The sequence below is a fragment of the Hordeum vulgare genome, chromosome 2H, assembly GCF_904849725.1.
Source record: "Hordeum vulgare subsp. vulgare chromosome 2H, MorexV3_pseudomolecules_assembly, whole genome shotgun sequence".
In the NCBI taxonomy this organism is placed as follows: domain Eukaryota; kingdom Viridiplantae; phylum Streptophyta; class Magnoliopsida; order Poales; family Poaceae; genus Hordeum; species Hordeum vulgare.
In genome coordinates, this window is record NC_058519.1 from 626,481,226 (window position 1) to 626,553,314 (window position 72,089).

Below are 72,089 nucleotides of genomic sequence, written 5' to 3' on the forward strand. Positions count from 1 at the left end.
TCCCAAATGTATCTTCTTTCCCAAATACTTCCGCTCTTGTTTGTGGACTATAATTTGCATGATTTGAATGAAACTAATCCGGACTACCGTTGTTTTCAGCAGAACTGCCATAGTGTTCTTTTGCGCAAAAATAAAAGTTCTCAGAATTGGATTAAACTTTCTCAAGTTTTTTATGAAATAAATAAAAAATACTGGAGCGAAGATCCAACGGAGGGGGGCACTAGTTGCTCGCAAGGCAACACGGTGCGCCCACCCCCAAGGGCGCGCCCTGATGCCTTGTGGGGCCCACATGGCTCTGCTGACACTAAATCCAAACCTATATATTCCTTTTCCCCGAAAAAATAAGAGAGAAGTTTTTATTATGTTTTACGATACAAAGCCGCCGCCACCTCCTGCTCTTGGTCGGGAGGGCTGATGTGGAGTTCGTTTGGAACTCCGGAGAGGGGAATCATCACCGTCGTCATCACCAACCCTTCTTCATCAACAATTCCATGAGTCTGACCAACGGGAGTGACTAATTCCTTTGTAGGTGTGCTGGACGGTGATGGGATTCGGCAACATATATCATGTAATCGAGTTATTTTGATAAGGCTTGATCCCTAGTATCCACTATGTTGTGAGATTCATGTTGCTTTGACTTCGTTATGCTTAATATGTGTCACTAGGGCCCGAGTGTCATGATTTTATATTCGAACCAATTATTTTGCATGAATATGAGAGTGTTTTGGATCATATCTTACAAGTTGTATGCGCCTATTACGTGTCATGATCGGCATACCCCAAGATGACAATAATTAGGATTCTTTTTGGTGATTACCGTAGTTTGAGGAGTTCATGTATTCCCTATGTGATAATGCTTTGTTCCGGTTCTCTATTAAAAGGAGGCCTTAATATCTCTTATATTTCCTTTTGGACACTACTACCATGGGAGGGGAGGACAAAAGATTCCATGTAAGTTCTTACTATAGGCAGGTATGACTATATACAGAATACATGCCAACATTTCATTGATGAATTGGAGCTAGTTTTTGTCACTGTGGTGTGTAAAGGTTACATGATGAATGTTATCCAACATACGTATCCATCACCCATCCAATCCCTACACTTTTCACATATTGATCTTTGCTAAGTTACTATTGTTGTTGCTGCTGTTACCATCACTGCAAACTACTATAGTTACTGTTCTAATACTATTTTGGTGTGCTATTAAAACTATGCCGCACACACAGATTCCATGTTTGGTTGATTTGACAACTCAACTGCTAATACCAATAAATATTCTTTGGCCCCCCTTGTGTTGAATCGATAAGTCAGGGTGTAATACTACCCATGAAGATTATTGCGATCCCCTATACTTATGGGTTATCAAACTTCTCAAGGGTGAAAATCTGAGATCTTGGATCGGGCAGCGATGGCGCTTGTGCATTGTTTTCTTCTTGAAGGTGTTGCGTTTGGAGACCATTTATGTTTTCCATGTGTTGTATTTGGTGGTGGTTTGTGTGCGGTTGCTGACAGGATTCAATCGATATGGCCAGACCTTTGTTTTTGTTATTTTTTTTATTTTGTTGTGTGCATTCTGGATGTCTTTGCAACATCATGTAGGTACAAAGACTAGGTGTAATTGGTGTCTGCATGATAAATATATTCCCTTATTCAAAAATAATTGTACTCATACCCGTTAGTGGTTATAATTTTCCCCATACCCGTCATCCAATAGGGTAAATGAGTACTTGGAGGTAAAAGTAACCACATTTGCATAATACCATTTTGAGAAACACGTAATCATAAACAACAACAATACATATAATAAACAACACATCATAAACAACAACACATTTTATAAACATCAACACTTTCTTGTAAACAACAACACATCAAAATATCAACACATAGTCATAAACAGTAGCACATACTCATGCATTTTAAGTTCAAAAACTCATGACAAATCGTAGATGTAATTTTCTCGTATTTGTTAGATGTTATAAGGGTACATGGATGTGCGGTTATGGGTTATATGATCCCATACCCGCTCTACCTGATGGGTTTGACATTTTCCTATTTATATACCTACGAGTAACTTTTTGACCCATACCCCTACCCTAATAAGGGTTTTGCCCGTGGGGTAGGTAGGTAATGGGTACTCATTGCCATCCCTAGGTATGACAACAACTATCATACTAGTCCAATCGGCATAATACTCCCCCTGTTTTTAATTTACTCTGCATATTAGGTGTGTCTAAAGTCAATTTTTATATACTTTTGACAATCTTGTAGGAAAATATATTAACATATACACCACAAAATCTATATCATTAGATTCATCATTGCATATACTTTCACATTATATAAATGTGTTATTGTAAATGTTCATATTGTTTCTACAAACTTGGTTAAACTTTATAAGTTTGAATTGAGTCGAACCTAATATGCAGAGTAAATAGGAATAGAGTGAGTACCAACCATATGATGATTTTTGGTTGAAAACGTCACCTTAGCAGAGTCACCAGTAGACCATCATTCACCATACTATATGGAACGCGCTCCATATACGGCCAACGAGATTCCGTATTTGAAGCGTGGAGATCTCAATATGGAATGTGCGTTATGGAACAACCGCTCGAGTGGAAGGGAATTTCAGCTCCCGCCTCGTCCTTCCGCGCAGCCCATCTACTCACCTTGTCAATGGCGTAGACGCAGAAGACGCCATGGCACCGGGAAACATGACAATTAATTGCCAACTGTCTGTGCCCATTAACACCAAGTTTCCCACAATATTTTGTCGCCTGCAGCCAAACCCATCACAATAAAACTCAAACTCCACCTAAATGGGGGGGGGGGGCTTAAACACCCTCTATAATCAGACACAACCATATACAACAAGAAAAAACATATGCAAAGTAGCAAATACAACTATGGTCCAAAACTTGAAGAAACTGCCACTTCCATATACCTCATAGCTCGATCATATTATCCAGCACCAAGCTCATTAGCTAACCCCAACCTTCTTATCAATGGGCTCCATCCCCCACGCTTGGAGGAAAATCAATTACCACCCTTAAAAATTACAGTGTCGCGCTACGAAGCCCCGTTTAAGTATATGTTTTCTACATAATTATTCAGTTATCAATCTATCTAGTGATATCTTACATTATCACAGCAGAATGAAGTGGCAACATATTATCAAAACACGCCGCATTTCAGTTTTCTAGATAAACAAAATAACTACAACAACACCCACCAAATGCCACCCCTCCAACATTGAAGGGAAAGTCGAAATACAAGAGCTAATCTAAGACAAGCTAATAGGCACATTTATTATGCCAATGGGGCATTTTTACTATGACCTAAACATATCTTGCTAATTTGTACTTAAAAGAACTGATGATCATGATCTTCAAGGTCAGAACAAGAAAACATATATTATCACTATGTTTGCAACCGCTGTAATCAAAAAATATATATAATAAAACCACATTATGGGTTTTTTCAAAGACACCGTGTTTGACCCTTAGATTTGTAATCTAATGGATCATGGTCGGGAGATCTACATAAGTGTACCAAAACAGATTGTATCTGTTAGATTTACATAATTGCACCTAATAAGATCCGTTGGAGGGAGTTGTTAATGGCACATTATGTACATGTTCTCATAGTTTTACCACGGGTTTTTTGGAAGAACATTTATCAAGATGATGATTCTACATAGTCCATGTGGAGATTAGGAGGGTGGGCAGGACTTAGTTAGATAATCCCCACATATTTTAACTAGCACGTGGTTAGCATAATTGGCAATACTGCACCCTTTCTTCTAGACTCTCCCAAACATTGCATCTAATGTTTGCGCATCTTCAGGAGATATATAATGTACATCATCTTTCAGTAATAAAGTCTATGGTTACTCTTCATTGGCACTGCTATGCATCACTAATGAAGAAGCATTTGTGAACACGCCCAAAAAAGATGATCCAAGTGTGTGGTAAAAGATCAACCATTTTGTTATGGGGTATTTTCATGGAAAACATCATTCCAATCATGAAATTATTGTCATGCCTCTCCAATCCCTCCTAATCAAGTTGTATATAATCTGAGTACATTATTAGAGGAGAGGCAAACATATACATTAATTTTTAAAGGGACTCTCACCTTCCATATATTTATATATTGCCTATTTGATCTATAGTTTTGATGGCTAGATACATGGAATGTATAGAAATAAATCTAGGTTTCTTAAAAAGATGAACAGGCGTGCCTTCCTCATTATAACAAATCCACACCACTACATTGTCATTCATATGGCCTAGTTTTTTTGACAAATTTAAACAACACTTCCTTTACTTTCACTAAACCCTGCGATAAGTGAGATTTTTTAGATTTTTCCTTGGACTGAAACAATGGGAAGCTCCTACTATACATATTTCTAATAAGATTATGCCAAATATCATGTTCGTTATCAATCTTCCAAAACCATTTACTAAGGAGATAAATGTCAGAACATGTAATCCACTAAACCAAGCCCAATATAATCCTTAGGTTGACACGCTTATTGCTAAATAATTAGATGATATTTTCTGGATCCCTCATTTTCCTGCCATAAGGGCTTGTTTAGTTACAGGAAAAGTGGACGATAAGTGGAGGAAATTACAAGTTTTCTTTCAAAACACTATTCATTCCTTTAGTTTAAATGAATGGAGGACAAGAGAAATGGACACAAATTCTTTTTATCTCGAAAAACATAGGAAATTTACAACCCACTTCGAATGCGTGTGAGATTTGGTACACACAAATTACAAGATCAAAGTCCTTAGTGACAATAATATCCTAGTTATAACTTTTCATGTGGTTTTACTTTTATTTGATCGTGGTTAGTTCCAATCTTTTTCCTATTCCTGTGAACCAAACACACGATCTAACATTACTACTGTGTTTATGATCCACTGCTTTGCACCAGTTACCTTTGAGGGAGTCCGGGATTAGGGGGTCCTTGGACCGTCTGTCTATTCTCATGGGCCGGACTCCCGGGCCTGCTCGATCATTAATAGAAGTATTGGATTTGAGATGGACTCTTTCCAAGACTTGGCGTGCAATCAAGGCGATGTAGTAGTCGACATGTTCCTTCTTTATTGTAACCGACCTTGTGTAATCCTAGTATCCCTGACATCTATATAAGCCAAAGGGCCATAGTTCGTAGGACACATTAAAGTCACTAGATTAGTGTTTAGACCACAACATCCGATCCCACAGTAGATCAACTCTGTACATTGTACTATTCCATCAATGACAACAAAAACAGGACGTAGAACATCCAAAGGGCCATAATTCATGGAAAAGATAATGAAGACCATGACGAACCAGAGGTCATAATTTATAATAGAACTCAATAAGAAGTTCATCGAGACGAGGAGTTCTATTACGTTCATTTGGGAAACATCAGATTTTATAACTTCAAAACTAAACACGCTATGAGGAAAAGGTCTACCAGCATAATCTAGAGCACAAGGCATAGGAAAATCTAGCAATGTATTTAAACTGTGTATGAACTAGACAATCTGTAGAACATTCCATATCCATCCAGACGGATTTGCCATGGAGACACACACACAAACACACCAAAAAGGTGGGATATCATCCGATAGACTCAAAACAGGAGATGCAAATTGCAAACCAAGCTCAAGCTGAGCCCGCTCAACCGCGAACAACGCGGCAGAAAAAGGGAGGAAAACGTGGAGGAAAAGGGAACCAAGATCCGTGGCACGGAAGGCATGCGTCATATGGGTTTCGACCGACCTACGTCAGTGGATCTAGCTTCTTGCTGCATGGCGCCTTGTTTGCTTGCCTCGTTCAGTGGATCTGCATGGCGCCTAGATGGCTAGCGCCATTAAGTTGGTTGGCCGTACCAACGAACAAACGGCAGATGTCAATGGCGTATCGGTCCTGCTGGACCGGGGCGATCGATGCGCGCGGCAGGTAGCTGGCCAGCACGGCAGCACGGACGGTGCCGCGGACTCGTGGATGCATGGCCAGATGGTCTGCACTGCCACCGCAGCAGCGACGCGGTAATGGCCACCTCTAGCTAGCCTGGTCCGATAGTCTGACAGGACAACTGCCTTCTCTAGTCTGGTCCTCTTTGGGACGACCATGACATGCATGCATGAACAATGGCGACGTGATTCACACCGGCGTCTAGTGTTTACTCGACTGGATTCCAGCACACATGGACGATCTTTGCATCTAAGCCATCTCTGGGACAATCATGAACGCACGTTGGCCTGGCCCGTGCTGGACTACATCGACCCCACGTATATTTATCTTTATCCGTTTGCTGAACCAAACACTAGCCATTTTATTTCACTTCCCTTCTCCGACCAATCACCTAAACTCACCTCCGGCGATCTTCGGTCTGGCGGACAGGAGATCCGAGACCTTTACTTCCATATCCGTCGACCTCGAGCTCATCTCATGCGACGGCGAGGAACAGGTGGTTGTTCGGTTTACGCCCCACTGCTCCCAGAAGGCGCGGCCACGCGACGGCAGCGCTTGGACTCGTAACGTCGGGAATTCATTGTGTCGGCATAACAGGTGCATGGATCCGGTGTCAATGCCTCATCGGAGGCGGTGCGGTTCGTCTGGTGTTCAAACGTCATGGCGGACGTGCAACCACTCGACGCACCGAGGAGGCACCATTGACGTCCGCGGAAGGATCTGTCATCGACCTTACATCCACCGGCATCCTTTGGATTACAGGCTCCAACGAGGAAGAGTAGGGCACGGGAGACGGCGGGAGATCGACTCTCGTGAGTCAGCTAGTGTTCCATGTACTATTTTCACCTAGCCGGGGACTGGACCGACACTACGAGGGGCACAGCCAGCTCCCAGACATGGACACGGCGGAGCCGGACGAGCTCCGTTTAGTATTAGGTTTATGTTACATATAATAGTACGGATTTGAGGTTTCCATGTTAAGATATCCGATTGTAGAATACATTATTTGAGACGTGTCCAATCATTGTCGGTGTTTGAGAAGTGGAATTTGTCAAATCCGATTCTCTAACACGCAAAATGAAAAAAAAAAATGCCTGTTGTGTTACAAACTGAAAAAATATACAGTCTGCGCCCAATCGCCCCCAACACAACGTAACCCGTATCACGTGAAACAGAGAGCTACAGACATCGACCACACTTCGCTCATCTCACTTTCACCAGAAATGATCCTACAAACCGCTAGCTTAGCCGCAGTGCTAGTGCTATGCTACTGCTAGGTCTCACGTGCAAGACACACGACACACGTCCAAGTCCGCACCACGGGTTCACGGTGCGGTGACGGTGCCATTCCTGCAACTTTCCGCCAACTCCTGTGGCTGACCCCGAGCCCCGGCCCCTATATATTGCGACCCCGTCGTCCCCGTCTCCAAATACTCCATCCGCCAGCAAAGCAAAGTCCGGTCAGTTAGCCAAGCTCAAGCATGTGCAAGGTCATCGACACCGTCCAGTCGCTCGCCAGGCTGCGCCGCGCCGTGCGGCGGTGGCGCTCCCGTTTGGCGGCCTCGGTGCGGCCCAACAAGGATGTGCTGGAGCTTGACGCCGCGGTCCCGGCGGGGCACGTCGCCGTGCGCGCGGAGGACCGCGGCGACGGAGAGCCGTCCTCGAGGCGGTTCGTTGTGCCGGTGGCGCAGCTGAGCCACCCGGCGTTCCGGGAGCTCCTCCGGCAGGCGGAGGAGTACGGTTTCCCGTCGTCCTCCGGCCCCCTCACGCTCCCCTGCGACGAGGACCAGCTCCGCGACGTCCTCCGCCGCGTCTCGTCGTCCGACTCCGAGGAGCGCCCCTACTTCCGTGCCCCGTCGCCGGCGCGGCGCGTCACGATGAGTCGCGGCCGCTGCTGCAGGCGGTGACCGCGGAGAAGCTCGTCTCGTGATCGATCGATCGTTCGTTCGTACACCTCTGTACATTGCACAAGCGGGATAGCCGTGTCCATTTGGCCCCTTTGATGCAAGCCGGAAGCAGCAGCAGAAGTAGTTCAACTACGCGCGCGCCCATGCCGCGGCGCCGTGCCATCCGTGGCGACGGGTGCGCTCTCAGAAAGCCTGAAACCGGGCAAGACTTTCCAGACTCGTGACAAGACAGTTACAGTGACAGATCGCTTCCATGATAAATTAGTACTACAACACTAACATAAAATGTGTTTGCAGTTCAAATTGAACTTCAAAAACATCTTATACATTAGTTTAAAGGAAGACTATCCTGCACCATTGGTCTGTCGGTTGAGCTGGCATTAGAAGATGTACATATCTTATTGTCCTAGAAATTAAATTTGTATATATTTTCATCATATTTGCATATGGGTCCGTCTAGAGCTCAGTCGACCAAGACGGCTGACGTCATCGTTGTAGTACAGCCCCGTTCGAATTTCCTGCTCGTTTGTTATACAAAGACTTTTCTGTGTTGTGGTTTTTTTCTTAGGCCAACTCCAGTGTACGACCTCATCCGGTCCGGCTCTGTCCGTTTGGCGCAAAATGGACAAACCCCACGACCCATCGCGCGTCGGCCTGGACGCATCTCGTCCGTTTTGCGTCTGGACCAATCCATTTCCGACGTAAGCACGCGTCCAGTTTGGGTCCTGGCAGACTGCGAGCACACGCGCTCGAGCCCTCCTCTCGTCCGCGTCGGGGATGCGTGGCAGCCGGCCACCTACCTCCCATCGCTCATACTTCCTGCGCACGCCCGGTAGGCCCAGTATGTCATCCACTCACGCGGGCGGTCGCCGTCCTTCTTAAATGAGGAAGGCGTGGACCGGCACAACGCCCACTCCACTCCCTCCTCGCGAACGACGCAGCGCCCACGCCCGCTCCAAACCCTAGTTCCTCCCCTCCCTCGAGCTCTCCGACCGCCGGCAGCAATGGGGTGGTGGAGCACCGGCGGCAAGGGGAAGGGGGCGCATGACCACAAGGCTGGGTCCTCATCCGGCTGCCGCCGTTCTTCTCCTCCGCGAAGGCCTGCTCCGGCAGCCTTCTCCATTGCCCCTCCGGGCGCCCTGGGGCGCTCCGGCAGTACGTCCATGCGGACGTGTGCCGCGGGTACCGGGAGACAAGGACGCCGCTCCCCTGGAGCGACGCCCACTTGCCAAACAACTGGCACCTCTCCGCCGATCGGGTGTCGATCACGCCGGTGCCAACGAGCGGTCGTGCCCGTCGCGACGAGATCCACCGCCGCCGACGCCGCCTCCTGATACGTCTCCATCGTATCTACTTTCCAAACTCTTTTGCCCTTGTTTTGGACTCTAACTTGCATGATTTGAATGGAACTAACCCGGAGTGACGTTGTTTTCAGCAGAATTGCCATGGTGTTGTTTTTGTGCAGAAATGAAAGTTCTCGGAACGTCCTCAAAATTTACGGCGAATATTTCTGAAAAATATGAAAAATACGTGCGCAAAGATCCACCTGAGGGGACAGGCTAGTGGGCCACAAGCCCTGTAGCCGCGGCCTCCCCCCTGGCCGCGGCTACCAGGCTTGTGGGGCCCACGTGGCTCTGCCGCCCCCAATTCCAGCGCTATTTATTCCCTTTCGTCCCGGAAAAAATCAGGAGAGAAGAGTTCATCGCGTTTCACGATCCAGAGGCGCCGCCACATCCCGTTCTTGCCCTGGAGGGCAGATCTGGAGTCCGTTTTGGGCTCCGGATCAAGGAGATCGTCATCATCAACCTTCTTCCCCCTCCAATTCCATGAAGCTCTTCATCGTTCGTGAGTAATCTATTCGTAGGCTCGCTGGGCGGTGATGAGTAGGATGAGAACTATCATGTAATCGAGTTAGTTTTGACGGGGATTGATCCCTAGTATCCACTATGTTCTGAGATTGATGTTGCTACTACTTTGCCATGCTTAATGCTTATCACTAGGGCCCGAGTGCCATGATTTCAGATCTGAAACTATTATGTTGTCACCAATATATGTGTGTTTTAGATCCGATCTTGCAAGTTGTAGTTACCTACTATGTGTTATGATCCGGCAACCCCGGAGTGACAATAACCGGAACCACTCCCGGTGATGACAATAGTTTGAGGAGTTCATGTGTTCACCAAGTGCTAATGCGTTGGTCCGGTTCTTTATTAAAAGGAGAACCTTAATATCCCGTAGTATCCATTTGGACCCCGCTGCCACGGGAGGGACGGACAATAGATGTCATGCAAGTTCTTTTCCCTAAGCACGTATGACTACACACGGAATGCATGCCTACATCACATTGACGAACGGGAGCTAGTCACATATCTCTCCGTGTTATAACTGTTGCATGATGAATGTCATCCGACAAATCACCGATCCATTGCCTACGAGTTTGTCCCACTGCTGTTACTTGCTTTTCTCTGCTGCTGTTACTACTGTTGCTGCTACTGTTACTTGCTGATACTGTTACTTGCTTTGCTCTGCTGCTGTTACTACTGTTGTTGCTACTGTTACTTGCTACTACTGTTACTTGCTATTGTTGCTACTTGCTACTGCTGTCACTATTGTTGTTCCTTGCCACTACTGTTACTTGTTACTCTGCTACTACCTGCTACAATACTTTTCTGGCGCCATTGATACTTCAGTTAGGAATAATTTGCCGTCAACAGATTCTTTCCTAGCACATTTGCTATCATACTACTTTGTTGCTTATATCCTGCTTGCACATACTAATCTTTCAGGTGTGGTTGAGCCGACAACTCAACTGCTAATACTGGAGAATATCCTTTCACTCCCATAGTGTCGAACCAACAAATTTGGGTTGAATACTCTACCCTCGAAAACTGTCGCGATCCCACACGTTGGTGGGCCATTGCAAGACAAGTGCTAATTGTTGAGCAATTGGAAGCACCTCCCCGACGACCTCTACGACAACCTGAGGTACGCCGTGGATTCCCTCCTGTGGGACACGTGGTTCCACGATGAGCACGACATGTGGCGCGTGTCCTACTTTGCTGGCGAACATGACAGCCTGTGGCGGGCAGGTGTAGAGCGCCGGGCGCGCCCTCCGAGCCCTCCCAGTTGCGCGGGCGTACGCGGGTGCGCTGCCTGACGTCGAACCCATCGTTGTCACCCTCACCGTCGCCGCCACCTCCTCCTCGCATGACCGAAGAGGAGGAGGCCTGGCTTATCCAGCGTGTCATGAAAGATTCCATGAGCATGTACGATGAGCGCGAGTGGGTGGGGCTCGAGGACGCGTTGGCCCTCTTCGCGGCCGACGACGTGGCCATCCCAGAGGAGTAGCCCGTAGAGGTGAAGCAGGAGGTGCATGAGGTGCCCGACGCGTTCCCCCACGAGCTGGTGGGCGAGTGCTGCACTTGGTCGTGCACAGCCACAGAGATGGCCTAGGGAGTGGTCGTACCTTGGTGCCCCACGCCGCCATGGTCACCAGAGCGCGGGCCATCGCCGCGGGGGGAGGTGGTGCAGGCGCCGCCAGCGCCGCCAACCATCGAGGGGCCGTCAGCCCACCTATGGACGATGCCGCTGTACGTCGACCTCATTGGCGACGATGACGACAACGGCGGCGCCTGAAAACGGCGACGCGCACGGCAGCAACGCGGGGCGGCACATTTTATCTTGTTTCTTAAGTTATGTTAATTAAGGACTGTGGACCGTGGGGCCGTTGAATTATTAGTGTATAATTATTTTAATGTTTGACTTTATTTACATTTTCCGGCATTGTTTTCCATTTTTTTAAAAATATCATCTCCGCCCCGGACGATTTGGGGTGTGGCCGCGCGTTGGGCGCACCGGCCCGGCCACGGACCGATACGGACATGGGCAGTCCCATTATCGCCCCAAACGGGTAGAATTCGGCCCAAACAGACGTTCGAATGGGGTCGCACGCTCGAGTTGGCCTTATTATCTTCGTAAAATGAGCTGCTTTTGTCCCTTGTTTTGTGTGTTAATGAATGGCTCTTTTTCTTGCTACTAGTACGTGGGTGGCTTTTTTCGGTTGTCTTGTCTTTCTAGTATTTGGTTGGTTCTAGAAAACGCCCCCGTGTCGCTCCCACGAGGCGATTCGTGCGGAACCCTAGATCACCGACAGCATTGGCCACCCATCTCCCCCCTCCCCTCACCACCATCGGGGGCCGTCGTTGGGCAAAGCCCGCACGGCGGCGGGGCTTTCTTGTGCGAGCTGGTGCTGGCTCGGGGACTTCACGCACATGCGTAAGGTGGTGCGCGATGGCGGTGGACAGTCGGTTATCTGCTAGGATTTGACGGTGGTTGCGAGCCTCCAGGGCACGGATCTGGTCAGCGGTGCCCTGGATCTAGCTTTCGATCCATCGGGGGCCGTTCCTTTGCGACGTGGTGTGCCACGGCGGTGGAGGATGTGCGAAGGGGCGACGAGTATGCAAGGGGTCCTGGTGGTGGTCGTGGTGCGCGATAGCCCTGGTTCCCGACACGCAAGGAACTTAGGCAGCGCTGAAAACGTGCTAGAGATGGAGATGAAGCATGCAAGGGGTGTTGTTGAGATGCTGCAGGTGGCAAGTTCAGAGTGTTGTGGTGGTGGACTATGGCGAGGGAGTTGAGTGGGGCGTGGGTGATGCTCCTGCGGCGTGGATCTGGCGAGCGCGTGGTGGTCGGGCGCTCGAGCGGTGGCCCCGGATCTGTTCTTTGGTGATGGCGGTCGTGGTGGCTGTGTGTGCAGCGCCATGGCTGGAGCTCAGGTGCATCGTGATTCTACGGTAGTGTGTCGGCCCTCGATCTTGCCAGGGATGCTTGGGTTGGCTATGGCTGTGGTGCGGGGCGTCGGATCTGACCACACGTGGCTGGTCCTCGTTCCTGCGATGGTGGTGTGGTTGCCTGGTCAACGGCTCTGTGTGATGCAAGCGGCGATGGCGGGGCGGTTCTGATCGAAGGCTCCGGGCTTTGGTGGTGGGTGGTGGTTTAGGCGGGCAGTGGCTCTTGTATGCCGGTTCGAGGGGAAGACTTCTTTTGGCTGCTCGGGGTAAAAGCCTTGCTCTGGCCTTAGCCGAAGCCAACGATGGTGACGCTTGTGGGCGCCGCTCGTCTCCTTGGGGGCCTCTTTGTTCGAGGGCCTAAGACCTTGTCTCTCGCACTGCAGGGAAACCCCTGTTCTAGGTTCTTGGAACGGATGATGACGGCGTTTCGTGTTGTGTTCCTTCTTGAAGGCTTCGTTTTGGGGTGTTCTTGGCCTGCGAGTGCCATCGGCTTGGGTGGTGCACGGCCTCGGGGCCGGCATGGAGCTCAGAATGACGGTTTCGAAACTCGTCGTCATGGAGGGGTGTCGGCATTATTCACGTGGGTGAGAGTGTCGTTTGCTAGCTTGCTGCGCGGCCTCGAGGTTGGCGTGGATGTCGGAGCGGCGACTTCGGATCTGGTTGTGTGGTGTCGTCTTTTGTTTCTCGGGTGATGAAACTGACAGCTAGCCTGGTGCGCAACCTCGGAGTTGGCGTGTATGGTCGCAGTCTGTGTGTCGGAGCGGCGGCTTCGGAGATAGATGTAGGGTGTCGGCTCCATTTGCTTGGGCAGCAAGGCAGGTGGCTGCCCTGGTGCGAGGCCTCGGGGTAGGTGTGGATGCCGGAGCGGCGGCTTCGGGTTTGGTTGTAGTGTGTCACTTGCGGGTTGCTCGGGTGACGGAGCGAGCTGCTCGCTTGGTGCGTGGCCCCGAGGTCAGCGTGGGTTGATGGTGCCGTGTTGGGGACTTGTTGCAATGTTTTTTACCCGGGTTTTGGTTAAGTAACCGGGCAACTCTTTTCTATCTTAATTAATGAATCGTACTCTAAAGGATCGTATTTCATAAAAAATTATTTGGTTGGTTCTTTTATTTTTTTCGCTTCTATATGGGTTGTCAAATATACGCTGTATGTGTCAACGCTCCCAGCTGACGCACACTCGAGTCTGTCTCCATGAAACATAATGCATACAAAAAATGTAGTGCGCTTATATTACTTTGAGCACATAATTTTGACAAAAAAGAGAAAAACTAATTAATCCCTGATTTAACTTAAAAAATGTTTAGAAAGTGGAAAGGATAGGAGAATATTAATGCTCACTCTCGTTGCACACGGATGGCGGGTATCTAATTGCACATGGTTGATGGACATGCGACTACATGCGATTAACATTTGTGCAACCAGATGATGATATTTTGAGGAATAAAAAACAAGTTGCATAGAAATGACACGCATGTAATTGTATGTGGGAGACAAACATGCGCCTATCACTCTCTCCCGTTGCCCCTTCCAACAAAACAAAAGTCCAGTTGCGACCATGTTAGAGGACATGCAGTTGTGTCCAGGGAGTGACACTTGTAGTTCCGGGGCTTTTCTCTGGGGTTGCAACTCGCCCTCTACCCCCTCTACCCATCGGCCCCCTCGGCATAACAGAAAGTTAAGTTACAGTCGGTTTGGAAGATATGCGGTAGCGGTTACTGGCGTCGCTTGGAGTTGCATGCCTAGTGGGGGACATGCAAGTGTGCCTCTCTCCCGCCTCCCCTCCCGGAAAAACAAAAGTCCAGTTGTGACCATCTTGGGCGACATGCAGTTGCGGTTGGGAAGGCACACTTGCAGTTGCGAGGCTGTTGTTGGGCTTGCAACTATTCCGCCGCCCCCTCTGCCCGCCGGCCCACTAGGTATAACGAAAAGTCAATTCTGGTCGGTTTAAAAGACATGCGGTTGCGGCTGCACGCGTCGCTTGGGGTTGCATGTTTAGTGTGGGACATGCAAGTGCCACTCTCTTCCGCCGCCCCTCCCGACAAAATAAAAGTCAAGTTGCGACCATGTTGGGGGACATGCAATTGCGGCCGGGGAGTGACACTTGCACTTGCGGGCTGTTATCTGGCTTGCAACTAGCCTGCCCCTTCTGCCCGACACCGCCCTCGATAGACAAAATAATCGGTTATAGTCAGTTTGGAAGAAATGCAGTTGCTGTGGCGGGTGTCACTTGCAATTTCATGCCTAGTGTGGGACATGCAAGTGCCCCTCTCTCCCACCGCCCCGTCCCACAAAACAAAAGTCGAGTTGTGACCATGTTGGGGGACATGCAGTTGCGGCCGGGGAGTGACACATGAAGTTGCATGCGGGGAGTGAGACATGCAGTTGCGTCCGGTGAGTAAGACATGCATTTGTGGGTTTGTTGCCGGGCTTGCAACTGGCCCGCCGCCCACTCTGCTCGCCTCCCCCTCAAGAGAAACAAAAAATGGAGTAGTAGTTGGTTTGGAAGATATGCGGTTGTGGTAGCGGGCATCGTTTGAAGTTGCATGCCTTGTGTGGGACATGCAAGTGCCCCACTCTTTCCCGCTGCCCCGCCCGACAAAACAAAGGTCCAGTTGCGATCATGTTGGGGGACATGCAGTTGCCGCCGGGGAGTGACACTTGAAGTTGCAGGGATGTTGTCGGGCTTGCAACCGGCCCGCCCCGTCTACCCACACCCCTATCGATAGACACAAAAAAGTAAAGTTGCAGTCGGTTTGGGAGACACGCGATTGCGGTGGCGGGTGACTCTTAGAGTTGCATGCCTAGTGTGGGGCATGCAAGTGCCCCTCTCCCCCGCCACCTCGTCCGACAAAACAAAAGTTTAGTTGCGACCATGTTGGGGACATGCAGTTACGGCAGGGGAGTGACACTTGCAGTTGCGGGGCTATTGTCCGCTTGCAACTAGCCTGCCCCCTCTGCCCGCCACCCCGTATCGATAGACACAAAAAACTCGAGTTGCAATCGGTTTGGAAGACATGCGGTTGCGGTTGCTGATGTCGATTGCAGTTTGATGCCTAGCGTGGGACATCCAAGTGCCCCTCTCTCCCGCCGCCCCGCGCAAACAAAGCAAAACTCTAGTTGCGACCATGTTAGGGAACATGCAGTTGTGGCCATGTTGGGGACATACCGTTGCGGGGCTATTGTTGGGAACAAATCATAAAGGGGGAGTAGCAACCATGTTCAAATACATGTAGTTGAGGCTGCCATGTATTGTAACATGGTTGCAACAATCCCACCCCGTCCTCTCCACACCGTCCCCTTCAACAAAACAAAGTCTGACATGGAAAAAATGTTAGGTTTGTAGATTACTCTCATGGTTACTCCATTTTTCTAAAAAATATGAGAAATGCCTTTTTTTGCATTCATATAGCATGTCAGATCGATAAGCGAGTGTGTATATGATAATTAAAGTTTAGAATGTCCTAACACACATAAAAAGGTAGAGCATAACTACCAGACATATACATTTGTGAGACCAGGAAAAAAAACAATTATATTATAAATAATACGTATACAGAAATAAAAAATAAGAACTTAGCATATTATATAAGTAGATATATTCACAGAAGATATGGTTAGGAGCCAAAGAAACATGCAAAGAAGCATACTGACACATGAAGTTGTGAATTTGACTAACACAAAGGTACATGAGGCCTCCCAAATCGTACATATATCTATTAAAAAGACATGATCATCCTTTGATTCATTAAACATGAAAAAAATATACACATACAACAGAGAGGCCTCAGTTCACGGCTCGGGCAATCAAAACAACAACAAAAAGATGAGACCGACAAATGACAAAAGAACAATAAGAAGAACCATCAAACGTCTGTCAAAAATAAGCCCACGAAACACTCGCTATCCTGTGACACAGGACTTTATCCCGTGACACAGGACTAGGCCAACGGTGAAAAATGGGTAAACGGGTGGACAAAGAGCGTTGCACGGGTCGAAACAAATACAACCCAGTTCCTGCATGAATCTTGGATAACCATGATCCAACGCTGCAATGTGTCCTTGTGGAGGTGTTATGCGGTGGCAGTGTGTCGCCCGACGGCAACAGATCGCGGTCATATATAGCATTAGAGCGACGACTCGTGGTACATCGTCTCAGGATCACTGACCATGCTCAGATTTAGCTTTGAACTACGATTTTTTTCAAAACTACAATCAAATTTACCACAAATTAAAAAAGAACCTGTCAAAAAAAATAGCAAAACTAATACCCGTCGGCCAGCCGGAGGCCGAAGAGCCGCCCGTCAGTCACGTGGTGGCCGAAGAGAGCCGTCGGCCACTAGGAGGCCAAAGTGCCCTGGATAAGCCCGACCAACCTCCTTCTCCCTCCTTTCTTCCTCCTCTCCTCCTTTCTCTTTCTCTCTTTGCAAAAAAACGAAATTTTCACCCTCCGATCTCCTTCTTCTTCCACCCGTTTTGCGATTTGATCTGATCAAACAATAGATCGTACCCATCTTCATCGGCGTACGGTCTCCTTTTTTTGTCATTTGACAGTTTTTTGTTCGTTTGGTGGGGTGTTTTGGTGGAGAGGAAGAAGAGAGGAAGAAGAAGGTGGAAAGGAAGAATAAGGGGACACACGGGTCGAAGGTATGCGGATTTTTTATAGTTTTTGTTAGTTTTTTTGTTGTACGCAAAATAAGTGATAGCCCTTTCTTTCTTTCACTCCCTCTCAGCATCACGGGCCTCCTGCCGCTGTCTGTAAACCTCACCAGTCGAAGTTTCTCTTCTTCGCTTTGCCTCATCATCTCATCAAGAAAAGCCCTCTGCTCCACATAGTACTTTTCCCACTCTCTCTTCTCCTCTGCTTTCTCGTCTACTTCAACCTTCGCTCGGTGCTCTTCCAAGTTCAAACTAGCCCATGCATGACGACCTCTTTCACGAATCTCGGTCACCGCCCAGACCGGCATTTCCGTGTCGATCCAAGGATAGTACATGCACAGAGGAGGAGGAGACTACAAAAAAAAGAAATATATATATCAAGCTAACAATAATATCTATAACTTGTTTATTCTTGATGACTGATGCATACCGGAGGACTGATGTACGGTGAAGGAGCAACGGGTGGATCTTCCTCATAATTGACGCACATGAAAAACTTCATGCCCAACCAATCTGAAAAATCCGTCACCTCCTTCACCTTGCAAAGATCACCGCACCAACAACGAACTGCTTCCACCCCCCGAGGCAAACTCGCACTCTTTATTTTCTTAGGCCTTATGCTTTGATCCGAGCAAGGCAAACTCATAATGACTAAAACGGTAGTGTTTTGAAGTGTGGCTGGATGATGGAGGAAGGTAGTCCAATGCCTACTTTTATAGACTCAAACAACAAGGGCGATGGCGGGAAAACGAGAAGGGAAATGAGGCGGAAAAAATTAGGCGGGATAGGGGGCGGGGAAAATTTGGCGGGAAAGTAGGGGGGATAAATTGGCGGGAAAGTAGGGGGGATAAACTCGCGGGAAAGAAAGTGGCGGCAGAGAATGGCGGTAAAGAATTTAAGGAAAGAAAGTGGCGGAAGAGTATGGGGGAAAGAAAATGGCGAGACAGTACAATCACTATGACAGATTGCTGAAAACGACAGCTATCTCATGTTCACGCTCTTTGAAGGTTATGAGCACCAAATTGTTGACTTCAATAGACGATGCTAGAAGAAAATTACCGAAACCTTCCTTCTTCAACACCATTCTACCACCCAATCCAATAAAGTAGGAACAAGGAATGCTCACGGATATATCATCGTCTTTAGAATACAAAGTAATTTCAAGAGTTAAATAACCAGCCCTAGGAATTGACACAAATTCCTTCAAACTCCTCACGACCATGCTAGGAATAACCTCACGAAAAACATCAAGTTATATGGTATTCAGCTTACAAATTTAAAACAGTATGCTACAACAAAGAACAAATAAATAAAAAAGTACCCGAAACCAAAGCTCACCGTATGTTGAGAAATAACATTCGTGGAATCCATCCATCCATCCTATGAATAAAAGGAATACACAATATGTAGTTGTCATCAAAGATCTATCGCGACATGACATACATTTGATGATAATCCAGAGTGACGCCACCACTATCAAAACAAATGTCAACAAGTTCCCTCTGAGTTTCACTCAGATCCTCAAGAGCTACAAAAAAATGATTACACAAACTGAGCAGAACAACAAAACGTATAAGCTGAAACAAAACTGAAAATCAATCCAACAAATAACTCACCAACACAGGATAAAGGGAACAACATAACACCATCCCGATGAAAATCGACATCAATCATAGTTCCATAGTGCTCAAGCCTAACAGTCATCATGTCACGATGACGGAGACCATAATCATTCACAAGTTCCTCCCACGAAGAACCATGGAATTTACTGCCCATCCGACCATGTCTAAACAGAACATGGTATAGGTTACCTCACTGTTGTGAAGAGCAAGATCAATATATGTATCACCCCTGCGAATAGCTAAAGCTCTGCACTCCTCAATGTACCGAGCAAGATGTGATCTAACACTGCACGAAATATACTACAACAAGAATGGAAGCAAACATCATAATCATATAAACAAAGGCATTCACATACATTCCAACCAAAACAACATCAACCATATGACATAGTCAGATAAACAAGATATAGAATCTTACAACACGCCTTGAACATCGACGATCCAGCACAACAGTGAATACAGACGCACCGGAATCAAAGGAAGAACAAGGGTCACCAGGAGCTCGACAAAATGGGCAAGCCATTTACCTGCAAACTAACGGTGACCAATAAGAACCGAATCGACAACTGAGTTGAAAGTTGAGATTTTTCATTGAGTTGGAAGCAAAAAAAAAATACCGTAGGCCTCTGGAGAGAGCCCTGATCTATTGTTTACGCCGGTTCGATACGAAAATGAGTGGACGAGCGAAGAAATCGGCGCGGGGTTGAAGCACCAGAAAGCAACGGGAGTGGGAGGTGGAGCTGGGAAGCCTGGAGGACGGGGAGGGCGAAAAGAGGGGTCAAAGGAGAAAGGAGGGGAGACTTAGCTAGGGGCTCTTCAGCCTCCTGGTGGCCGACATGCACCCCTCGGCCTCCCCCTGGCCGACATCACCTCTTCGGCCTCCACCTGGCCGACAGGCAGCACGTCGACCTCCGGATGGCCGACGGGGTATTAGTTTTTCTATTTATTTTTTCGACGGGTTCTTTTTTAATTTATGGTAAATTTGGTTGTAGTTTTTACAAAAAATCTTGAACTACACTTGCATGCGAGGGGATCGCTAGATCGTCTCTCATATGAGATTCTCGCGACACTATCTTCCTACCCTGTGCAACTCGTGCATCGATGGATATTCTTGGCTTCATAGACCGCTCTTGATGCCTTGTTGCCTGCCTAGTCTGTTCACGTTTCTCTCTCATGTTGATGGGTCAAGCGTGGACACTTGCACCATCTTAGTAGGGACAACAACTGCTCGGCAAGGATGAATGTTGCATTTTTTTAATATGTTTCCTCCACATTGTCATAACTTTAGTCTTGCATGTATTTGCTCTTTATCGGCGTGAGACTGTGCGTGTACGTGTGCGTGTGCGTGCATGGGCGTGCGTGCGTGTGTGCGCGCGTCAGTGTTGGATGTGTGGATCCTATGCAAAGATCGGATGTGTTCTCATAGTGTTTTATATCCTTTGATGTTTCATGATGAGTTAATAAAAAACATCCTTATCAAAAAATGAGATGGCATTCTATCAATAGAAGATACCGATAGTTTACACGGGTTTCTAAACAAAATATGCACCGAAAAGGGTATGATGCACTCGATATCGATGCTTCACCATTTGCAGTTAATTTGTATATTCATAGATCTTGTTCTTATCAAAGTTTGGGCCATTGTCAACTTTGTAGGAGAGAGACAATACATCGTCTCAAATTATTTTCAAATTTTGTCTATGCATCCTCATTTGGGAAATGATTCATGATTGACTTGGGCCTAATTGACATGAAAATTGACTCCTAGGCCAACTTTCACCAGCTTCTTGTACCAATTTCCCTTGCACATTACTAGATCTACTGGCGCTAATTCATTTCATTTAATAGATAATCAAGATTGGTGTTCCAACGGATAAATATCTTATAAAAAGAATTGAATATATTTCCATATTTATCTCGAGGACGTCCACGGGAATGACATATTTGGTGTGCTAATTTGTTGGTTGATAGGGACAGAAAAACTATGATATTCTTCCGAAATAATTTCATTCTTACAACCAAATTCTGCACAAATATTTAACTAGGAGTAGTGGAGGGAGTCTTGCTCGGGCTCAACACCTTAGCTATGCCATGCCACGAGAGTATATGTTTTTGTTTCGTTTTAAGGCTTCGGCTATCCTTTCTTCTCTCGAAACCCTTCTCCATCATGACAATGATGAGTTGTTGGATCTTGGAAGTTTGCGAGAGGTACTACATTGAACAGTTACACAATCAGATGGATAACACAATATTGTCTCTAGAATTAACATAGAGCCTCGAATGGTGCCTCCAATGAGTAAATATAAAAGGAAATATATAATAGTTATATAATGTCCCTTGTTAGACGAACGAAGGGGGGGACAACTTTCCCGCTGCTATGTTTTATAGTATACGTAGTCCAGCGCACACAAATGGCATTAAATCTCCCTTTAACATTACATTTGTAGAAAACATCAGTTAACCTTATCAAGATTTATTTTAAAGAAGACTTCATTTTTTTCTTGTGCATTTCATGCAACAACTGGCCACACCTACTTTATTAGTTTTAACAATAATGGTAGTATAATTTTAAATATCATGTTAAGAGAATAAATCAGTCTGTAATGTTGAATTTACTAGGAACTACACATTTGGAATAGGAGTGAGATATTCATAATTAAAAACTGTAATATCCAACTTACCGTGATATAATTCATGAAAAAGCTAGATGAAGATCATGATAGACTAGAGTAAAAAATTCTGATAAAACTCAATAGGTAATCCATAAGGACGAGAACGTCTAGTATGCTTCATTTAGGAAACACCCGTTTTTATTATTTACAAACTAAGCACATTATGAAGAAAAAGATTTATCAACATAATCTAGAGCACAATGCATAGGACTATGTAAAGTTATGTTTAAAACTGTATCAGTAGCACAAATCCATATATATTTTTATGGAGACAAAGATATCATTGGATAGACTGTAAACAGTGAAATGCAAAACATGCCCAAGCTGTGCCCGGTCAGCCGTGAACGACACGGCGGGAAAAAAGGCAAAAACGTGGAGGTTTAGGAAGAAAGTAAATAGGATCCCCAGTGCAGGAGTGGTAAGAGATTAGATTCAGTTTTACTTTTCATAATAAACCAAGACACACATATGACATTATACCTCTATTTAACTTTACATTTGTAGAAAAATAATATCAGTCTCATAGTATGTCTTATTAAGATTTATTTTAAAGAAAACGCCATCTTTTTCTTCTTCTTAAGCATTTCATACAACAAAGCCGTATATATTTTATTAATTTTAACAACAACTCAATTTTTCTTAATGATAGTAAAATTTTAAATAACACGTTGAGAGGACAAATCGGCGTGTAATGTTGAATCACTAGGATCTACACATTAGGAATAGGAGTGAGAAATCCACAATTAAATAATGCAGTATCCAATCTACCTTGATATAATTAATGGAAAAGTTAGATGAAGATCATGATAAACTATAAGCAAAAATTTCTGATAAAACTCAATAGGTAGCTAGTCCATCATGACGAGTACTTCTATTATTCTTCATTTGAGGAACACTTGTTTTATATTCTTTCCAAACTAAGCATAATATGAGAAATAAGATCTACCTATATAATCTAGAGCACAGTGCATAGGAGTACATAGAGATATGTTTAAAACTGTTTCAGCAGCACAAATCCATGGATATTCTCATTAAAATTAAAATATCATCGGATAGACTCCAAACGGGGAAATGCAAACGAAGCCCAGGCTGTGCCCGCTCAGCCGTGAACAATGCGGTGGAAAAAAAGAGAGGAAAACGTGGAGGTTTAGAAAGGAAAAAGTAAACCAGGATCCGTGGCACTGCACACCAAACGCATGCGTTATATGGAGCTCGATCGGCCTAGGCACCACGTAATTAAGTACGTCCGCCGGTGGTCATACGTACTGTTCTTTCTTGCTGCATGCATGGCGCCTACGTAGGCTGCGGCTACTGAACGTGAACGTGAATGTGCCCGCCTGGTTCAGTGGATCTGGCCATCTGTGCGTGGGAATGGAAGCTAGCTAGCTAGTGCCTTTAAGGCTGCGCGTACCAACGAACGAACAGCAACGCCAATGGCGTGCCGGACCGGACTATCGGTGCGCGCGGCCGGTGGGAAGCCGGCACGGCCGGGTGGAGCCTGGAGGCGGCCATCGGCGGTGCAGCGGGCTCGTGGACGTACGCATGGTCTGATGGTCCGTGCTGCCACCGCGGCAACGTCGACGAGGTAGTTGCCTTCTCTGGCTAGTCTGGTCCTATCCTCTCGGGGTGTCTTATCTAGTCTGGTCCTCTGTGCGACAGTGGGACGGGGGACCAGGAAATGCACGCATGAGCAACCGTGTGACATGAGTCACACCCGTGCGTAGCGTGTAAGAGCATCTACGCTGGACACTAAAACCCGCCTCAAAAACTCGAACAACATGTCCGATAATTGATCGGGCACAAAAAAAACTAATACAGTCGGACCCCTCATGCTTTTTTAAAACGTCTGGACTGATCGGCCGGAATCTTTCATATCAATCTCAAATATGACGATACGAGGGCTCACGGACACATCCAGATGCATCCGGTCAGTGCATCACGTAGGACGCGACTTCATCCCACATCACCTTTTCTTCTTTTTTTATTTTTTTCTTTTTCTTTATTCTTTTTCATCAATTACGTGCAAGTGATCGAACATATAAATAAAATATGAAAGATGCGGTTGTACAGATAAAAAGATAAGGACTTAAAACAAACTTGCATGTTACTGACCGAACGCGTCCGAAAACATTTAAAAGGTCGGATTTACAAGTTTCGGCTGTAGAAGCTAATAGACTGGACTGGAGCAGAGACGGATGATGTTTCTATCTCATCAGACAGAGTTGAACAGATTAACCTACGTTAAACGATGAATATACTTTTTATCGGAAATATTGGTTCAGCAGATATTTTGTCAACAGCCTACGTCGAATCGCCTCCAAACTGAAAGTAACCTGTATCATGTGAATTTTTGTACTTAAGGAGAGTTGTAGACGTCGACCACACTCTACTCATCTCACTTTCACCAGAAATGATCCTACAATCCGAGCCGCTTTACTGCACTGCTAATGCTAATGCTAATGCTAATGCTATGCTACTGCTAGGTCTCACGTGCACGACACACGACACACGACACACGTCCAAGTCAGCACCACGGGTTCACGGTGCGACGCCGGTACCATTCCCGTAATTTTGCACCAATTCCGGTGGCCGACCCCGAGCCCCGGCGCTATATATTGCGACCCGCCGTCCCGCTCTCCAAATACTCCATCCGCAAGCAGTCTAAAGGCAGTCGGCAGCAAGCAAAGCAAAGCAAAGCCAGCTCCTCGCTTCACTCCGGTCAGTCAAGCTCAGGCATGTGCAAGGTCATCAACACGGTCCCGGCGCTCGCCTGGCTGCGCCGCGCCGTGCGCCGGTGGCGCTCCCGAGGGGCGGCATCGGCCCGGCCCAACAAGGATGTGCTGGAGCTTGACGCCACGGTGCCGGCGGGGCACGTCGCCGTGCGCCTGGAGGGCCGCGGGGACGGAGAGCCGTCGTCGAGGCGGTTCGTGGTGCGGCTGGAGAAGCTGAGCCACCCGGCGTTCCGGGAGCTGCTGCGCCAGGCGGAGGAGGAGTACGGCTTCCCGTCGGCCTCCGGGCCCGTCGTGCTCCCCTGCGACGAGGACCACCTCCGCGATGTACTCCGCCGCGTCTCGTTGTCCGAGGAGCGCCCCTCCTTCCGTCGCCGCCGGGGTGTCGTGGCGGCGCCGCACGGTGATTGTGATTCGTGGCCGCTGCTGCAGGGGGCGGCCGTGGAGAAGCTCGTCTCGTGATGAATCGTATCCTTCGGCCGTTCGTTGGTGCACCCAGCCTCTGTACATTGCACACACAGGCGGGATGGCCGTGTCCGTTTGGTCCTTTTCGTGCGCGCGCCCATGCCGCAGCCGCCGTGCCATCCATGGCGACGAGTGCGCGCGCTGAAACCGGGCAAGAATTTCCACACTTGTGACAAGACAGTTGAGCTGGCAGATCGACCCGATAATAAATTAGCACTATCACTCTATTAGTCCAGCTGGCATTACAAAATGTACATAGCTTATCGTCCTAGAAATGTAATTGTATATTTTTGTGCTATTTGCAAATCTGTTGGCTGTGCCTGTACATGGGAGCGAAAGGTAGACAACTACACGCATAGCTCATTTGTATCTTACTAGCAAAAGAGCCTATGCGTTGCAACGGAAGAGAAAATAACATACGCTCTAAACGCAATATGTTTTCATATGGCATCACATTTGTGTTGCCGACGATGTCTTTAGTGCTCACACAACGAAAACGCGTTTGAATGTACAGTCACTCGGATAAGATGAAAAATATGTTGTTTCTCCCCCACGAGGTTTTTAAAGGTAAGCATGTGTGGTTAACGATGTTTTTTTCCTCTTAATTTGGTTTTAATATAGTGGATGTTTATTGCAATTCGTATCGTCGTCGGAAAGAGAGAAAAAAAGGACCGTACACTACGGATTCAGTTTGCACCAAAAATAATACTTAAGAAGTATTCAACAGCTAAAAATAACATCCTATTTAGATTCTACATATTGTTTTAATCAAATTTCATATATAAAATCTTAAAATCGGAGTTACGGTTTGAAAGATATGGATAATTTTGTTTTAGATAAAATTTGGATTGATTAACTGAAAAGTTTGGGTTTTTTTTGTTAAAATACGGAGTGCGGGTTGATTACCTGGAACATCAGGGGGTTTTCTAAACAATGCAAAAAACAATTTGTTTTCTGACTTAAATCCGGACTGAGGGTTGATTTCAGAAAATGTCGGGGGCATTTTTGTAAAAGTGGCCTGGCGAAACGTTTTCCTCACTTAAGAAAGGACTGCGGGTTGATTAACTAAAAAACGAGGGACTTTTTCGCAAAAATGTCATGACGGAAGACCAAAAATCGTAGTTGCTTTATTATTAGGGAGAGACTGTGTGAGGACATCTCCAATCAAAATCCGTAAATTTATCACACCTCCGTTCGTGGGCACGGAGAACTAGTCCGCGGATACAAATGCTAAGGTCCCCGGCCAACGCTATTCGCAAATATTTCAGCCTGCATTTGAACGACTGACGAAGTTTATGCAAACTCGTTGATATTTATCAAAATTGGAATAGAAAATAGAACAAAATCATCCATACATAGCATGTCAATTAAGTCTAGTACAATAATATCTCAAATTCGAATAAATTAATCAAATGTCCAACAAGATTTTATTAATAGATCATGTTCCCCCACACATACTCCCCCTTCACGTTCATCCAATTGTATGTGCACATAAATGACTGTTCCTCCGTCCTATGGTACATCACGACAGCTTGTGCGGGCTATATAATGTGTAGACCAACATTGAGTAAATGAATCAATCAACAAGTTAAGCAAGAGGAAGTAAAACATACAATCTCATTGTTTGCCGCGTGCAATGACCAATTTGCCTCGAGCTGACGAACCCTGTTACAAAACTTGTTGACGGTACTGTGGATAGCGTACCAGCGATTCAATAACGACCTCACATTGCATGCTCGAAAGATGTACATGTAGTATGGTGCAATGTGCTTTGTCGGTGAAACAATTCATGCACTTGCCGACATAAGGTCTTCCCTCTGCTTCTGCCTACAAAATACACGGATATGACCAACCACGCATCGCCCAACAACTCATCCTCCATGAACGAGTAGCTCACCATCCTTCAGACTATAAAAAATGACATGGTGTTCGAAAATAAGCTCAATGACATTTGATCGAACACCTGTCGAACGTGGTGTCCACCATGGTCCATGGAGGTCGTCTACATGGGGCGGAGTGTACCTGGTACAAACGGCTCCAGGGTGGACAACATCATTGTAGAGCGAGCGTCCGTGTCGGTGTTGGTTGTGGACGTCCGGCAATGCCCGTGTGGCGACCGAAGACGTACGTCGATGGCGGAGGAGGTGGAAGGTGCGAAAAGCAAGGGGAAAAGGGCGAAGTGGAAGGAAATAAGACCGGGAGGGGGATTGATGGGCCGGCGGTGTCAGAGTCTTACGTTTCACCAGTTCGAACTCTTGCAAAGCCCCCCTGTTTGTCTCCAATTTGTTGGCAAAATACATCCGGACTACTCTGCGGATCGATGCATGCCTGCGTCAGATGGCTTACTCGCCCCGGATGTATGCGGATGGTTTGCCGATCTAAGGGCATCTCTAACGCCAACCGGCAAATTTTTTCTCACAACCATCCATGGACAGGGAGGCAGTCTGTGGATACAGATGCCAGATGCTTCTATCCTCACATACATTTCACGAATATTTGAATCAACCTCATGAAATTTGTGCAAACTGGATGAATTTTGATATAAACCAAAAAAAATCAATTAAACTAGCATAGTTTCTACATAAAACATTAAAACAAAAATCCTAAGCCGCTCCACGTTGGCGCGTTGTTCATCAACTCGCCGTTCCAAGCCAGCTCGTGAAGAAGTAGCAAGTTACTCCATGCAGACACGACGAGGAGCACGATAGCATGGGCATCGTGGCTGCCATGGATGAGGCCATCCGCCATCAATGTTGGTTGCACCGAGCACGGTCGATGGAGAAAGAGGCCGACTATGCGGAGCTCGATGAGTCGGTGGCCAATGTGTCGGCGTCCGTCATCAATATCAAGGAGAAGTTGAACTTGTGAGGCCGCTGCCGCTTTGGTCCTAGAAAGTCTACCGCAGGCGAGCCACTAGCGTCCACAACCGGTGTCGCATCCTCTCTCGCGGGCCATTACCGTCCCATGCATAAAAACCAATCCTGATCCGCGATTCACGGAAGCCGATGCAACCCAATCCCTTTGGCTGAAGCATCCCCTTTGCACTCGGACGAGAGGGGGAGGAATATACCTCAGGGGCTCTCGATAGTCTGATGAGCGGGTTACCGAACATGACAAAGACAAAGGGATCCGCAAGGGACGACACAGTCTAGTGTAGTATATCCTTGTCACGGGAATTGAGCTCCACGCAGTCGTACATGTACATAGTTTTACCTTTCTAGCCTAAATATGTATTTCTGTTCGGTTTGTGTGAAATCCATCACATTTACACGGACATTGTTGTATGTCGGCCTTTGGCATCAGCGTTTGTGGACTAATTCCATGTCCGAAATCTGCCATATTTACCCGACAAACATAGTTGAATATCGGTCTTCCGCATGAGATGCCCGACCGATCCAGTTCTTTTAGGGACCGATCCGGCTTGAGAGGTTGATCAAACGAGGCGTCGCCACGTAGTAGAGTATTTGCGAGACAGGTGCATGGAGTTTCTTTGGCCCTGTTTGGATACTCTAACTTGGCTAGAAGTTAGGGTTAGTTTCTAACTTTAGTCTAACCATAAACTAACTCTAGCCTTTGGTGGTTAGTTTGACAATAAATGCATTTTTTTCAATCATGTGTATCTTTTAACCAGGATTTGTTATGGCCAGCTTTTGTGTAGGCCTGGTGCAAGGGTATGGAGGAGGATGGAGGTGACCTGTGGCAGGCCGGCGGGGCGAGCAGGCCGAGCGGGGCAAGCGCGGCCGGCAGGGCGAGCGCGGTCTGTGGGGCGAGCAGGCCGAGCGGGGAGACCGCGGCCTGCAGGGCGAGCGTGGCCTGCGGGGCGAGTAGGCCGAGCAACGTGCGATGCGGGAGGATGGAGAGGAAAGGATCCGATGCGGTCAAAATATTAATTTTTTTTACCTGTCCATCCCCAACTAGCTTCAATTAGCATCTTTTCTCAGGGCTAGTTTTTTTGATGGGTTAGTTTGCATCTAACTCAAACTAACCCATGTGTTTGGATACTTTGGGAGTTAGTTCAGCTCAAACTAGCTCAAACTAACTCTAGCAGTGGGATCCAAACAAGTTCTTTGTTTTACATGCCTCTGCTGCAGATATTGCTGCTCCGTCCAATCTTGAAGGCAATTTCCTGTCAGACCAAACAGGACAAAGAGCCCGGGTGAAACCACGCAGGGTCTGACGATTCTCAAGCGTACGCGGCTCCCTGTCCCCCCTCATCCACGCTCGTGCCGCGTGCTCCATTGCATAGCAACTTTTGGAAATCGAGTTTAGTTGCCGGCACGGACTCAACATGGTTGATTTATCCGACGGATTAGGGGCCACCTTTTGGTCTGGACGCGCGAAGAGTTCGCTGGATCGGGTGCAGGACCCGACGCCTGCAAGCTGCGGCACGCTGGGTTGGGCTGCACGGACTACCCCAGGTTGGCAGTGGAACGCCGATCTCGTCGCCGTGTCGTGTCGCGCGCTGCCACACAAAAACTAGCGCTCATCGCGGTGGCCGTCCCTGCAGTTTGCGCCACCCCACAAGGCACTGACCCGGTGATCCCTTACCCCAGCGCTATATATGTCGCCGCCCAAGCTTATCCCGCTCTTCCACTCCACACTCTTCCACCCAGAACATACAGCTCCCAAGTCCCAACCAGAGCGCTAGCAGCAGCAGCAGCAGCAGCAAGAGAGCGCGTCCGATAGCTCGTCGGGGCAAAGCAAGGCAAGGCAAGGCAAGATGTGCAACGTCATAACGATCCCGTCGGTCGCCTGGCTGCGCCGCGCCGTGCGCCGGTGGCGGGCCCGCCGCGGTTCCGCCTCCGCCCCGGTGCCGGCGGGGCACGTCGCCGTGTGCGCGGAGGGAGCGCGGTTCATGGTGCGGCTGGCGCACCTGAGCCACCCGGCGTTCCTGGAGCTGCTCCGGCAGGCGGAGGAGGAGTACGGCTTCGCGTCCGGCGCTTCCGGCCCCGTCGCGCTCCCCTGCGACGAGGACCGCCTCCGGGACGTCCTCCGCCGCGTCTCTTCCTCGTCCGACTCCGAGGTGCCGCGACGCTCCTCCTTCTGCCGCCGGCGCGGCGAGTCGCGGCCGCTGCTGCAGGGTGCGGCCGTGGAGAAGCGCTTCTTGTGAGCGATCGGCCAACGGCGCGCGTGCAGCGGCGCCGAAGGTCGAGCAACGCAGCGCCCGATTTCTGTGCGCAACGGCAGCAAGTAGTGAGTGGTGACAGAGACAGACACGGTATTCCGGAGGCGGGAAAAAGGCGGCTGCCGTGGCCGTGAAGAGCGTTCGGGCCGGCGTGCTCCTGTCCCGTGCCCAGCAAAACGCCGGCCGGGGTACTGAGCTAGGAAGTAACAGTATGTGATGGTGATGGTAGTAACTGATTGAAGAAGGCGACGATTTTTTTGGGATTGTTTTCTCTTGTAACTATTCTACTCGTCTCTGCAACTCCTTGCCGAGGCATACGAGTAAATTGATTAATAATGATTGGTCATTGTTCTTGTTGTACATGCAGTTTGTCGTCGTTTGTGACTCATTTGTCTCCGTCGTGTTGACGTGGCAAAACTTATCATGACCGGTAAGGCTGGTTGTAATGGATAGTATCATATACTAAAATCATGCATATGATATTAGTGTATAATACCACATCCGTAATGCATATTATCATATGTTAGTATCATAGAGTATTTTATTTATTGTCATACAAGACACATAGTAGCACATCATTTAATATGATACAGTATCATAATATGATACTCAACCCTCTCTTTCTTCATTTAATTCTATGTCACCTCATCAAGATTGCTTACTTGGCATACATGATACTAGTTATGATACTTTCATTACGGACAGCCTAATCATTAGCTTGAGAGAGCTTAAGCTTTGTAAGATGAAGACATTGGTTTCCTTAATGAAATCGGACCCAACAGCCCTATCCGACCAATAATTGCCCTCAAATTATTCAAACCCTTACTCCTCCTCTCTTCATCCTCCATCATTTTTAGTGCGTGATCTTTCGTCATTCGGCACCCTTACTCTACATCCTCATCACTCGTCCTGATCCGCCACCTTGCTGTCTTCCAGCCCGTCCCCTACCGCGGCGACGCAAACATAGTGTGCCTCATCCGTCGGCGTCCCTTCATCTGATTCGTCTTGCAAGCAGGAGCATGTCGCTGACAACGAGAGATGGAGGCGGAGTTGGCGATGCAAGTAGGTGCGGGCATCGTCGACGAGATGTCTCCCCCAGGAAGCCGGGCACTCTTGCTCTCCATCCATCAAAGTGCTCACGCGCATTGTGCCACCCAGCACCGTTGGGGCCGAGAAGGATGTGACGGCCGGCTGGGCCATTCCGGAGAGCTTTCCGGCCAGGCAAAAGCCGTCGATGGATGAATGTGAGTAGACACAGCTCGTTAGGGAGCGGATGAGCATGGGCACCCGCACCGGCACCGCTCGGGCTGCACTCAACATGTTCGACGGAATGACTGAACAAGACCGGGTACTCGAGAATGTCGAGGCATTTGGGGAGATTGAGCTGTAGAAGGAGAGGTTGCAACTCACACGAGACGCGGAGGATGTGAAGATCATGTTGACAGATGAAACCTTCTTGGATGAGCAAGTCAAGAAATGGCTTGCGGAGAAGAAGAAGGAGACCAACAACCGTATGGTGCTGGGCATGGGAGGGCGGCTGCGGCATTGGAGCAGGCGGCCAGGATGCATGCAGAGGAGGCAGCCCGGATGCAGACGGAGATGGTTGTTCATGCGGAGCAGGACGAGAAGGATGCATGGACGAACTCGTCCGGCCAGAGATCCGAAAATAAGCACTCGTCGGGCGGACATTGATTTTATTTTGACATGTCCGGTTTGTTAAACTTTAATTTGCTTTTGTTTTAAACTTTTGAATTCGGACAATTTATATTGCATGATCGACGTGCATGGATTGCATGGATTTGAAATTTGCATTGCAGGTATGTGGATGCACAATGCAAAATATGAGGGACGCGTCCGTGGGCGTATATGGGACGGATTTAACAAGTCCGGGTATATATATGCTCCTACTACCTTGCTAGTGTCCATAGAATTAGTATTGTAGCATATGGTTGATTAGAATTAGTATTGTAACATATGGTTGATTCGAAATAGGGGAACAAATTGCCAACTAAACGTACCATCCTCAGAGAACATAATTTGTCCTGAAAAGCATTCAATTCCCCATGGTAAAAATTACGATGTCAGATTTGTACTGAAATCCTTTTTAGCAAAGAAAGGCCGTACCATTCGGTTTTCACTGTAGAAACCATCTAGTTCAGAAGCATTACTCCTACATAACAACCAGCATTTTTCAGTAACCTAAATTATTACGCTAGCCTGAAAGAGCAAATACTAAACATACTCCCTCCGTTCCTAAATATAAGTCTTTTAAAAGATTTCATTAAGGGTCTACATACGAAGTAAAATGAGTGAATCAACACTTTAAAATATGTCTATATACATTTGTATGTAGTCCTTTAGTGAAATCTTTAAAAAGACTTATATTTAGCAACAGATGGAGTAGTTAATAGTAAAAAGATCATTTTTCAGCCACGGTCAGTCACTAGACGGAGTTACCCTTAATTTCATTAGCAGGGAAGCCTACAAGTGTCAGTGTGTCACGCTAGCAAGACTCGCGACAATGGTAATTAGCTAGCCGCAGCCATTTCGAAAAAGAAAAAAACAAGCCGCAAGGTTTGCCTGCAGGCCGCGCCACTTTGCCGTCGGCGAGCAGAGGACATGTGGACTGCTTTTCTTTGGCAGTATCATGCATGCAATCCGAACGAAACCAGACATTATCTGTTGATTAGGAACTCATGCACATGCTCGTGGCGAGTGAAACAGAACATGCAACGACGAGTGCATGCATGCATGCATGTTTGCCAGATCCTGAAGCGCACATCTCCTGAAGGGCGACCAGGTTACTTGACTGACCGAATAAAGTTTAGATCCACGCACCGGCCAGTGTATATTCTTATTATCGACCTATCCGTTTCAGAGGTTAAGCAGACGAGGCGTCGCCACGTAGTGAGGTAAACATGACAAGAAACAAGTGCATGGAGTTCGTTTGTTTTACATAAAGATACTGGCATACTGCTGCTCATTCTCGGTCCGATCTTGAATGCATTTTCATTTTCCTGTCTGAGGATTCTCGAGGTTACGCGCGCGGCTCCCTGTCCCGCCACACCATCACGCGCGTGCACGGCGACTAGTAAATCAGGTCAAAAGAAACCTACTGCCGGGTAAGAGCTTCTACAGCCCAAACTTACAAAAATGCAAAAATGACCCTCAAACGTTCGCGCGTACGTCCGTGAAACTGACTGAACACGTCTTAAAAAAAATTCTGCATCTGAATATTTTATATTACATTTTCCAAATCCATACAAAACATATAAACCTATGTATGTGTAAACTATCTACCTTTCGTCGAAGATTTCGACAATTCCGAGCCTTTCGGCGGATAGATGTGCAACAGCTACGGCTCCGCCCTCTTCGACGACTCCGGCTGTTTCGTTGCGGCTTCCTCCGCCGCTATGTCCACCTCGAACTCGTTGAAGAAGGCGTCAACATCCACCTGCCTCTGCCGAATGAGCCGGCGGTTGGCCTCCACCTCGGCCTCATCCGAGATAGAATACGGGATGGCCTGCTGCTCCACCATCTCGTTGGCTTGGGCGACGATGAACTTCGCATCTGCCTCCGTCATGTTCAAGCCCGGAGCATGGATCTTCGGGTCATCCTCCTCCTTCGGCTCGTCCTCCTCCATGGCCTTCGGCACCTCCTCCTCCGGTTGCTCATCCTCCTCTTTCGTTTCCGGCTAGTCCCGAGGGAGCCCGCACCAAATGTCGGTGATGTGCCGAGCCTAGATCTCCGCCTCGATCTGCATTCGGCGCTCCCGTGGGAGCTGAGCGTAGATGATGATCCTAAGGCGAACCATACTAAAGTCGCAAAGCGGGGGAGAGGAGGCGGATGGGCTCGGGTGGCGGCGAAGGGAGGGAGGAGGTGGATATGCTAGGGCTAGGGGATATCGACCGACTTAAATAGGTAGCTATGGCTTCAGGGAGCTAGCCGGAGCGACCCCACGGCGTTCACACCGCGATGACGTTCGAGGCACCCGTCAGACCTTCGAATTTCCGGGCGAGTCTGCATGGGACCATGCCGTAAGGACGACGTGATGGACGTGCTCGGGCTCGCGCGGACTCCTCCATATTCGCGCCTTATTTATAAGGAATATGAGGGATGTCGTTCAACCGAAACGTTTAAGACCCTTTTAGATGGTACGACTCGGTAAATTTTTATGACTGGACAGTGACCGGGCGACCATCCGGACATTAAGGGTCAGACTATAGATGCCCTAAGAGCATCTACAGTCAGACCCCTCAAATCCGGCCCTCAAACACCGCGGGAGCACCTCAGCACGCCCGCGGATGCATCCGAGCAGCCCCTCATATTTCGCTATGTGCATGCACACACCTTATATTCGGACTCTTAAATCCATACAAAACCATGCACGTCGATCATCCAGTACGAATTGTTTGAATACAACAATTGTAAACAAAAGCAAACAATAGCATAGTTCAAGCAAATGGACGTCCCAAAATAAAATCAATGTCCGACCGACAGGTGTTGTGGATCACTCGCCGGACGAGTTCGCACATGCATCCTGCTCCGCCTAGGCATCCATCTCCGCCTACATCCGGGCCTCCTCTGCGTGCATCCTAGCAACGATCGCCGCCTGCATCAGGGCCTCCTGCTCCGCTGGCCCGTTCATAGCCGCCCTGGCCGTCTCCAATGCTCTACGGTCGTTGGTCTCCTTTTTCCTGCCCACAAGCCATTTTTTAGCATGTTCATTCAAAGTGAATTCATCCGCGAGCATGATTTTAGCATCCTCCGCGTCGTGTGAGAGTTGCAACCTATCCTTTTCAAGATCAATATCTCCAAATGTCTTGGCCTTTTGGAGTTCCCATTTGATCGCCCCCTCTTGCTTCTCCAACTCGGTCTTCTCCCTCTCAATTTGAAGTTGCGTCTCTGCCTTTGTCCGATCCCACTCCATCTTCTCCTTGTGCGCGTCCAACATAAGCTTGTGCCTCTCCTCTTTCTTGGTCTTCCTTGCCGAAAAATGTCCATCCATGTGGACGACATTTTTGTAGCCACGGCGTCACGAACGTTCCTTCCCTTCTCCCACTTAGATCCCATGAGTAGCCGGTTATTCTTTGGCACGGTAGTTTTTTTTTTGGTAACGACAATATCGTCGTCATCATCATCCAATCCAATGGATTGGTGGGAGCTTGAGCCATCAGTCCACTTCTTTCCGGCCTTGAGGTCGGCCACAACTTGTTGCCACTTTGGATTGCCATCTAATAAGAGCCAACAATGGCTAAAAGTAAATGGTCACTTCTCGGTCTCGTGATACAAAGAGGCCACCATCGCCGCGTAACATAAAAAATACGTATGAGAACACAAATGAAAAACACATGAACATATTAAAATGATAGTAATTAAGATGAGGCGATCGAGCTTACATGAGTTGTCACTCCCATCCCACTTTGAGACCGTTTAGTCACTTGTGAGTAGTAACCGACATACTTGTTCACTTCTCCTTGTATGACCCTCCATCGATGATGGAGAGATGCCACATTGCAGGTGCTCACGATAGGATTCGGCGCCACAATACTACTTTCGTTCGTGATAGTCCTTTCAAATCTTCTCCCAATACGTGCTCCCCTTTTGCTCGGTGTCACTTATTGGATCCAATGTTGCGTTCAACCAAGATTGAATCAACAAGATGTCCTCGTATCTTGAGAAATCAAGCCCTCTTGCCTTCGGCGTCTTGCCCTTCTTCTTCTTGGTAGGATCGGGTTCGGATGTTGCCCCAATCACAAATGCGCTGGTCTCCTCTATTTCATATTCCACATGTGATGGATCTTCACTCTTATTTATCTTATTTGCCAAGTATGTCTCCTACACGTTCAAGGTTTGCAAGCAGTCATCTTGTACGAACTAGCGAACTATATGAAACATTAATCATTTGATCGGACAAGAGCAAACGTACCTGATCTTGTTGAGGCACTTCATCGAACATGTCGTGTGTAGCCTGGATAGTGGGTTTGCCCGGCTCATCCGCTCCCGAACGAGCTGTAGGGACTCACACTCTTGGACCGATGGTTGTTACGTGGCCGGAAAGTTTTCCGAAAGGATCCAGCCGGCCGTCTCCTCCTCCTCCTCCTCGATCTCGACGGTATCGCACGACACAATCCGCGATGGCACTTGCAAGGATGGGATAAGGGGAGACCGGTGCGCCGGTGGAGACATCTTGTCGATGACGCCTGCAGGTAGTTGTGCGGCCAACTCCCTCTGTCGCTTTCGGCGATGGCTAAGCTTACGGGAGATGTTCTCCTGTTTGCAAGACGAAGCGGAGGAAGGCCCGCCAACGGACGAGACGGACTGCCTCTCCATCGCGACGATCGGGGACGGGATGGAAGACATCACGACGGCGGATCGGGACATGTGATGAGGATGGAGAGCAACGGTGCCGAACAGCTAGGGTCGAACGCGGGAATTGTTGGCGGGCGATGGGAGGAGGAGGAAGGGTTTGGGAGATATTGTACAATTTAAGATAGGGTCGGGTTGTCGGGTCTGATGTGACGGATTTGTCCGGGCTTTCCTATATCCATCACATATTTAGACTGAAAATAGGGGTGCCGATCAGTCCGAGCGTTTGAGGCTGGTTTAAGAGGTCCGTCTGGATCGATTTTTCGTGACCGGACAGTGAATGGATGGCATGTCGACGCATTTGAAGAGGGTTGTAGATGCTCTAATCTTGCTACTTCACTCGCCGCGAGTCCGCTCAAACTCACCGACCGTCATCTTACCTGGATAGGTACCCCTCTGATTGACCAGCAAACTGGAGATCGGCACGTCGCGAGACGCCCGGATCGCAGCATCCAGCAGGGCTCTTCCAATCCACCCACGGCGGATTATGTTCGGGCCCAGGTACACTGCACTTTGAGGTTGGTTGTAGTGATCAGCTCAGCTCATGATCTCCCATCATATCTGCAGCGATTAAAATTTTGCGCCGCATCCGGCGACAGCAACCGCCGGACTGTGCTCGAGTCGACTGCCCGCGCGCACGACGTAGTGGTAGGAGTAGACTATACCGCCGCCTCGTTCGGTCGACCGGCGGGTACGCACGCACGCACGTACGTACGTACGTGTCACGGCGCGGCGCCGTCGCACATGCGGATGCGGGGAATCTCTGCGGCGGGGGCGATGATGGTGGCGTCCCGTGGACGGACTCGTCGACGGTTCCAGCCCAAATCCGTGCGTCGGGCGTCCCTCCTGCTCTCGAGATCTCACATCACCTACACGAACACGATCGCACCGATGCATGTGCGTACACAATGCGCTCGAGAGGGAGAGGGCCGTCTTACAGTGTAGTACGCCGGTAGTGTACAGTTTGTACACGGGTGACCGGCCGCATCGGCATCGGCATCGGCATCGGCCCTTTCCGGCTGCCTAGTTGTACTAACCGTGACTGTCAAGTACAAGTACTGCTCTTGCTTCTTATGATTGGCGCCGCCTGGTGCACGACTCCACGCCACAGAGCCATGTTCAAGGCTCAACCTTCTAGCTAGCTCGATCGGCTATACACCCAGCCAGGTCATCTGAAAATGAAAGTGCTATAGTATCAACTGCCTTGGTTGTACTGACCGTAACTACCAAGCACAAGTACGAGTACTGCTCCTTCTGGTGATTGCCGCGTCGCTCGCAAACCCATGTTCTACGGATTAGAGCGCCCGAGCTCTTCTAGATGCTCCATCGCTACATCCTACTCTACATGTTTATGGTACACAGCTCATCTGAAAGTGAAGGCGTTTAAGTCGTATGCAAATTGCGGTGAAGGTCGTATGCAAATGTTGCACAGTACAGTACAGTACTACTCCTATATGGCTGCGTTGCAGAGTCAGCCACATGCTCCCATAACATAATGGCCATATATGCCACACAACACCAAGCATGCATGTATCACATGGAGTCATCATTTGCACTTACTCACGGCACGGTCGCGGGACACCCACTACGTGCGCACGCTAATTGGTGTGGGTGCTTGACACGTACAGCATCTAGCGAAGCAGGGGACAAATTAAGCTCCTGCCGTATGGAACCCTGGTTTAAAAAAAAAATACACACGAGTTTGCGTACATTATAGTATTATTAGAGAACAGGAACCTTAGCTTATTATTGGCTTGATTAATCTACATACATGTACCAAATCATGTAAATCTCCTTGGCGCATTAACGTTTGTTCCGTTCCCACACTAAATTAATGCGAGCCCGGAGAAGAGGACTTCACTGTTGTGTGAAGGCTCATGGAAAAAGGAATAAAAAGGAGAAGAATATGGATATACAAGCACGCTTAAATCATTTTGAATTTTTTTGTCAAACAAAAACCTAATTTTTAAAAGGAGGATGATCCGGGCCTCTACATCTGCACAAGCATACAACTATTTTATTAATTATTCATAAAACTTTTATAAGTAATACATTAATATGTTTGAAACCTTACTCTTGACAGCATCTGTCGTTACTCTATCCGGTTGATATAGGGGTGTCGATTAGCTGAGCCGAACACGAAACAGACCTCGCATCGAAGTATAACATTTTAAGCTAGAAGCCTCAACCAAACCTCTTGCGGGGTCTAGGTCACACATTGATCCAACACACTCTTTGAGGTCGTCGTCGTCATCTTCCATCGATCAGAACAGATACTGACGTATCAACTATATCTGGCTATCGCTCGGACCGGATCGGGCTTTGGGCCGGGCCAGGCCAAGCCCGATATAGAAAACCTAGGCCCAAGCCCGGCCCGACCCAACTGTCGGGCCTAGATTTCAAGCCCAGGCCCGATCCATCACTGCTAAATCCCGCCGGCTTCGGAACTTGGGCCATGCCCCTTCCCCTAAAACACAAAGACACCAAGCCCAGGCCCAACACGAAAAACTCTTCGGACTCAAAATGCAGTCTCGAACCTGGTCCATGGGCAAGGTTAGACCGGACCGGGTCGAGCTTTTTCCAGTCGGGCCGGGCTGCCGATGGCCAGATATAGTACCAATCATGTCAGGCCAGCCGTCGACACTACGACGACGCCAGACAACGTCAACTCCCTCCATACATCCATCATCATACATTCATCGTCGAGGCCCTGCCGCATCATGCCCCAGCGCTATATATGTCACCGCCCCGTCCAGCTCTTCCACTCCACACTCCATCACCCAGAGCACACAGCTCCCAAATCCCAACCAGAGCGCTAGCAGCAAGCGAGCGCGTCCGATAGCTCGTCGGGGCAAAGCAAGGCAAGGCAAGATGTGCAACGTCATCACGATCCCGTCGGTCGCCTGGCTGCGCCGCGCCGTGCGCCGGTGGCGGGCCGGCCGCCGCTCCGCCTCTGCTTCCGTGCCGGCGGGGCACGTGACGGTCTGCGCGGAGGGCGCGCGGTTCATGGTGCGGCTGGCGCACCTAAGCCACCCGGCGTTCCTGGAGCTGCTCCGGCAGGCGGAGGAGGAGTACGGCTTCCCGTCCGGCGCATCCGGCCCCGTCGCGCTCCCCTGCGACGAGGACCGCCTCCGCGACGTCCTCCGCCGCGTCTCCTCCTCGTCCGACTCCGAGGTGGTGCCGCCCCGCTCCTCCTCCCGCCGCCGGCGCGGCGACTCGCGGCCGCTGCTGCAGGGAGTGGCATTCCTGTGAGCGCGCACCGGACCGTTTGGTGACCGCAACAGCAGCAACTGGTGACAGGGGAGAGACGATCGACACGGTCTGCCGGGCGCGGGAAAGCGGGCCGCGTACGCACGGCAAGCGCCGGAACACTGATTCGAAGGGCCGGCGACGGCGTGCTCCTCCGCCCTGCGTAATGCCGGCGATCGGACACGCGCGTACTGGAGCTGGGCAGTACAGTATGTGACGATGATTCTACTAGTAGTTGATTGAAGAACAAAGGCGGCGATTTTTTGGATTGCTTTCTCTTGTAAGTTGTAACTACTCTACTCGTATCTGTGCAACTCGTTGCCGAGGCATACGATACGAGCAAATAAATTAATAAAGATTGATTGGTTGTTCTTGCTGTACATGCAAACATTGTCGTCGTTTGTGACCCATGAATGTCATCGTCATGTTGACGTGGCGAAAAACCTATCTTGGCTGTTACTCATTAGCCCTTTCCACTGAAAATTATTAATAATTACTCCCTCCGTCTTATAATGTACAGTACGTCTTGAATTATGGAACTGAGGAAGTAGCTTAAGCTTTGTAAGATAAAGACGTTGATTTCATTGAGTCAAGCTCTATGTTAAAAAAAACATAATGCTAACTTGTGCGTGCGGTGAGGACGGATGCTACACACGTCGGCTTGTGCGAAGCGGTCAAGTCATGCTTGCTAAGTGTTAGGATTTAATTAATTAATGTAATTAGTTAAAGTTAATCACTACTTGTAAACCGTACGTGGATGTTTCCACGATGCCGAACCAACACATCGTTCCTGGAGCGACGTCTTCAAGAACCGCCTCCTCAAACCATCGCATCCTTTGGATGCGTCCGTTCCCCCTGTATATAAATGTTCATTCATCAATGGAAAAGAATAGTTGATTCATTTACTTTCAACACGTTATCGGCACGTATCCTACGAACAGAGCATCGAGACAAGGAGAGAAGGTAAGATGGCAGGGATGAACCTGCACAGAATCGCCTCTGCTCTCGTTCGTTTCATTGGAAAGGAAATCCGTCGATCTGCAAGAAGCCATGGTATTGGAGTTCGTCGCCATTGGGGCTCTCGCAACGACCGCCGTGGTCGTCGTGGTCATCACGACCACCCTGGATCTGCCGCAGCAGGACCAAGCAACCCACCAACGGCCGTCCACCATGCCTATCAGGCACCTCCAATGCCAGCCTTTGTCGCCCCGCCGGCCTTTGTCGCTCCACAAATGGATTGGCTACTGGAGGACGCAGGGGGGGGGGGGGTCTTCTGTCCAGTGCATAGATACGGGTCGTGCCCTCAACCCCGGCCACTCCACCACCGGAACCACAGATCGTCGGAGGGCCTACATACCCGGATCTCCCAACGCCGACGTCTGCCGACGAAGAGCCCCTTGCGCCTCCAGGCTATGGCCCTGTGCCCGCCATGGCATAGTGGGAAGTGACACCGACGGAGGCGGCCGAAGCCGGCGCCACCATCCCCAACCTCAACACAGCCTCTGACGTGAAGATCGAGGATGGGGCGTCGTCACACACAGCCGCCGCATCTCCGCCGACTCCTTCCCCGGCCAGCCCACGGACGCCACCTCCTGCGGCTCGCCAGATCCTTCACCGCTTCATGGCGGCGTTGGAGCGGCACCGCCCCGGCCTCCGCTCCGGATCCTGGGCCCACGCTGGCCTCCACCTTTTTGGCTACGATGCGACGGCCTCCGCCCCGTCCTCCCCCTGAAGCTCGCCGGCGCAAGGCGCCATCGGCGACGATACTTACGGGATTTCGTGGGGGTGGCTCTGGAAGGAATTGACCCCAACCACACCACCTCCCGCCCCTTTTATCCGCTCAGCCAGCGACGCCCTTATGGGCCTGGGCCGAAAGGCCTCCTGGGCTGACTTTTGACTAATAATAAAAAAAAAGTCCAACTATTAGTACTATTTAGTGCTTGTCATGTTTTAGCCTCGTAAATTTAGGAATTTGCAGATAGGTTCAACTACTAGCGTTGTAATTAAGCGCTTGTCATGGCTTAGACCTTGTACCTCGGTGTAATTATATATTATACTCAATTTAATTGTGTATTAAAGTTTAGACAATATTATGTCTATAAATGATTACATGTTCAATGCGTTTGCAATTTGCAATCCCTATAACATGACAAATGATAAAATAATATCTTTTTGCAATTGAAAATCATTTATTTATTTTGGCAACTCAAATATTAATTCACCATCAATTAAGTCAAATAGAATGCCTATGGAGCATACAATAGACTTAATTCATATAGAATTAATATACAAAAATTATAAGTGACTACCTCAAATCTATATATGAGATCATGAGATAATGTGGCATCTACTCCATAATGTGCAGATTATCAACGATTATTGCGAGGTCTACATTTTGTCAAATTTGACATTATGACTACCTTCAATGTGTTCTCTTATATATTTAAATCAAATCATAAACATAAGGTACTAAGAATGACGCATCTACTAACTTTGGTTAGATTATGCTTCTTAGTGTTCTGAGATATACTCCATAAAAAATGGTTATTATCTCCAAAGTGGTATGATAGATGATTTGAGTCTGTACTTGAGCTCACGACAATTGCAAATTTTATTACAACATGACCATGATGATTTTAATTTACATACAAGTAAATTGATCAAATACCTGGTTCTTAATCTTGTAGGACAAAATGACCGTCAAAGAATTTGAAGAGCTTGCGCTCGACGGACACAACTACCCTACATGGGCTATGGATGTTAAAATCAGTCCTTCATCCCGTGGTATTGCAGCTGCACTCATACCTCCTGCAGATCCTCCTCAAGAGGGAGTTGCACAATTAACTGAGCAACAACAATATGGTGCTTTATACATCACAAGACACCATATCCATCCAGATCTGAAATCTGAATACTTGATGGAGGAATCTCCAAGCAATATGTGGCAATCTCTTAAGAATATATATGAACAACAAAAGGCAGTTATACTACCTGAAGCTAGTCACGAGTGGACTCATTTAAGACTCCAAGATTTCAAATCTATCGGAGCTTATAATCATGAGGTTCATAAATTTTGTTCTAAGTTGCCGTTTTGTGAGAAGGAGCCTACAGAAGCACAGAAGATAGAAAAAACTCTATCAACTATGCTCCCGGCTGATAGGATCCTACAACAACAATATCGTGCCCAGAATTATACAGCTTATTCAGAACTTATACATGTGCTCCTACAGGCCGTGAAACACGATGAACTTCTGATAAAGAATAGTCATCAACGCCCAGTTGGGGCTGCTCCTCTCCCTGAAGTACATGCAAATTTTTAGAAAAACATTAAGTTCAATGGTTCTCCCAAAGGCCAAAAGAAGAACTTTAAGGGCAAAAATAACCACAACAAGAAGAACAAGCCACAAAGTTCAGACAAGGGGAAGGGCATAACAAAGAATAAGTTTGATAAAACTAAACTTTGACAGAAATGTGGCTGCTACAAGCATGTCACCAAAAAATGCCGCACCCAAAGACATCTGGTAAACCTCTACCTGCAATCCATGGGACGTAACAAACCTGTCCAAGGAGCAAGATATGAATCCCACTTCAATCTTCAACTTGACAACAACAAGGAAGCTGGTTGTTCGCAAGATGTTCAAGGAGCACCAAGTAACAACAAGGAATTCCATATACCGCAGGACTCCATGGACACGGAGAATATGATGACACAGTACGCCACCGACATGTTCGGAGACTTTGACTAGTCAATTGACACCATTTAGATATTTTATTGGTGTACATCCATTAGATTGTTGTAATAAGAACATATTATTAATATTATTGTTGTAGTAGTCATTTACTGTATTATGTATATTGTGTCAGCATTTTGATATCAATAAAGTTATATGTATTCTATATATTCAATAAAGTATTTTCACTAAACTAAAAAATCCACATTTCAATATATAGATTTCTACGGGAGTTAAATCCAATGAAGGAGGAAATGTGCCTTGTGGACAGTGGCACCACAAACTCTATACTTAGGGAAGTAAAGTATTTCCAAACTCTTACAAAGTTGAATGGAGATATTTTAACAATCACTGGACCGATGCGGTAGTTGTTGGCACTGGACGTACCATATTTACCCTCCCTATGGGTACACAAATTGTAATTGAGGATGCTTTATTGTATCCTGATTCAACTCGTACCCTCATAGGTTTTAGAGATATCCGCAAAAATGGTTTCCACATTGAAACTCATGAAGACAACAAAGAGGAATATCTCCTCTTTACCAAAAATAACGGATATGGAAAATGAATATTTGAGAAAATTCCGTCTTTATCATCAGGATTATACTACACTTGCATAAACCCGTAGAACATGTTGCATATAAGATAATTTTTCAGAATGTAAATGCATTCCAGACTTGGCATGATCGCCTTGGTCCTCCCCGTATCAGGATGATGAGGAAAATTATCTGCAATTCCAATGGTCATGACTTGAATGAAGCTAAATTCCCACAATCTTTGGATTTTATGTGCACAGCATGTGCTACTGGGAAACTCATTTTAAGACCCTCATATCTTAAAATTCAAGGAGAACCACCACTAGTGGGGACAGGGCCTATAGTCCCGGCCCTAAGGGGCTTTAGTCCTGGTTCACCAACCGGGATTAAAGGGGCGGAACTAAAGGCCTAACCTTTTCGTCTCGGCCTTGTTACACGCCGAGACTAAAGGTGCTCCACGTGGGCGCCTCGTAGCGCCCCAGGGGCAGGCCCTTTAGTCCCGGTTCGTTACACGGTCCGGGACTAAAGATTTTCAGATTTTGCTGGTTTTTGGGTTTTTTTTTGAATGAAATTATTTTTGGGTTTTAGTGTTTTAGGGTTTAGGTGTTCGGGAGATTAACGTGATGCCTCTCTTGGTGTTCAGGAATTAGTTTTCATATAATTTAAATAGAAATAATTATGCATATATATATATATATAAGATTAACTTATCTTACAAGCGATCATATATATACAATTATATGGAGATCTGAATTATCGGGACTAGAGCCCGTCTATTCGATTACATGGACGAACATGAGTAATGGACCTTAGCTACACTAAATCGTCCTTTGTCTTCTATAGCTTCCGTCCTCAGAAATCCCGCAAGCTCCTCTGCAACAGCAATCGCGCGTTGCTGTGGTAGGACCTTCGTCCTCATGGCCGTGTGCTATATAAGAAGAGGAGATGAATATGAATATCAATCATGATAACAAAGAATGACGGGTAAAAATAGAGGTGTGAATGTTCATTGCTTACGTCGAATCTGTGATCCTTGAACTCACAGGTAAACGTGCGAATGGTCTCGCAAACATAGTATCCGCATAGATGCGTTCCCCGTGGTTGCTGGTCGCAATTTACGAGAAGAGAATATATATAATCAAAATAATAATCTAGCATAATAAATGTATTGAAAATTAATAGAAGTATATCATACTACCACTTACCTGAGCCGCTCTAAAGGTCAGCTTCTTAGGAAAGTTACCGGTAGTTACGCACTTGAACCGCTTCCAAACCCTGCCCGAGAAGGATAATGATTTGCTAAGTTTTTCATTAATTGATATAACAGAAAATCATCGAAAGAGACCGATAGAGCGCAAGAATGATTAAAATTACCCTTGGAGCATGTCCTGCAGGCTTTGGAACTGTTCCAAGGGTCTCGATAATGGGTCGAAGGCATCAACTCTTCCCTTATCAATTTGAATGTCCAACAGAATCCAATGGAAGCTGCACATGTATATATATATGTGTGTGTTAGTAACTTATCAATTACACTTATAAGTGAATGGACACAACAGAGTAAAGACCCTCACCTGAAGTTGTATGGAAACAGTATGTGGTCACAGAAATTTTGATCTGTTAGAAACCTTAGAAGGTTTTCCTCCGTCTCCTTGGGTTTGTCAGTTAGCGTCGCTATATGTATTTTATCTGGGTCAATAAACCCAATATTTAGGATGCTCTTACTTTTACACTCCAGAATCTTCATTCTGCATAATAGAGTACAAGTTATATATAGACAATGAATTGAAATAACTAAACAAGTTATATGTAGACAACGAATTAAAAACCTACAGACAATAGCAACTCATAAGCGATTTGTCGAGGGCGTCGCCATTGTACATCTGGAAGAGTTCATCAAAGTCGATATGGATTTCTTCGGAGCGGCCGTAGTACTCCCGTGGGACACTCAGCACGATCATTGTTCTCCCATTCTTTGATTCACTTAAGTACCATTTATGCAAGTAATGCATATTTGTTGGGAGATCATCGTTGCTGACCAAAGGCTCTCCCATGACAAACTGTGGCTTAGGGGCTACCACAGCCTTGGGTATCCTGTCGTCTTGGGAAGCCACCAAATCTTCCACCGAGATACCACATTCATCCGCCAACTCCTTTGCTCTTTCAAAAGCTTGCCCCTGCACCGGAGGGGGAACATTCTCGGTTAACACCTTGAGGGGTGGGATCGACTGTTTGGCCTGTTGTCCAAGCTGAGGAACGTCTGATTTTTTCTTGCTTGTAGTTGAACTTGATTTGCTCCCACTTGCACTTGCACGTGAGCTGCTCTTTTTCACTTCCTTCTGCAATGTGCGTGTATAATCATCAGGCTTATAGTGTAAGTCATACTGTGATGGAGTGGTTATGAAGTCTTTTGCCCATGCTATGTGCTTCTCGGTGTATTCCGGGCAGGGCTCGGGTTCCTTCCTTTTCATCTGCGCATCATGTTGTTCCTTTGCTATCCTCGCGTTTTCCTCGGGGGTACGATCATAAGGTCTGATAGGAAGATTAGCATGAGGTACCTTTGGGAGGGGCGACAGTTTGCGCTTTGGGGAGCTCCGTCGCTTAGAAATCTTCGACGGAGCGTTCTTGCTGGCACGCTTCCGCTTAGTATCATGTGCGGGCGGCGGCGGAGACGGACGACCCGAGTCCGGCGGCGGTGATCGAGATGGACTCGTGTTGTGCTGGCCGACGTCATGTCGAGGGCTTGGAGGTAATGGAGGTGTAGGTGACCTGCGACGACTCGGAGGCGGTGTTGTCCTTGGGCCGAGCCTGGAAGCTTGATGTAGTTCTTGTCCCATAGGATGACTCCACCCAGTACTTCTCCGAGTGTCCTCTCATCTTCGGGTCCAGCTATGTCGAGCTCCATATCATGAAACCCCGCCATGATTTCATCCACCCCGACTTTAGCAAAGCCAGCTGGAATCTCACGGCCATGCCAGCGTGCGTCAGGGCCAGAAGGTAAAGCTTTTCCGACGGCCACCTTCATGGATATGTTCTTCAATTTCTGATGAAGTTCACATGATGTTGACTCCTTGATTCCATCCACGGGGTAGCCGGGACCGCCCTCTATCATTCTTCGTTCATCGTCGGGCGGGGCCTCAGATTCAGCCATGCTGCTTTTCCGCTTAGATGGGGCGCCGGTAATATCAAGTGCAGGATCTTCCTGGCGCGGTACTCCTCTAAGCTCATCAATCTGCTTCTGTTGCTCGTTAATCCTTGCAAGCAACTGGTTGAACTTGTCATTCTCGTCATCCTGTTGCCGCTTCTTTGCTCTCTCTCGGCTTCTGTAAGTGTCTTGGTCTCTGGCAAACCCAAGCCACCACGGGTAAGAAGGACCGAAGCCTCGCGTTCGTCCTCCATGTTCGTCATTGTCGAGGACCAGTGTGAGCAAATCTTTATCTCCATCTGCAGTGAACTTTCTTTGTCCCTCCTTAATTTCTTTCACTATCCTTTTCCAATTCTCCCTGGGTATCCTAAGCTCGTCATTGCAGATGAGGTCCCCTGTTGTTTCGTCGTACGACCCACCATGCGCAAGGAACCAATTTCTTGCTCTCAATTCCCACTCATCACGGAGTGGTTCAGGTACGATGCCTTTATCTATCACATCTTGCTCTTTCTTATCCCACTTTGGGATGGCAGTCTCATAGCCCCCTGGCCCCAGCTTCTGGTGATATTTCTTCTTGTCGGCATTTATCTTGTTCTTTTCTGATAATGCCTGGGCATCTTCTCACTCCTTGTACTCTTGAAATGCCTTCCAGTGATTCGCATGCTTGGCTATATACCCCTCGAATACTGGCACTTTCTGTGTCTTCAGATAGTTTTTCCATAGCTTATTCTTCCAGCTACAGAACAGTTCGGCCATCTTCTTCAGAGTCCACTGCTTGACTTTGGCCCTCAGTTTGTCTACGGCGTCTTCATTCTCACATTCTGGCAGGTTGAAATGTGACATGAGATCATTCCAAAGATTATCTTTGTACCTTTCGGTGACATAGTCACTATCGGCTGCCCCTTTGCGCTTGTTCCACTCCCGAACGCTGATCGGGACGTGATCCCTAACGAGAACTCCGCATTGCTTCTTGAATGTGTCAGCAACATTCTTAGGAAGCTTGGGTTCGCCCGTAGGAAATATCACCTCAAATGTGTAATGCGTCCGTGCATCCAACTTTCTAGTCGGGCCTCGTTTCGTAGTTTTGCTCGATGTGGAGGCCTAAGAGGGAGAAACATTCGTCAAATGAATGTATATGTATACAATATAGAGCTATCTCCAATATTTTTCACATATTACAAGTGATTGTCGAACTTCATATGTATACCTCACCGGACTTCTCCTCTTCACTGGCTTCTCCATCAGTGGAGCTATCACGTTCTCCGTCATTGGACCTATCTCCTGCCCCATCGGCTTCATCTTCGTGTCGCTCGACCTCCATTCGAACGTCCTGGTTTAGATATGACGACGGAGATTCAGCTGGTTCAACGTCGGGGCCGTCTTTGATTATATCTTCGAGAAGTTCTTCCTCTTCGAGGTTCCTCATATGTGGATCCATAGTTCTGCAAAAAACGGATTCTCTTAACCTTTGTAGCAAAAAAGAATTATTCTATCAGGAACTCCGTTCCAAAACAACTTAAGTCCCGGGTCGTGGCTCCACCCGGGACTCCTAGATTTCTGCATAGTATTTAAAGTAGGAGTACTTTTCCAATTTGAGCATTCAATAAGCAAAACCAAATCGTAAAATAAAGTAGTATTCAAATTAGCATGCATTCAATTATAAGCTAATACATCATCACTTTTGTCCGTACATCGTCGAATATTATCACTAATACTCCTCGAATACTATCATACATATAGCATCACTAATACATCTAGAACCGTAGCGCCTGACGGGTATCGGCGCGGGCGGTGGACACCCAAAGAGAAGGAACCATCACAGGATCATAGCTCCAGTGAGATCCCCGAAGAACCTGCCAGGTATGCTCGAACCTGCCCTCCAACGCAACCATGTAGCGACGGACGTGCTCATCCTCCTCGCTGACACGGTGACGTACCACCTCCGCGGTGTCCGGAAGCCTCGGCACCCTCACTGGCCCACGTGACCGCCACCAAACAAGGATCGGGTCAACGACGGGCTGGCTCCTCACCAACCTACGCCCCCCGGAAGGTAGCACCTCCCAATACCAGCCGGGCGGAGCCCAGTCCCGGAGAGGGCCCCTCTGATTAAGCAGTTGTCCTCCGCCGAGTCGACGACGAGGATGCGGGATAGACATCGTAAAATGAACTAAAAAAATAAACTAGTTCTATTAATTTTCTTGCTAAAAATAAACTATTAACACTTAAGCATATATAATAGCAAAATTAAACTATTAACACTTAAGCATATACAATAGCAAAATTAAGCAATAATCTAAGAAACACTATTAACTTAAGCATATACACTATACAATAGCAAAATTCCTCCTCTTCTTATTTTCATTTTTCTTCTCGTCCTCTTCTTTTCTTCTCTTCTCCTCCTCTTGTTTTCTTCTTTTCTTATACACTATACACTATATACACTATAGAAAAATTCCTCCTCTCCCTTATACACTATACACTATATACACTATACACTTAAGCATATACACTATACAATATATACTTTTTCTTCTTTTCTTCTCCTCCTCTTCTTATATTCATTTTTCCTAATCTTATTTTCTTATTTTTGTTCATATTTCTTCTTCTTGTAACCCTAACCTAATTCTAAATATTACTAACCCTAATAATCTAGCACAAACCTAATAACAATAGGAATTAAATGACAAAAAAATATTTTACTTTTTCTTCTTTTCTTCTCCTTTTTCTTCCTTTCTTCTCCTTTTTCTTCTTCTCTTCTCATTTTTCTTCTTTTCTTCTATACTGGCCGGAGTGTTGGGGAGGAGGGGGTGGGGGGCTTACCGGCCGGAGGTGTCGACGGCGCTCGGCGAGGAGGACGGCGCAGAGGACGGCGCGACGGCGAGGAGCACGGCGCGACGGCTAGGAGGACGGCGCGGCGGCGAGGAGGACGACGCGGCGGCGAGGAGGACGACGCGGCGGCGAGGAGGACGACGCGGCGGCGAGGAGGACGGCCGACGACGAGGAGGACGGCAGGCGGCGGCGAGCAGGACGGCGGGCAGCCTGACCGCGTCGGTTAGTTCGTCGATGTGCCGCGCCGGGCAGAAGAACGAGAGGAAGAAGAAGAGAAATGGACGAATTGGGTTGGAAATTTTCGAAGTCCCGCTTACATAGGTGGATCTATAGTCCCGGTGTGTGGCTCGGGCCGGGACTAAAGACCCCCTTTAGTCCCGGGTGGAGCCACGACCCGAGACTAAAGGCCTCTTTTCGGGCACACCAAGAGGCGGGAAGCAGGGGGTCTTTAGTCCCGGTGCGTGGCTCCAGCCGGGACTAAAGGGTGTCTTTATTCCCGGGGCGTGGCTCCACCCGGGACTAAAGCCCCTCCTCGGCTGCATGCTAAGTTTAGTCCCACCTCGCCCAGCGAGGGGGACTAACACTTGTTTATAAGGCCCGTCGCAGCTTGTCCATCGAGCTCCTCTCTAAAGCAGGCTTACGGGCCTAAACTTACTGAAAATTGAAACTATATTCGAAATTGTGGAGAAAATTCAATCTGAATTCAAAGTGAATTCAGGTTGAATTTTGTCCATGATTTCTCATATAGTTTCAATTTTTTGCTATTTTCAAAATTAATTATTTTGACTATCCAAACTATTAACTTATTTTGTTATTTTCAATTAAAAACTATGTTTATTAAAAATTCTTTTTGCATATTTGAGAATTTGACAAAACTATTATAATGAAAAGTGTTTCAAATTGAATAAATAATGCAAAACTATTTTCTATTTTCATAATTAATAATTTTGACTATCCAAACTATTATCTATTTTGTTATTTTCAATTAAAAACTATGTTTATTAAAAATTATTTTTGCATATTTGAGAATTTGACAAAACTATGATAATGAAAAGTGTTTCAAATTGAATAAATAATGCAAAACTATTTTCTATTTTCATAATTAATAATTTTGACTATCCAAACTATTATCTATTTTGTTATTTTCAATTAAAAACTATGTTTATTAAAAATTATTTTTGCATATTTGAGAATTTGACAAAACTATGATAATGAAAAGTGTTTCAAATTGAATAAATAATGCAAAACTATTTTCTATTTTCATAATTAATAATTTTGACTATCCAAACTATTATCTATTTTGTTATTTTCAATTAAAAACTATGTTTATTAAAAATTCTTTTTGCATATTTGAGAATTTGACAAAACTATGATAATGAAAAGTGTTTCAAATTGAATGAATAATGCAAAACTATTTTCTATTTTCATAATTAATAATTTTGACTATCCAAACTATTACTATTTTGTTATTTTCAATTAAAAACCATGTTTATTAAAAATTCTTTTTGCATATTTGAAAATTTGACAAAACTATGATAATGAAAAGTGTGTCAAATTGAATAAATAATGCAAAACTATTTTTTATTTTCATAATTAATAATTGTGACTATCCAAACTATTATCTCTCGAAGTAGCAGGGTTTCGAACGAGAACTCATCTCTTACAAATGGATTTCATTTTTTTTGAACTTATTTGAACTCCATACTTTTTGTGTGTTCAAAATGCACCATTCAAAGGCACATCACAAAATTTCAACAATTTCTGACTTCATTTGGTATATTTCGTGCATTTACTTTTTTTTTGAGCTAGTTGACCCTGAAATTGAAAAGCACTACAAATGAACTCCGAAAATGTTGAAAGTTGGCATGCTATCATCATTTCACCCACATAGCATGTGTTAAAAAGTTGAGAGGGCTACGACAAAAACTGGATGCAGTTCGTGTACAAAACTGACAATCTCTCTCGAAGTAGCAGGGTTTCGAACGAGAACTCATCTCTTACAAAGGGATTTCATTTTTTTGAACCTATTTGAACTCCATACTTTTTGTGTGTTCAAAATGCACCATTCAAAGGCACATCACAAAATTTCAACAATTTCTGACTTCATTTGGTATTCTTCGTGCATTTACTTATTTTTTTTGAGCTAGTTGACCCTGAAATTGAAAAGCACTACAAATGAACTCTGAAAATGTTGAAAGTTGGCATGCTATCATCATTTCACCCACATAGCATGTGTTAAAAAGTTGAGAGGGCTACGACAAAAACTGGATGCAGTTCGTGTACAAAACTGACAATCTCTCTCGAAGTAGCAAGGTTTCGAACCAAAACTCATCTCTTACAAAGGGATTTCATTTTTTTGAACTTATTTGAACTACATACTTTTTGTGTGTTCAAAATGCACCATTCAAAGGCACATCACAAAATGGACAATCTCTCTCGAAGTAGAAGCGACCCCCACAATAAGAGACGACATTCTTCTTCTCTCATATATGGTGGACACTAGCTCACCTGATTTTTTCAACCGTCGATGATGGTCTCTACTCCTAGTTCCCCTAGTGCATAACCAATATCTAGCACAAGGAGAAGAAGGAGAAGCGACCCCCAGAACAAAAGTGGTTCCGCTGCACGCCACGTGGTTCCGCTGCACACCACGTGGGACTAATGGTCTTTCATTTTTAAATGATTGTTTTAATCAAAAACAGATCTGTTACAAAAGGGACTTCATTTTTTAGAAAGGGCTAAACCATTCAAATTTGGAAACTATAATGGCACAAACAGAAACTAGACATATATAAATTGGTCCAAGAAGTACATGATACTAGTCCAAACAGTACATAATAATAGCTACCATAGATATATATACAAGTGTTCGACGTTCAGGACACTACTCGTCTGAATCATCTAAATCAGAATGTCCACGTTCCTGAGGTGACGATGGCCATAGTGGACGACTCGAATCTTGCGGTACAACTCGTATGAAATGTATGCATCTTTTGCTGCATACTCAATGTTGATATCATCAAGTGGGCCCTTCTCCCAAAGTTTGTGCTGAAAATTTGGGAAACTGGTCTTCATATCACCATATGACTCGTCGATCAAGGCAACTGTCATATGAGCCATCGAAGTCCTGTCATGTCGAAGCCTGAATATCGTTTGGAGATCAACGAGGCAACCAGCTGGTATCTCAATACCGAAGTTGTGCCTCATCTTCAGCTTGTCGTTCCTTATGTCAAAGGAAGCAAAAGTGATGCCGCTGCGAAGGAACTCCATGAGTTCTGGACAATGCTTGTCACTCCTGCAACAGAAACAAATTAAAATGGAACAAATGTTACATACTGCTGCAATAAGGAAACATGTTTCACTACAACTAAAGAGAAACTTATCTTTAGGATTCAAATAGAACATATGCAATGGAACCTAGAGAGATCACTATAGCTATCCAATGGAACCTAGAGAGATCACTAGCTATATGCAATTTTCATGACTATGACATATCATATTGCTATCCAATGGAACCTAGAGAGATCACTAGCTATATTCAATTTTCATAACCTTGGATCAAAGAACACCGCATAAAATTGTATCACTACAACTATGATTTCAATGGAACATATTGAACCAATCAGATTTTTCAGATTATGGAACACTATTCCAATCAGATTGTGTTCCCTTCAACTAATCAAAATTGTTTGACTACAACTATTTGAAGCGAACCAACTATGATTCCAATGGAACATATTAAACACTAGTTGATTCTAATACGATTTTTCAGATTATGAACACTATTCCAATCAGATTGTGTTCCCCTTCAACTAATCAAAATTACTACAACTATTTGAAGGGAACCAACTATGATTCCAATGGAACATATTAAACACTAGTTGATTCTAATATGATTTTTCAGATTATGGAACACTATTCCAATTAGATTGTGCTCCCCTTCAACTAATCAAAATTGTTTCACTACAACTATTTGAAGGGAACCAACTATGATTCAAACAAATAAACTTACAATGTCATTATCTTGGATCAAAGAAAGCCTCAAAACTTACCTCGCCCATTGGAAGATCAAGACATGGGGTGCGAAGCATAGTTGGATGACGGCAACACCGCGTTGATCGGCCGTGTACTCCAGATCAAGCCCCAAGAACTTCTCATGATCCGCTGCATGGTCAAACCATCGTTCCTTCAACTGTTGAAGAAAAAACGGCACCTCCCTGCTCAGGTTCGTGTACACGACACGGAGCTTGGTCGTGCCATGTGCGAGCACCTCATGAAAGCTAGTTGGCATGGTGGAAGAAGAGAGGAGAAGAACAGAGGAGAAGAACAGAGAGGGCGACGCGAGAGAGAAGAAGAACAGAGAAATGGCGACTCTACGTTTCGGTTCGTGCTTTTCATCGCCCGAAACGACGCGGGATGCAAACCGTTTGGGCCTTTAGTCCCGGCTTGAGCCACCAACCGGGACTAAAGAGGTATACCAAACGGTTGCCACCACTACGGCAGGCCACGTGTTAGGCCTTTAGTCCCGGTTTGAGCCACCAACCGGGACTAAAGAGGCATACCAACGGTTGCCACCACTATGGCAGGCCACGTGTTAGTCCTTTAGTTCCGGGTTGATCCACCAACCGGGACTAAAGGGGGATACGAACGGTTGCCACCACCACTGCCCGCCGCGTAGCCCTTTAGTCCCGGTTTGGGACATGAACCGGGACTAAAGGCTCCTTACGGGCCGGGACTAAAGCCTCGAGGGAGGCATTGAGAATTGGGGCGACGTGGCCGGGCCTTTAGTCCCGGCCGAGAGGCAGGCCGGGACTAAAGGGTCCAGGCCAAAGGCCCGTTTTCCACTAGTGCACTCCAATTCCTTGAACGAATTCAAGGCGATTTTTGTGGTCCTATCCAACCATTATCTGGACCTTTTAGGTATTTCATGGTTCTAATAGATGCATCTACACGATGGTCTCACGTGTGTTTACTTTCTACACGAAACCATTCATTTGCCAAAATAATGAGACAGATTATCAAATTGCAAGCTCATTATCCCGAGAATCGAATTAGATCAATTCGACTGGACAACGCTGCTCAATTCTCCTCGCATGCCTTTAATGATTATTGCATGGCGTTAGGCATTGAAGTTCAGCACTTAGTCCCATATGTCCACACTCAAAATGGATTATCTGAATCCCTAATTAAGAGAATTAAGCTCTTTGCACGACCCTTACTAATGAATTGCAATTTACCAACTTCTTGTTGGGGTCACGAAATTTTACACGCTGCTGACTTAATCCAATTGCGACCAACTGCATATCACAGCAGTTCCCCTATGCAATTAGTACATGGAAATCAACCAAATATTTCCCATCTGCGTAAATTCGGATGCGCCACATATATCCCAATCTCACCACCGCAACGTACATCCATGGGCCCACACAGAAAATTGGGGATCTACGTGGGGTACAAATCACCGTCGATAGTAAAGTACCTTGAACCCCTCACGGGGGATCTATTCACAGCCCATCACGCTGACTGCATCTTTAATGTGGAACATTTCCCGGCATTAGGGGGAGACATCAAGTACCAAAAAGAATGCCCGGAAATCAATTGGAATGCCCAAGACATTTCCTCCTCTGATCCACGTACGCAAGAAACTGAACTTCAAGTTCGGAAAATTATTGATTTGCAACATATTTCAAATAACCTACGAGATTCATTTACTGACTATAAAGGTGTTACAAAATCCTATAATCTTGCCAGAAATGCTCCCGAAAGAGTGGAGGTACCAACAAAAATCACTCAACCCCCTGTTCAAAGGAAGAGGGGGAGAAATACGGCCACAGAACAGGATTCAGCTTCTCGCAAGCAACAAAGGAAACAGAGGAAGAAACTCTCTGAACCAGTAAATGTAAATCAACCTAACGTTGATAATGATCAAATGGGTAATGAACACCCAGTGGAAGAACGACCTCCACAACCCAGCTCAGTTGTGCACTCAATGAGTGGGACATCGGAAAACCCCGACTCAATCGTATTGGGAAATCACGACTAGTCAACATGGGTAAATGAAATTTCCACCAACTATATAGATTCTCGAGAATGTTACAATCGTAAGTCTACAATTGTCGACATATATTTCTCAACTACACTTGCAGACAACCTTCTAAATGATCATGATCCAAAGACCATGGCAGAGTGCAAGAAACGCTCTGACTGGCCTAAATGGAAGGATGCAATCCAAGTAGAGTTAGCCTCGCTCAATAAACGAAAGGTATACACTGAAGCAATACCTACACCTCCCAGAGTTTTCCCTGTGGGATTCAAATGGGTTTTCGTCCGTAAAAGAAATAAGAACAACGAGGTGGTGAGATATAAAGCAAGGCTAGTAGCCCAAGGTTTCACGCAGAGACCAGGCATTGATTTCAATGAAACATACTCTCCAGTAATGAGTGGTATTACTTTCCGATACCTTATTTCTATGGCAGTACAAAATCGTCTATCTATCCAGTTGATGGACGTAGTGACCGCCTACCTTTATGGTTCACTTGATTCGGACATATACATGAAGGTTCCTGATGGAGTCCCAATCCCGAATCCAAACGCAAAACGCAACGCATATTGTGTAAAACTAAACAAGTCTTTATACGGCTTAAAACAGTCGGGTCGCATGTGGTACAACCAACTTAGTGAGTTCTTTTTGGAAAAAAGGATACTCCAATAATGATGATCGCCCATGTGTTTTCATAAAAAAGTCCGCAACCGGATTTTGCATTATTTCAGTGTATGTTGATGATCCTAACATCATTGGAACCACCGAAGATATTGATGAAGCACACAATCACTTAAAGACGGAATTTGAAATGAAGGATTTGGGTAAAACCAAATTTTTCTTAGGATTACAACTTGAGCACCTCCCCTCAGGTATTTTGGTTCATCAAACCGCCTATATCTAGAAAATATTGGAGAAATTCAATATGGACAAATCATATCCATCCAAAACCCTTATGGTAGTTCGATCTCTAGACGTAGAGGAAGATCAGTTTATACCAAAGGATGATGGAGAAAAAAATATTAGGACCTGAAGTCCCATATCTTAGTGCCGTTGGAGCGTTCATGTATCTTGCAAATTGCACCAGGCCTAACATTGCATTTGCAGTGAATTTACTAGCTAGACATAGCGCAGCTCCCACTAAACGTCATTGGACTGGAGTTAAGAATATCTTTCGATATCTCCAAGGCACAAAGGATCTTGGCCTATTCTTTCAATTTCAGAAAAATATGGACATTGAGATGATTGGGTATACCGATGCTGGCTACTTATCAGACCCCCATAATGCGAGATCACAAACCGGTTTTGTGTTCCTACATGGTGGGACAACCATCTCATGAAAGTCTTCTAAACAGACCCTAGTGGCTACATCCATCAATCATTCTGAAATAATCGCATTATATGAAGCGTCACGTGAATGTGTATGGCTTCGCAGAATGATAAACCACGTACAAAAATCATGTGGCAAAGGTCTTATCAAATCTCCAATCATTATCTACGAAGATAATGCTGCTTGTGTTGCTCAAATGCAAACGGGTTACATAAAGAGTAATATCACTAAGCATATTTCTTCTATTTTTTTTCCTCATCAATTACAGAAGAAAGGGAAAATAAACATTTTGCAAGTCAAATCGTGCGATAATCTCACTGAACTATTTACAAAATCACTCCGAGCTTCAACATTTGAAAAATATGTTCATGGAATAGGTATTCGACGACTTCAGGATTTGCAAAGATCGGGGGGAGTTTCTCTCTGAAAAATAACCCGTTCAAACATTATATTGCACTATTTTTCCCTTTATGAGTTTACTTTCATAGTTCTCATCAAGATTTTTAATGAGGTAATATCAACATAAGATCATATGGCATACTGTCCGTTTTTTTCACCAGGGTTTTTAGGAAAAGTATATATGATATATTTTTTGTCCTCTAATTCTATGGATACATTTCATATAGAATTAACAGAGGCAATAATCATTATATGTTGTATCATTTTCTTCTTATTTTTCCACGGGGTTTGAAGAAGTTTTAGCAGCATATACTATACTACTCCTCATATTTTTTCAGAGGGTTTTTGCGGGAGATTATTTCAAGATGATGGACATGCTCAAGGACAAGTATAGATTAGGGGGAGTGTTAGGATTTAATTAATTAATGTAATTAGTTAAAGTTAATCTCTACTTGTAAACCGCATGTGGATGTTCCCACGATGCCGAACCAACACATCGTTTCTGGAGCGACGCCTCCAGGAACCGCCTCCTCAAACCGTCGAATCCTTTGAATGTGTCCGTTCTCTCTGTATATAAATGTTCATTCATTAATGAAAAAGAATAGTTGATTCATTCACTTTCAACACTAAGTAGCTAATCCGCTTCGAATAAAATTCTGGGCCGCATCCAGCGACAGCATCCGTGAGAGGCGAGACTGTGCCCGTGCGCATGACGTCTCAGCTAGAAAATCAGTACTACTATCGCGGCCTCGATCGTTCAACGTACGTACGTACGTACGTGTCACGGCGCGGGGCCGTCCACATGCGGGAATCTCAACGGTGGGGCGATGATGGTGACGTCCACTGGAGTGACTGGACTGATCGACTGTTCCAACCCAAATCCTTATGTACCCTACACGATCACTCAAGTACATGTGCACACACAATGAACTCGAGAGTGAGAGGGCCGTCTCACGCTTAGGGCATCTACATCCCGACACCTCGTATCGTCTTAAACATCGGTCATAAAAAATCGATCGAGTTAAACCTCTTAAACGGGCATCAAACATCCGGACTAACCGACATCGCTCATATTCAACTCAAATATGAAATAAATATAAAAGAGCTCGGACGTGTCCGGACACGTCTGCCACGTCAGTCTGACGGCATGCTCTCACGTGGACTTGTCTAAAAACCCGAAGGTCCGACAGACGCCTCGACTGTCGCCACCGTGTGAACACCGTGTGGTGCCGCTCCGACTCGCCGCCCGAGGCCATAGACGGCTATTTAAGCCGGACGGTGTCGCCCAGCCCTAGCACATCCACCTCCTTCCTCCCTTCGCCGTCACCCAAGCCCAACCGCCTCCTCTCCTCCGCTCTCCGACCTGATTATGGTCCGCCGTAGGATCGGCGCCTATGCTCAGCTCACGTCGGAGCGTCGGATGCAGATTGAGGCGGAGATCTAGACTTAACGCGCCGCCTACATCGCTGCGGGTATCCCTCCAGACCCGTCGAAAACGGAGGAGGAGGAGGAGCTTGTAGTGGTCGTTTTTGTTTGTTTCTTGAGTGGTCGTTTTTATAAGTTCAGGTTGTAGATGCTTTTACCATACAGTATGTACATGGGTGTGACCGGCCTTTCCAAATGCCTAAGTTGTGCTGCTCCTTGCTCCTTCTGATGGTTGACGCTGCCCCGTGCACCTATCAACCCATGTTCTTTCTTCCTCCGGATTATAATAAGACCCTGTTTGGTTCCAATAAGTCACGTGACATATAAGTCAGGTGACTTAAAACCAGTGACTTATAAGTCACCCTTGTTTGGTTGTCACCTGACTTATAAGTCACCTGACCACACCGGTGACCTCGTTGTCGAACTGGACAGACCTCGCCGCGCTCTGGACGCCGCCCGGCACGACGGCGCTGTGGTCGTCGTCGACCTCGTCGAAGAACGGCTCGTCGGAGTAGCGGAGCATGCAGGCGTCGAGCCAGACGACGGCGTCCTTCTTGGATGAGCAGAGGCGCTGGGCCTGGGCTCCCGCGGAGCGGATGCACTCGGCGCACGTCATCCTGGGGACGTCCCCACGGCAGAGCGCCAGGCCGTGCACGCCGCCGGAGCTGCCGATGTCGAACCCGATGGTCGGGCGGAGGCGAGCGGATCCGGCCGGGGCGAGCTCGCGAGGGAGGCCGGCGGCGGCGAGCGGATCCGGCCGGGGCGAGCTCGCGAGGGAGGCCGGCGGCGGCGAGCGGATCCGACTGGGGCGAGCTCGCGATGGAGGCCGGCGGCGGCGAGCGGATCCGGCCGGGGCGAGCTCGCGAGGGAGGCCGGCGGCGGCGAGCTCGCGATGGAGGGCGGCGGCGGCGAGCGGATCCGGCCGGGGCGAGCTCGCGAGGGAGGCCGGCGGCGGCGAGCGGATCCGGCCGGGGCGAGCTCGCGAGGGAGGCCGGCGGCGGCGAGCTCGCGATGCAGGGCGGCGGCGGCGAGCTCGCGATGCAGGGCGGCGGCGGCGAGCTCGCGAGGGAGGTTGGCGGCGGCGAGCTCGCGATGGAGGGCGGCGGCGGCGAGCTCGCGAGGGAGGTTGGCGGCGGCGAGCTCGCGATGGAGGGCGGCGGCGGCGAGCTCGCGATGGGGTGCGCGGGTGCCTGGAACGATGGGGGAGGAGTGGGGTGCGCGGTGCGTGGGCGTGGTCACGGGTGGGCTGGCTGAAAAAGTGGTGGGACCCACCCAAAAAGTAAGTGACTTATAAGTTTTAAGTTGGGGTGGAGCAACTTATGACTTATAAGTTGGGGTGACTTATAAGTTGAACCTGTTTGGTAAAATAAGTCACTTTTTACATTTTTTAACTTATAAGTTGGTGACTTATTTGAAAACAAACAGGGCCTAAGGTCATCTGAAAATGAAAGTGCCACAGTACCAACTCGCAACTGCTTTGGCCGTACTAACCGTGACTATCAAGTACTACACGTACTGATCCTTCAGATGATTGGCGCGTCGCTCACAAAACCATGTTCTTTGGAGTAGACTGCCCAAGCTTCTAGTTGCTCGATCGGTACGTATAGGTATAGATGTATGCTACACAGCTCATGTGAGAGTGAAGGTGCTACGGTACCATTAAACTGGCTTTAAGTCGTATGCAAGCCACTATCATCATTACTTTCACGGTGGAAGTCGTATTCAAATGTTGTATACAATACTACTCCCTCCGTTCTTAAATATAATTTTTTTTAAAGATTTTACTAGAGACTACATGCAAAGGAAATTGAATGAATCTATACTTTAGTATGTCTATATTCATTTGTAAGTAGTCTTTTAATGAAAGCTCTAAAAAAGACTTAAATTTAAGAACGAAGGGGATATAAGTCTTTTAAGAAATTCCATCATGAATCAAAATAAGTGAATGTACATCCTCAAATTTGTCTATATATATCTCTATATCTATTTTGTAATAGAATTTTTAAAAAACTTATATTTTAAAACAGAGGGAGTATATGACTGTGTTGCAGAGTCAGCCACATGCTCGCATATGCCACACCACGACAAGCATGCATGCATGTAACACATGGAGTCATCATTTGCACTTACTCCCGGCACGGTTGCGGGCACCTACTAGCTATGTACGCTAATTGGCGTTGGTGCTTGACACGTAGAGCATCTAGCGAAGCAGGGGACAAATTAAGCCCCTGTCGTGCCGTATGGAACCTTATCAATCCGATCTCTCAAACAAGTGAACAACCCGTCCGCACACACTAACCAATCACGTCTTAATTTCTTTTTTCTACATTTAACTCTTTCATATTTTAATTTTCTTTTTCATATAAAAAGATTCATAATATATTCTACATACTAACTAGTGTAAGCCCTCATCGTAGATGGTTTGCGCTGGGCCAGAGCCGTGTGCGCCATTGCCTACGCCGCCTCTTCTGCCGCATGCGCCGCCTCGTGCCCCTCCTCCTCCGCCTCATGCGGTGGCGCCTCCTGCGGCGACGCCTCGGGCTCCTCCCCCATCTCCTCCCCCTCCTCGAAATCCAACTCCGGTTCCAGAGGTAGCCCCACTTCCCTTCGGATCGTGTAATGTCGGCGACGTGGTGGGATGGCTGACGGGTTCGGAGAGGGAAGTGCTCGGGTGGTGGCGGAGAGAGGGAGGATTTGGGTGTGCTAGGGCTGGGTGGCGCCGGCTGGCTTAATAGCCGGCCTTGACCCTGGAGCGGTACCACAAAGCGTTCACACGTCGCCGATGGTCGAGGCGCCCGTTGGATCGTCGGGTTTTTCGACGAGTCCCTGTGGGGCCAAGCCGTCAGGCCGACGTGGCGAGCGTGCCCGGACGCGCCCGGGCCCCCATATTCGCCCCATATTTGGGCTGCAAATGGGGGGTGTCGATTAGCCCGGATGTTTAAGGCCGGTTTGAGAGACCCGTTTGGGTCAAATTTTTGTGACCGGGCAGTAAGCGGGCGACGTGTCTGGGCTTTGAGAAGGGTTTGAGGGCTCCGCCTATAGATGCTCTTAGAGTATCTATATCTGGACGCCTCAAATGACCCCTCATACATCCGCAGACGCGCCGATTCAGTGACCCGACATAAGAGAAGAAAAAAAGTGACTGAATCGGACCCCTCATATCATTCCTATACGACCGGACTGTGCGCAAACCCTCACATCCATCTCAAATATGAAGAGGATATGAGGGCTCGCGGATGCGCCCGCGCGAGCCCGGCCAGTCCGCCACATAGGATCTGACCCATCCCAGAACATCTTCTTTCTTTATTCATTTTTTTATTTCTCTCTCCTCCTCTCCACCAATAACGTGCAAATGATGGGACATACTAGGATTTTTTTTTAAGTATGGTTGCGTAAACGGACAAATAAAAGACACGCCCGATGATTGACCGAACGCGTCCGTTGATATTTAGGAAATCATATTTGTATTTAGGAAATCATATTTGTATTGTTTGGTTGTAGATGCTCTTTCCTTATTGTTGGCTTGATTATAAGCCTACAACGATACATGTCTCCCCTAATAATAAAGCGCGCAACGCTTCTGTCGTCCATCTCGGTCATTTTACAGAAAAGCCCTCGCAGTTTCAGTTAATTAACCCGCGGTCCAACTTTAAGTCAGAACGAACCGTTTTCTGTCGTTTAGTAGAAAAGTCCTCACAGTTTTAGATAATCAACTCGAGATCCATCTTTTAGTCAGAGCCGAACCGTTTTTTTTGCATTTTACAGAAAACTCCCTGATGTTTCAGGTAATCAACCCGCCGTCCCTATTTAAGTCAGCCGAAACGTTTTTTTGTTTTAACAAAAAAAACCCGACTTTTCAGTTAATCAATCCATATTTTATCTAAAACAAAATTATCCATATCTTTTAATCCGTAACTTCGATTTTAACATGTTATATATGAAATTTGATTGAAAAAATATGTAGAATCTAAATAGGATATTAATTTTAGCTCTTAAATACTTCTTAAATATTATTTTTGGTGCAAACTTAATCTGTAGTGCATGGTTTTTTTTTCTCTCTTTCCGACGACCATACGAATTGCAATAAATGTCCATTAAATTAAAACCAAATTGAGAGAAAAGAAAACATCGTTAACCACACATGCACACCTTTCGAAAATCTCGTGGGGAGAAACAACATATTTCTCATCATATTCCGAGTGATTGTACATTCAAACGCGTTTTCGTTGTGTGAGCACTGAGGCCATCGTCGACAACACAAATGTGATGCCATGTGAAAATATATTACGTTCAAAGCGTGTGTTACTTTCTCTTCCGTTGCAACGCATGGGCTTTTTTTGCTAGGCATCCCTGCACGTCTTAACGACTAGGAAAAAAAATTAGATGTATCGCTGCGTCAACGGACAAATAAAAGACACTCCCGATGATTGACCGGACGCGTCCGTTTATATTTAGGAAATCATATTTGTATTTAGGAAATCATATTTGTAATGTTTGGTTGTAGATGCTCTTTCCTTATTGTTGGCTTGATTATAAGCCTACAACGATACATGTATCCAATCATGTAAATATCCTTGGCGTATTAACTCTTGTTCCGTTTCCACACTAAACTAATGTGAGACCGGAGAAGAGGACCCCTCTGTTGTGTTAAGGCTCATAAAAAATGATTAACGGGGAGAAGAATATGGATATTCAAGAACGCTTAAATCATTTTGAGTTTATGTCAAACAAGAAACCAGTTAAAGACTTGCATCATCATGAAAATTGTTCCTTCTAGCTCATACTCCCTGCGTTTCTAAATATAAGTTTTTTTTAGAGATTTCACTAGAAAACTATATACAAAATAAAATGAGTGAATGTACATTCTAAAGTATATCTATATACTTCCCGTATGTAGACCTTTAATGAAACCTCAAAACAGACTTATATTTAGGAACGGAGGAAGTACCATGCATGCATTGTTCAACCACACGGCCACACCCCGCAAGGCTTGTCCAGAACAAAATGGCTGAACAACTGAAAATATTTTTGTATGCAAGATTTTATCCAGTCTCTTTTTAACTAACAAACCGAAGGATATACTTTTGCCTCATCTGCACACAAAAACTTGCAGCCACGAAAAAATCACATGAAATCCTAGCAAGATGTTAAAAATTCATTTGTTCCATGCATGCCATCTCAGGACCATTTTGGGACTGGTACGTGACGTATTTTCTCAGTAAATGATTAATTTTGCTACGATTATTACACGACCCCGGTCGCAAGAGAACAAGTTCACGAGTTAGTAGATGCAACCTATATTAGTGGCAATCTGGCATTACACAAGAACGAACTCAGACTGCGTTGCTACGAGTCAAAACTAATCTTTTATATATTGTGGAGGCTAAGCTTCAAATGCGATACAGCGAGAAGTGCATCTAGACAAATGACACTCTGTCATGACTCCTAAAGCAGGAACTCTGCTTTTTCATGCATGCACCGGTACACATTACATTATATAGTAACTACAAATGCACTATTTGTTTATTCTTCAATCAACTTAATTTATTATTTCTGTATCTGTCCCTTTTTTCCCCTGCTTCGTTGGCACAAACATGAAAAAAAATGCGCATAGTAAAGGAGAGCAGCGTTTTGGCCCCCTGGCTCATATGAACCCAGGAGTGAACAAATAAATAATCCTATATTTTTGTGAAGAAAGATGTCTGGGTGTGTAATGTCCGTGCTAAATTTCAGAGCATTTTGATATCTGGATAGCTATTAGTCAATTTTTTTTGGAAATATGTGAAAAAATGTACTGTTTGTATAATGCTCGGTTTTGATTTTTTTCCCTAAAAGCTACTCGGATGTTTAAATGCTTTAAAATTCTACACGCACCTCACACAGTCAATCATCTTTCATGCAACAAAAATCTGTTTTTTTCCAACATTTTAGTAATTATTTTCAATTTATTGTTCACCAGGTGCGAATGAGGCTTGGCTCAGAATTAAATATTGGACCGTGGCCTCTCTCACTTTTATTTTTCTTATTCCTTTGGTGTTTTATGTTAGGTCCATGGATAATAGTATCTTCCCTAATAATAAAGCACGGAGCGCTTCTGTCGTCCGTCGCTGGCCGTTTTACAAAAACATTCCTCTATTTTTTTGTAATCAACCCGCGGTCCTTCGTTAAGTGGAAAAACGTTTCGTTTTTTCAAAAAAAAAAACTGCATCGGGGCGGGCCAAGGCAGCAGGCAGCCACCGACTCCTCCCGAGCCACTGATCTGCTCACCACGCCGCCGCCCCGCTCCTCCCGCCGGTCGCCGTCCCCGATCCACGCCGGATCCCGCCTCCGGCGAGCTGCCGAAGCCTTCGCCCACAGCCCTGCCTCCTCTCGAGCTCCGCCCAGATCCGGAGCGCAGGCGGAGCATCTGGCGGTGGAGGAGATCCTCACCGACGGGGGTCACCGGCGTCGAGGTGGGTCTCTCCCGGCCATGTCTGGGGGGGGGGGGGGAGAGACTGTCGTGCCATGCCATGATGGCCGGTGTGGCATCATCATAGGCGGTTAAAGGGAGGACACGACTAGCTCCTCCGGAAAGAAGCTGTCGGCTCTGCTTTGCGACCTCTCTCTTTCTTCCCTTTCTTTCCTTCCTTCTTTCCTTGCTTCCTTCGGTGGCCGCTTTTCGGTCCGTCTTTTCTCCGTTGGCTTTGGGGTGGGGGAAAGAAATGATGCGAGGCTCCGTCCATGCCTGCCTAGATGCTGCGCCCGCTGCTCTTTAGTAGTAGTAGTACTACTACTACTACTTCCTGCGGTTTGAGCTGCGGTGGCGGGGGAAAGGGCGGGGTGAAGCGAGGTGCTCCTCCTGGCGATTCGATCGGTGCCTCTGATAGTCCTGAGATTTTGAGGCGATTCTGCTCTCGTTGTGTTCCGTGGTCTCCGGGGAGCTGCTGATTTGGTAGCGGATTGGGGGGCGTCTGCGCGTGGCCGGAGCCGAGTAGGATTGCGAGCAGGAGAGGTATGTGTTATGCACTTACGCTCCTGATTATCTTCATTTTGCTGCTTGTTAACCTCAAATTGGTCTCCCATAGTCGCCAACCACGAAAGATTTTAGGTCGATTTGGTAGTTTCTGATTTGGCCACTTTGCTCCAATTTGCTCAAGATTGAGCAAATATGTAGTCAGGCTCTAGAAATGTCTGGACTCTGTCCGGTAGTCCATGTAGTATGTTTCATCATGAATCTTCACAGCATTTGTTGTCTAGGCTTTAGAGGTCTGTCCGAATTCATACAAGTTTTGAAATGAAAAAACAGAGAGATCTACTCCGTAGATGTGAATTATTAACTAGGAGGCGTACATAAAGAAGGCACTGTAAACTGTCTTGGTGAATTTGTTCCAATTTGCTCAAGATTGAGTAGTCAGGTTCTAGAAATGTCTCGAGTTGGTTTGGTAGTTTGATTATGAAATTTTCGATAATTTGCTGCTGGTTCAAATTTCTTACTGGGCTTGAGAGATGGGTCGGAAGTTTGTACCACTTTCGAAAGGAAGAAGAAAGAGAGATCTAGGTTGTGAAGTATGGACTAGGAGGTGTCCTCAGACTGCACATAGAGAATCTACTGTAAACTGTTTTCTCTTTACTTTTTGATGAAATCTTCTCATCTTTACTTGCAGAGCAAAATATTCACACTATTAGTTCCAGCTTCAGTTCATCACTGTAACTCATGTCTGCTACTTTCTGTCAGGTGTCTAGGTGTATGAATTCATTTCCTAAAATTATGACACTCATATTTACTGATTGATCTATATTTATGTTCAGTGGATGAAGGGTGCTTGGGTCAATCAAGAGCAAAATCTATATGTTCGTTCCTACAAGAGCTCAATGATGCTGTGAAAGCCAAGTATGTTGAGGAGTCTTCAACAACAATGATAGATACAAACCCTTCATTCTTTTCCTAGTTCACTGTTATCATTGCTACCCAGGTGTGTTTTCGTATACTCTCAAGATAAGCTGCAAAATCAACGATTAATATGCTGGTGCTTTCTATGTAGATTTTTTTGCTGAACGAATACTTGTAATTTCTGTGAAGCCAAAAGATCGAGTGATTAAAATATTGGGTTGTGGATTAGGAGGTTTGTTCAACCAAATGGGGTTACCATAATTTGATGTCAAAAACATAAAGTTAGTACTTAAGGTCAACTGGCATGGGCATTTCATCAACTTATGCAGATACACAAGTAAACTGCTCATCACATGCTGGCCGCACGAATTTTTTTACAAGTAAAATTATCGACCAGTAAATTAGAGGAATTTTCATTTGTGTCAAAATTTTATTGCGCTGTACATCAATTACCAACAGAAAAAAGAGCTTTGCTAGACTTACGTAAAGTTTTCTCCGAAAATTTACGTAGGTGCTGATGTGGCCTTTTTTGATTGGCTTGCACATGGCCGCACCTGAAAATCAGGGTCTTTGTGACAATATACCCATGTAAATTTTGAAGAATTAACTATCGGGTGGATTAGATTATTATTGTTTGTTTTCTAAAAATAAATCTTGAAATTCAGAATAATTCTTTGAATTACCAAGATTTTTGACAACCATGATATTTTTTTGGAAACGTGAAGATTGCTTCAACTTGTGAATAAATTTAAAAGAAAAAACATTTTCTTTTATTTGTGCACAAAATTTCAAAATCAAACGATGATGTGTGAACACAATATGGTCATCATCATGAAAGATCATAATTTTATTACCCGTTGCAACGCACGGGCCTTTTACTAGTCAAAAAAACAAGTTTGAAACCTGGAAGCATATGCTAACTACTGGTCCAAGTATTTACCAGATATGTGTACTAGTTAAAGGTTTGTGCCTGAAATATATATTTGTTTTTGTTCCCGCCAAAAAATAAATTATTTTGTTTGATCTGTTGTAGCCTGCAATGTTCCCTGAATCACTGGCCTGATTCAGAGAAAATAAACACTTCCGACAAGAAGCAAAAAAACGAACTGGCAACAGGCGCTTAGTCAGACCCCATGATACATGAGGTTAGCAAAATCAAAATTCAAATTAAAAAAACAAACAGGCGCTTAGTCAGCTCATCTCTTGTGTAGGTCAGGTGTCATTTATACAAATCAAATCAGGAGTACTAAGTTACCAGTGGACAGTGGTTCCCTTTATTATCTTTAAACTACCAAAAAAATGTGTCCTGCTCTCGACGGAACAGAATACTATGCTGCCAATAGTTCACATTATTTTCTCTAATCTAAAAAAAAGAGAATATGTGGCTGCTGGGATTCGAGCCCAGGTCTCCACGGCCACAACGTGGAATTCTCACCACTAAACTACAGCCATAATATTATCAATACAATATCATTTAGCTTTAACTTCTACTGTTAAGACTCTGATTAGCACGTTCTGGCCAGGAGTTTTAAGTTATCATTAGCAAAAGGTCCGTACGTTGCAACAAAAATGAAAATAACAAAAAAAAAATTAATGTAATAACCATGACTCAAGACCCTCACAAGTCTATGCCCTTTATTTTCACATAGTATTACATTTATGTTGCTAATATATGCCTGAGTGTTCGCAAAGTGAAAACAGTTTAAATATTGTTATTTCTAAGGCGTCTCTCTCTATCTATCTCTCGTGCGCGAGCGCACAGTCGCTCGAAATAAGATGATAAATATTTTTTTTATAAGTTTTTTTAAGAAGTATGCATGCGTGATTATATATGCTTTTTTTCCTCTCAATATGGTTTTAATGGATGCTTATTTTCAACTCATATCACCGCCAGAAAGAAAGAAAAATGGGGCGTGCACTATAGATTAAGTTTGCACCAAAATAATATTTTTTGAAATATTTACCAGCTAAAAATAACATCATATTTAGATTCTACATGTTTTTCTAATCAAATTTCATATATAACATGTTAGAATTGAAGTTATGGTTTAGAAAATATGGATAATTATGTTTTAGATAGACTATGGATTGATTAACCGAAAAGTTAGGGGGTTTTCTATCAAAGCGAAAAAAAGTTTGAACTGACTTAAATATGGACAGCGGTTCGATTGCCTTAAACATGAGGGGTTTTCTAAAAAAACAAATGGACTGCGGTTTAATTACTAAAAAGGCAGGGACTTTTCTAAAAAACGCCATTGACGTAGGACCAAAAACGGTACGTGCTTTATTATTAGGCAGAGAGTCTAGATATGAATAGTTTTTCTTTCCCTTGGTAGTATGTAAGCGCATCTACAGTAGCATACAACAAATCTGTCACACTATATATCCATGCATATTGACGGGATAGAGCATCTACACCCGAAACTTGCAAATTTTGGCTCTCCGACAGTTGCGGACGCGTCCGCTCACATTGATCGGGCGCGCCTTATTTGTTCTCTTTCACACCTGTATTCATTCGAACCCTTAAAATCATACAAATACATGCAGCGCTACGTAAACTACATCAAACACATAGTTCATCAGAACGCATTGCATCGCCGGACAAAAGGCGGCATAGTTCATCGGCAAATCCATATAACAAACTACATAAAACATATTAAAAATATAAACATAAGGGAAGGGCAGAGGAAATCACCATTTTCTCTCCGGCCCCTTTCCCTTCTGGTCATCGATGAGGTCGTGCCCATCCTTCGTGTAGGCGCGGGTGTGCGAAGATGCGTTGTCGTTAGAGCTGGAGGTGGAGCCGTCTGTCATGTCCGAGTTGTTGGAGTTGCAACTCATGCCCGACATCCTGCGGAGCAGGTGTACTTGCTACTTAGTATGGCGGTCCACCTTCACCTTCACATCCGCCTCCTTAGTGGCCTCATGCTCCGACAACTCGATGGCGACTCATAGTGCATCACATTCTTGTGATGGAGGCGGCGGGCATTGCTGCTGGCTACGCCTATAGAGATTTCCTTGGCAAATATTCAAAGGATTCCCCCTCGGCCTTGGAGCCTTGCGTTGATGTTTCCTTGAAGAGGAAAGGGTGATGTAGCACAGCGGCGGTAAGTATTTCCCTCAGTTTGAGAACCAAGGTATCAATCCAGTAGGAGGATCGCGTCAAGTCACAAGTACATGCACAAACACAAAGAGCTTGCACCCAACGCTATGAAGGGGTTGTCAATCCCTTATAGATTGTTTGCAAAGTGAGAACTGAAAGCAAAAAGTAAACAAAGCAAAGTAAAAGTAAAAGTGGAGATGATAGTTGTGAATAGACCCGGGGGCCGTAGTGTTCACTAGTGGCTTCTCTCATGAAAGCAAGTAGACGGTGGGTGAACGAATTACTGTCGAGCAATTGATAGAACCGCGCAAAGTCATGACGTTATCTATGGCAAGGATCATACATATGGGCATCACGTCCAAAACAAGTAGACCGATACTTTCTGCATCTACTACTATTACTCCACACGTCGAGCGCTATCCAACATGCATCTAGTGTATTGAGTTCATAAGAACAGAGTAACGCCTTAAGCAAGATGGCATGATGTAGATGGACAATCTGAAATCTATGATGAAAGCCCATCTTGTTATCCTTGATGGCAACAACACGATGCGTGCCTTGCTGCCCCTTCTGTCACTCGGAAAGGTCACCGCACGGTATGAACCCAAAACCAAGCATTTCTCCCATTGCAAGAATCATAGATCTAGTTGTGTTGGGGATGTAACCTGTGGATGACCCGCCCTAGTTGGGTCGGGTTATCCATTGGGCGACTCATCTAAGTGTTTAGTTGGGCCTCGTTTTGGCCGAATCAAGATCGCACGACGAGTATGGCTCTTGGCGGGTCTCCCAGCTTTGGAAGATGGCGATTTAGAGATCGCAATGGTCACGAGTTGTAGAAAGGAAGGAATCCATGTAAACCCTAGGGAATCGACCTGTATATAAAGGCGAGGTCCTGGGGGACAGGGGATAGGTTAGGAACATCGAGTGCTAGGTTTAGGCGAGTTACGCCTTCCTTGTATTCGAATCCATATCAATACACACAAAAGCAGGACGTAGGCTATTACCTCCTCTCGAGGGGCCGAACCTGGGTAAATCGCCGTGTCTCTCCCGCTTAACCCCTTTGAGTCGCCACCAAGGTTCGATGGCTCCAGTATTAAGTCCTTTCACGAGGACATTTGCCGTGAAAAAACCACGACAGTTGGCGCCCACCGTGGGGCCTACGCACGGTGGAGTTGAGTTCTCAAAGGGAGCCCTACCAGGGTTTGGGAGTTACGCGACGGCGCTCATGACTCGGAGCCGCCGCGGGATAACCTACATCAACAACCAGCGATGGGGACCTGAAGCGAATTCGATTGAATCTGGCTACAGGGTCCCCTTCGGCAAGATCAACATCTTCATCGGCATGATCGGATCATCCGTTCCTGAGCCGGACATCTCCACCGACATCGTCGAGATGGCCAGGTACGTCCGCCCAGTCATAACGCAAAATTTAACTCGCCCGGTCTTTGTGGGGTTCACGCAGGGATCGGAGGAGCCAGAGCACTTGGCAACTCAGGAAACTACCCCGGTCAACTCGGATGATGAATCGTCCATGGGCGACTCAGATTCCATCCGGTCTCTTCATGGGGATGGTCTCGGAGGCTTGTCGCTGGCCATGGATCCGGAAGTCCTTGACCGAACCCACCGCCAGATCGCCATCTACATGGCTGGGGCGACTCAACCCACACAAAACCCTCCTGGAGGCGATGGGACCGGCGGGACGTCCAGGAGTCCATCCGCAGTCCTGGTAGATCTAGCGGCGGAAATAACGAGACTAATGGTGACTCCCCTCACGCCAGAGAACCAAGAGGAGATAAACGCAGAGTTAGCGAAGCTCAAAGAGGCGGTGGCAAAGGCCCACCAGGATGCTGAGATGGAATCCGCCAGGATCGAGACTCGACAAGCCCAAATTGCGGCCGAAAGGATGCGCCTAAACACTGACAACTGGCGGCTCGAGGGACAGCAGCACGCTTCCGACGCCGTCCATCAGCGGAGACACCAGGGTCGCCTGCCCCATGACCTCAATTCGACCCGTCTGTTCGACACTCCACGAACCCCCGGGATGGGAGCCGCCTCGGCAGGAGGACCGGGCCGCCCACCTAACCCGCCGGCTCAGCCGATTGAGGGTCAAATTCCTCGTTTCCG

At 46.4% G+C, this 72,089-nt stretch overlaps 4 protein-coding genes, 1 long non-coding RNA gene, 1 other non-coding gene and 1 pseudogene across 6 annotated transcripts; 5 read left to right on the top strand and 2 right to left on the bottom strand.

Moving 5' to 3' along the window:
• Positions 1-7,460: 7,460 nt before the first annotated feature.
• On the top strand, positions 7,461-8,323 carry LOC123430948 (auxin-induced protein X10A-like). Its single transcript, XM_045114776.1, has one exon. It carries the CDS (start codon positions 7,461-7,463, stop codon positions 7,884-7,886), a length of 426 nt encoding a protein of 141 aa, XP_044970711.1. The 3' UTR covers positions 7,887-8,323.
• Positions 8,324-12,614: 4,291 nt separating this feature from the next.
• Positions 12,615-13,368, top strand: LOC123428824 (annotated as a pseudogene).
• A 10,942-nt stretch (positions 13,369-24,310) lies between these two features.
• LOC123430950 (auxin-responsive protein SAUR50-like) lies at positions 24,311-25,142 on the top strand. The gene has a single exon (XM_045114777.1). The coding sequence runs from the start codon at positions 24,359-24,361 to the stop codon at positions 24,812-24,814; it is 456 nt and encodes a 151-aa protein (XP_044970712.1). The 5' UTR covers positions 24,311-24,358; the 3' UTR covers positions 24,815-25,142.
• A 4,327-nt stretch (positions 25,143-29,469) lies between these two features.
• On the top strand, positions 29,470-30,302 carry LOC123430951 (auxin-responsive protein SAUR19-like). The gene has a single exon (XM_045114778.1). It carries the CDS (start codon positions 29,538-29,540, stop codon positions 29,925-29,927), a length of 390 nt encoding a protein of 129 aa, XP_044970713.1. The 5' UTR covers positions 29,470-29,537; the 3' UTR covers positions 29,928-30,302.
• An 8,786-nt stretch (positions 30,303-39,088) lies between these two features.
• On the top strand, positions 39,089-39,930 carry LOC123430952 (auxin-responsive protein SAUR21-like). Its single transcript, XM_045114779.1, has one exon. The coding sequence runs from the start codon at positions 39,183-39,185 to the stop codon at positions 39,561-39,563; it is 381 nt and encodes a 126-aa protein (XP_044970714.1). The 5' UTR covers positions 39,089-39,182; the 3' UTR covers positions 39,564-39,930.
• A 135-nt stretch (positions 39,931-40,065) lies between these two features.
• LOC123430953 lies at positions 40,066-40,808 on the bottom strand. Its single transcript, XR_006623000.1, has 2 exons — positions 40,544-40,808; positions 40,066-40,415 (listed from the first exon to the last, which is right to left on the bottom strand). It is a non-coding gene; the product is annotated as an uncharacterized LOC123430953 (long non-coding RNA).
• Positions 40,809-68,242: 27,434 nt separating this feature from the next.
• On the bottom strand, positions 68,243-68,314 carry TRNAH-GUG. The gene has a single exon. It is a non-coding gene; the product is annotated as a tRNA-His (tRNA).
• Between the last annotated feature and the right edge of the window lie 3,775 nt (positions 68,315-72,089).

Bases quoted from the DNA above. Each gene is read 5' to 3' on its own strand.
- LOC123430952 (XM_045114779.1), top strand. From the start codon at position 39,183: ATGTGCAACGTCATCACGATCCCGTCGGTCGCCTGGCTGCGCCGCGCC.
- LOC123430950 (XM_045114777.1), top strand. From the start codon at position 24,359: ATGTGCAAGGTCATCAACACGGTCCCGGCGCTCGCCTGGCTGCGCCGC.
- LOC123430951 (XM_045114778.1), top strand. From the start codon at position 29,538: ATGTGCAACGTCATAACGATCCCGTCGGTCGCCTGGCTGCGCCGCGCC.
- LOC123430948 (XM_045114776.1), top strand. From the start codon at position 7,461: ATGTGCAAGGTCATCGACACCGTCCAGTCGCTCGCCAGGCTGCGCCGC.